General features: G+C 46.1%; 2 protein-coding genes across 2 annotated transcripts; both read right to left on the bottom strand.

Moving 5' to 3' along the window:
* LOC102174470 (HRAS-like suppressor 3) lies at positions 14756-32555 on the bottom strand. The gene is made up of 4 exons (XM_018043552.1): positions 32480-32555; positions 28525-28627; positions 23131-23399; positions 14756-15512 (listed from the first exon to the last, which is right to left on the bottom strand). The coding sequence occupies exons 1-4, from the start codon at positions 32486-32488 to the stop codon at positions 15414-15416; spliced, it is 480 nt and encodes a 159-aa protein (XP_017899041.1). The 5' UTR covers positions 32489-32555; the 3' UTR covers positions 14756-15413.
* Positions 46285-56156, bottom strand: LOC108633235 (galectin-12-like). Its single transcript, XM_018043551.1, has 9 exons — positions 55834-56156; positions 54103-54191; positions 53793-54006; positions 52670-52789; positions 51707-51745; positions 51092-51118; positions 50392-50480; positions 47997-48147; positions 46285-47509 (listed from the first exon to the last, which is right to left on the bottom strand). The coding sequence occupies exons 1-9, from the start codon at positions 55900-55902 to the stop codon at positions 47363-47365; spliced, it is 945 nt and encodes a 314-aa protein (XP_017899040.1). The 5' UTR covers positions 55903-56156; the 3' UTR covers positions 46285-47362.

Here is a 66100-nt window from a genome sequence, read left to right as displayed (position 1 = left end):
ATTGTCTCCTCTGTCTCTACCCCCGAGAATGCCCCAACCTCGAGTCTCTCCTGGGTTCATTTTCCTTCTGGGTTTCATTTTCTGCCTCCCAGACTCCGCATCTCCACGATGGGCTTCTTCCTTTCCCGAGTAGAGGGCGCCCTCTCCTATGTTGCTGAGGGGAACTTGAACAACAGCATTTGTTTCGTTTTTTTGAGGGGGTGGGTAGGCAGTTTCTTAAGATTAACCATTGACTTACCAGTATCTCCACAACCCTACTTGTGTTTACCCCAAAGAAATGAAAATATACATTCATGCATACAAACAAACCTGTTTGGTAACGTCCATCAGTTTACTTCAGTTCGGTTCAGTCACTCAGTCGTGTCTGGCTCTTTGCAACCTCATGGATTGCAGCACCGCAGGCTTCCCTGGAGCCTAGTACTCACGTCCATCGTGTCAGTGATGCCATCCAATCATCTCATCCTCTGTCGTCCCCTTCTCCTCTCACCTTCAGTCTTTCCCAGCATCAGGGTCTTTACCAGTGAGTCAGTTTCTTTTGCATCAGGTGGCCAAAGTATTGGAGTTTCAGCTTCAATATCAGTTCTTCCATTGAATATTCAGGACTGATTTCCTTTAGGATTGACTGGTTTGATCTCCTTGCAGTTTAACGGACTCTCAAGAGTCTTCTCCAACACCACAGGTCAAAAGCATCAATTCTTTGGTGTTCAGCTTTCTTCACAATCCAACATTCACATCCATACATGACCACTGGAAAAACCACAGGTTTGACTTTTGTTGGCAAAGTAATGTCTCTGCTTTTTAATATGCTCTTTAGGTTGGTCATTGCTTTGCTTCCAAGGAGCAAGTGTCTTTTAATTTCATGGCTGCAGTCACCATCTGCAGTGATTTTGGAGTCCCCCAAAATAAAGTCTGTCACTGTTTCCACTGTTTCCCCATCTATTTCCCATGAAGTGATGGGACCAGATGCCATGATTTTGGTTTTCTGAATGTCGAGTTTAAGCCAACTTTTTCACTCTCCTCTTTCACTTTCATCGAGAGGCTCTTCAGTTCTTCACTTTTTGTCATAAGGGTGGTGTCATCTGCATATCTGAGGTTATTGATATTTCTCCTGGCAATCAAATATCAAAAGTCACAAAGATGTCCTTCAGCTGGGATAAGCAAATGCTGGGACATGCATGAAACAATACGCCACTCAGCAGTAACAAGGAGCAAGTTCATTTTTGCTGAAACATAAGTGAACGTCAGACATTCATTAAGTCAGCATTCTGCTAAGTTAAAGAACCAGACACAAAAAGCGAGCTTCTGTATGATTCCATTTCTATGACATTCCAGAAAAGGCAAAGCTATAGGGAGAGAAAAGAGATCACAGGAGCTGAGGTGTGGAGCTGGGGGTGAGGGGCTGGCTGACAACAGTGGGGCACGGGGGAGCTTTAGGGGTGAGTGACTCTCCTATACTCTGGGTTCTGCTGATGGTCACATGGATATGTGAGTTTGTCAGCAGTCAAAGAACTATATACAAAAGGGGTCAATTTACTATTAGTAAATGTTCTTCACTAAGTCTACTTTATATATTTATTTTGAATATAAACATATATATATACAAATACATGCACACATATGTATATGCATATGTGCTGTAAAGCTGTTTTAGTGGTTGCATAACATGCTATTCATACAAGGGCTTCCCTTGTAGCTCAGCTGGTAAAGAATCCACCTGCAATGCAGGAGACCCCAGTTCTATTGTTGGGTAGGAAGAATATCCGCTGGAGAAGGGATAGGCTACCCACTCCAGTATTCTCAGGATCCCCTGTTGGCTCCGCTGGTGAAGAATCTGACTGCAATGTAGGAGACTTGGGTTCAATCTGTGAGTTGGGAAGACACCATGGAGAAGGGAACAACTCCAGTGTCCTTGCCTGGAGAATTCCATGGACTGTATATCTATGGGGTCGCAGAGAGTTGTACATGACTGAACGACTTTCACTTTCACTTAACATGCCATTACATGCAGGTATCTATTTTATTTGGCCAATTCCCTGCTGTTTCCAGGGTTTGGGCATTCTCTTTAACGCTGTGATGCTGTGGAAGGAAGCAGGGAGTTGGTCCAGGACCTATCCAAGCCTGCCCCAGTGCCTCCCCACACACGCCTTCACTCCATCCCTACATAGCCCGGAGGTAGGGATTATTATCTGCTCTACAGAGGGTGCAGCTGAACTTAGCAGGGGGGTGGGGGAATTCACGTGTGCAAGTTACACACTCAGGGAGCAGGAGACCGAGGATCCCCAACTGCTTCTGTCCAGTTGGGAGGCCCATGCCCCTCTCCTTACACTGTGCGGCCAGTTGTTAATGATTGGGAGGAAATAGCTATTTCTTCCTCTTGTTCGTCCTTCCAGAACAACTAATATATAGGAGATTAGACCCAGGAAGGGATGCTTCCCAAGAACTGGGCATTGGTTGGAACTGAACCCCACTCTCCAGTGGAATAAAGTCAACAATCTGCCCATGAACTCACTTCTAATGAAGACGAGCCCTTGGCACACTGTGGGGTGGGGAGCGTGATGAAGTCAGCAAATGGCCCTCGAGTGCCTGTTGTGCCAGGCACTGAAGGGAGAACCAGTGCCTGCTGGTGCAACTGCTCCTCCCTCCACCTCGACCCTGGGGCTTAAACAGAGAACCCGTCCTTGCTTGAGGGAGCCAGATGGCTCACACAGCCCCTGCTCACAGAGAAGGCCCAGTGTTCACAGCGCCAGAGGAAGGAATCTCAGTCAGGTCTCCAAGTCTCAGTCTTGGCTTGGCCTGAGACACGAAAACTAGAGACAGGCAGAGGGCAGCCCTGGCAGGGAACAGTCTAGAACCTGACCCTCAAGGAGCCCCAGTCCAGCCTGCAGGCTCCCTCTGTTCATCACCCGCAGTCAACAGTTGGGAGCCCTTCTTGCACTGGTGAGAAGTCCCTCCCTTTACTGGGATGACTGGGCTGGAAAGGCGCTCTTTAGAGGACAAAGGCGAGATGGAGAGGGGGTCCAGAAGGCCGTGTGGGTGCACATGCAGCAGGGCAGTGAGTCAGAGTGATGCACACAAGCTGGGTGTGAGTGCACTGTATGTGCAGAGTATGTGTGTCAGAGAGTGAGTCCTGACTCCCAGGAGGTCTGATATGCCTCCTAAAGGCTACCCTTGTTCCCTAGGCGAGTGATATGAGTGATGGAGCTCCAACCTGCAAAGCCCGACATGCCAGACATGGTGCTCAACATGGAGCTGCATTATCATCATTCTTGCGAGTAAGACCTGTCACTGCCTCACTAGACAGATGGGAAGACTGAGGCTCATGGAGATTAGATGGCCTTTCTCACCTGTAGGTAGAAAAGCAAGACCAAAACCTAGTTTTGAATGTTTCCAATGTTATGCCCTTCATGAACCCGGGACATCAAGGCCATCCTGGGACAGCTCAAGTCTGGGTTCCAGGCCTTGAGCTGGCTGGGGATCACAGAGTGTGGTTGGGATTGGCGGTGGGCAGTGCCTTTCTGGAATTTGCCGGAACAAGAGGTATGTTGCCCTGGTCACACTCAGAATCCAAGATACGCCCTTCCCACAGGAGTTTTATTTCAGAAAAGCTCTGAGGTCAGCCAGCACCGCAGCTCCCTGGGACCTGGCTGAGCCAGCCACACCCTGACCAGGGGGCTGAGCGACTGCTGTGGGCAGAGGATGCCAGCTGATAGTGGGGAGACATGGCTGAGAGCGAAGCCTTTGATTATAGGTATCAAGACTTAACTTGGCCAAAGATGTGACAGTTTACACATTAAAAAGAATAACTACACAGAGATTGAAAAGTATCCAATATATTGAAATCTATGTGCTCTTAATGATATTTTTAAATGTATTTGTTACCTTTGGAAGGTATGAAAGACTCACCATATCATTTCAAAGACTGATAAACAAAGGAAAAAGATCCATCGATCATTTGTTAAATGAGCTATACTCAGGGAACCAGATGAAAAACTGCAGCGAAATCTAAAGTCACAACACAATACTGAAAAGGTAGCCATACTTATGTATGCAAATGAGTAGAAAAGTGATCTGGAAGGGCACACACCTAGCTGTCTAAAGGAAAAAGTGTCTATATAGGAGACAATGGTGGAAAGAGATTTTAGCCTTAATGCTGACAGTTTTGATTGGGCTTTAGTTTGGTTTTGTTGTGGTGTTGTTATTGTTAACAAGGAAAATGTATTTACATGTTACCTGTGAAATTAAAGAAATTAATTGTTTTTCAAGTTCAGGCTTTGGAGTCAGAGTCTCCTAGGGTCAGATTCCCGCTCTGCCTCTTGGAGAAGTTCCTTTACCACAGCATTGGTGCCCTCGAGTGTGAACTTGGGAGTAAGTAGTCCTACTTCACAGCTTCCCTGGTGGCTCGGCGGTAAAGAATCTGCCTGCAATGCAGGAGACACAAGAGACGTAGGTTCGATCCCTGGGTTCGATCCCTTGGAGGAGGAAATATATACCCATTCCAGTATTCTTGCCTGGAGAATCCCATGTACAGAGGAGTCTGGTGGGCTGCAATCCCTCAGGTTGCAGAGTTGTCACGACTGAGCAACTGAGCATGCACTCACCCATTCCTGCATCACAGGGTTGTTTCAAAAGCTAAATAAAAGCCTTTCTCACACTGCTGGCTGTGGTGAGCACTCAGGGAGTGTGGATATTTTTGAGCCAGAAGGGAGAAGGAACATGTGGAGGAGGATAAAGGGATGGAGGGAAAGCAGAGGGGCTGCCGCGATGGAAGATGAGGGGGGACAAGGATGCTTTCTGACAGCCCACCCAGGCCCACTTCTGTGAACCATGCTCCTGGTCCCACTGATATGGACAGCGTGACTGAGGAGGTGTGACTGGGCTCCCGGAGCCCACCATTCCTGCCTTCTCAGAACTGCCCGCAGGAGTACTCCCCACCCAGCCTGGACCCTCAGGTCTCAGCTTGTACCTGCGCCCCTCTGAGCCAGAGCTGCAGACCAACAAGGAAATCACCACCAACAGAGTTTGTTTTTAATTCCTTTAATGGTAATAGAGCTGCTTAGATTTTTTTGATTCATCCTGGATTCAATTTTGATAAAATATTTTCTTCAGAATGTATTAATTACATCCAAATTTACTAATTTATTGTCTTCAAGGTATTTATTGATTTCTTGTTGTTTGATCTCCTTAGCATCTGTAGTTATATCTCCATTTTCCCCTAAAACATTAACTTGTGCATTCTCTTTTGTTGCTTATTTTGATTCATTTCTTTTGGTTCATATATTTTTACTTTCTTCCTATTTTTTCCTTCTGCTTCTACCTTCTTTTTTTTTTTTTTTTAACCTTTTAAAGGTATAATTAACATACAACATTGTCTTAGTTTATCTTAGTTTCAGGAGCACATCAGAATGATTTGATATTTGCATATATTGCAAATGATCGCTACAACAAATCTGGTTAACATCTGTCATCAGACATATTTACAAACGTTTCTTTTTCTTGTGATGAGCACTTTTAAGATCTACTCTCCTAGAAACTTTCAAATATGCAGTGCAGTATTTTAGCTATAGTCACCACTGTGGTGTTGGAGAAGACTCTTGAGAGCCCCTTGAACTGCAAGGAGATCCAACCAGTCCATTCTGAAGGAGATCAGCCCTGGGTGTTCTTTAGAAGGAATGATGCTAAAGCTGAAGCTCCAGTACTTTGGCCAACTCATGCGAAGAGTTGACTCATTGGAAAGACTCTGAGGCTGGGAGGGATTGGGGGCAGGGGGGCAGGAGGAGAAGGGGATGACAGAGGATGAGATGGCTGGAAGGCATCGCTGACTCGATGGACGTGAGTCTGTGTGAACTCCGGGAGTTGGTGATGGACAGGGAGGCCTGGCCTGCTGTGATTCATGGGGTCACCAAGAGTCAGACACGACTGAGTGACTGAACTGAACTGAACCGAACCATGTGGTACATTACATCCTCATAACTTATTTATCTTATAACTCTAATTTTGTACCTTTTGACCTCCTTCACCCATTTTGCCCACCCCCCCAAGCCCCACCTCTGGCAACCATCTGTTCTGTGCGTCAAAAAGCATGAGTCTTTTTAAAGATCCAATATATAAGTAAGATCATACAGTATTTGCATTTATCTGACTTATTTCACTTTAGCATAATGCCCTCAAGGTCAATTTATACTGTTACAAATGACAAGATTTCATTCTTTTTTATTCCTGAATACTGTGCTGTTCCATATGTATATACCACAATTTTTTTCATTTTTTAGTTTGCAGTGAATCAGCACCTTTTTAAAATTAAAAAAATTTTTTACCACCAAAAACATTTTGTATACCACGATTTCTTCATCCATTTATCGACTAATGGGCACTTAGGTTGTTTCCATCTCTTGGATGTTGTGAATAATGCTGGGCAAACATGGGAGTGCACATACCTTTGCAAATTAAATTTTTTCTTTTGTTTGGATAAATGCTTGGAAGGGGGAATGCTGGATCATATGGTAGTTCTATTTTTAATTGTTTGAAGAACCTTCTTACTGTTTTCCATAGTGTTTCCACCCATTTACATTCCCTCCAACAGGGGACAGGGCTTGTCTTTTCTCCACATTCTCACCAATATTTGTTATTTCTTGCCTTTATGATAATAGCCGTGAACTGATATCTCATTGTAGATTTGATTTGAATTTCCCTGATGATTATTGCTGTTAAGCATTTTTTCATTTACCTATTGGCCATCTGGGCTTCCCTTGTGGCTCAGCTGGTAAGGAATCCGCCTGCAATGCGGGAGACCTGGCTTCGATCCCTGGGTTGGGAAGATCCCATGGAGAAGGGAAAGGCTACCCACTCCAGTATTCTGGCCTGGAGAATTCCTTGGACTGTATAGTCCATAGGGTCGCAAAGAGTGGGACATGACTGAACGACTTTCACTTCCCTTCTCTTCATTAGCCATCTATATGATTCTTTCTGTTAATATCTTCTTAAATTAGATGATTGACTTATTTAGTTCAGTTCAGTTCAGTTCAGTCGCTCAATCGTGTCCGAGTCTTTGAGACCTCATGAACTGCAGCACTCCAGGCCTCCCTGTCCATCACCAACTCCTGGAGCCCACCCAAACCCATGTCCATCGAGTTGGTGATGCCATACAACCATCTCATCCTCTGTTGTCCCCTTTCCTCCTGCCCTCAATCTTTCCCAGCATCAGAGTCCTTTCCAGTGAGTCAGCTCTTCCCATCAGGTGGCCAAAATATTGGAGTTTCAGCTTCAACATCAGTCCTTCCAATGAACACCCAGGACTGATCTCCTTTAGGATGGATTGGTTGGATCTCCTTGCAGTCCAAGGGACTCTCAAGAGTCTTCTCCAACACCACAGTTCAAAAGCATCAATTCTTCAGTGCTCAGCTTTCTTTATAGTCCAACTGTCACATCCATACACGACCACTGGAAAAACCATAGCCTTGACTAGACGGACCTTTGTTGGCACAGTAATATCTCTGCTTTTGAATATGCTGTCTAGGTTGGTCATAACTTTCCTTCCAAGAAGTAAGTGGTTTTTAATTTCATGGCTGCAGTCACCATCTGCAGGGATTTTTGGAGCCCCCCCAAATAGAGTCTGTCACTGTTTCCACTGTTTCCCCATCTATTTCCCATGAAGTGATGGGACCAATGTCATGATCTTCATTTTCTGAATGTTGAGCTTTAAGCCAACTTTTTCACTCTCCTCTTTCACTTTCGTCAAGAGGCTCTTTAGCTCCTCTTCACTTTCTGCCATAAGCATGGTGTCATCTGCATATCTGAGGTTATTGATATTTCTCCTGGCAATCTTGATTCCAGCTTGTGCTTCCTCCAGCCCAGCGTGTCTCATGATGTACTCTGCATATAAGCTAAATAAGCAGGGTGACAATATACAGCCTAGACATCCTTTCCTGATTTGGAAACAGTCTGCTGTTTCTTGTCCAGTTCTAACTGTTGCTTCGTGACCTGCATACAGATTTCTCAAGAGGCAGGTCATGTGGTCTGGTATTCCCATCTCTTTCAGAATTTTTCAGTTTATTTTGATCCACACAGTCAAAGCCTTTGGCATAGTCAATAAAGCAAAAATAGATGGTTTTCTTTTATTCTCTTGCTTTTTCTATGATCCAACAGATGTTGGCAATTTGATTTCTGGTTTCTCTGCCTTCTCTAACTTTCAGCTTGAACATCTGGAAGTTCACGTTTCACATATTGCTGAAGCCTGGCTTGCAGTATTTTGAGCAATACTTTACTATCGTGTGAGATGAGTGCAATGTGTGGTAGTTGGAGCATTCTTTGGCATTGCCTTTTTTTGGGATTGCAATGAAAACTGACCTTTTCCAGTCCTGTGGCCGCTGCTGAGTTTTCCAAGTTTGCTGACATATTGAATGCAGCACTTTCACAGCAGCATCATCTTTCAGGACTTGGAATAGCTCATCTAGAATTCCATCACCTCCACTAGCTTTGTTCATAGTGATGCTTCCTAAAGCCCACTTGATTTCACATTCCAGGATGTCCGGCTCTAGGTGAGCGATCACACCATCGTGGTTATCTGGGTCATGAAGATCTTTTTTGTACAGCTCTTCTGTGTATTCTTGCCACCTCTTCTTAACATCTTCTGCTTCTGTTAGGTCCATATCACGTCTGTCCTTTATTGAGCTCATCTTTGCATGAAATATTTCCTTGGTATCTCTAATTTTCTTGAAGAGATCTCTAGCCTTTCCTGTTCTATTGCTTCCCTTTATTTCTTTGCATTGATTAACTGATTAATTTGCACCTTTTTCTCTCTTAATGTAAGAATTCATGGTACAAATTCCTCTCTAGGTATCTCTTTAGTGGAATGACCCAAATACTGATATCTTAATACTTTTGTAATTATCTAGTTCTAAATATTGTCTAGTTTCCATCGTGTTTCCTTCTCTGACTCATAATTTATCATCAGTGTGTTGTAAAATGTCTTAAAGTATAGGATTTTTCTAGCTATCTCTTTGTTATTGATTTCTAACTTAATTGCATTACAGTTTGAAAAAATGATCTTTGTCTTACCAGTCCCTTGAAATTTGCTCAGACTTGCTTCAAGGTCAAGGACATGGTCAGTTTCATAAGCATTCCTTTGTGTGTGGTGAAAAAGAATCTGTATTCCACAATTGTACTGTATGTGTTCATTAAACCAGCTTGTAAGTAACTTCTTCAAAGCTTCTGTATCTTTATTGGTTTTTGTGTACCCTTAATTTATCAGTTCCTGAGAGAGGTGTCTGTAGATCTCCCACTGTCATGGTCAATTTGTTAGTTTCCCCTTGCAACAAGCTAACATTTTCAATACCTATTAGAGGACTTTTATGAGATGCAAACAATTTTAGAATTATCGTACTTTCCTCCTTTAACAGTTGCTAAATTACTTCTATAAAGATTTGTCATTCTTTTGACTCATTGTTACCCATGTCAGAAAATTAAGATTTATAGAAAAGTCTGCCTTGACAAAAAGGTTTTACCTTAGCCAAAGGGGGTTTTTAACCCGAAGAAAGCAGGTTTCTTTCAACCTCTAGAGAACCAGGTTTCTCTTAAACCCTTTAACACTTCCCACTCCTACTCACCCTGTCTATCCTACAGGGGGGTCTGCAGCACACTGAGTGGGGTCCTATCCGTCCCGAACACTTCACACTGGGGGAGTAACTGAAAGTGCTCCGGGGCGAGTGATTAAATCACTCCGGGGGGAGCAACAGAGAGTGCTCTGGGGGGAGCTTCTTTTCCAAGGAACCTACCTTCAAATAGCCTGTTCCGGGCGCCACTTGCCGGGGTCCTGCCCCAATGGATCCAGGGAATTCGAAGGGTGGACAGAGTCGGCGAGGAAAACTTATTTGTTTATTAATATAAGATTAGATTAAGAAACAATAGTATAGTAGGAAAATTAAGTACAGAATGAGGGCTGAACAACTTGGATTATGTGGAAGACCAATAAAGTTCCAGACAAGGAACTTGGACCATCCACGTTAGGCCACCGGCGTCCGTTTGAATATCAGAGAGTGCCCCGCCTTGGGCTCTCTCTCTTACGGATCTTAGAAGCTGGGACAAATAAGTAGACATGTTGAGCCTCCCTGCTCCAGATGGGAATTCGGCCGGAAAAAGAAAAGAACAACATGGGGAAGCCCAGCATCGGTGCAAGACTCCAAAAACTATTTTTCAAAATCAGCTTATATACCCCAAGTTGTACATAAGGAAATAGAGTTATGCAGGGGCAGCGGTCCTGACCCTCATTGAGACAAGGCTTTCTTTTTGCATACCCTCTGGTATACAAAAGGTCTCAGGTGGTTTACATTATCTTCTGGCCAAGAGGCTTGTTAACATTTTTATGGCTCTCTTCCTGGATAATTGTCCAGAAAACTCCTTTTCCCTAGAAGTGTTTTTTCTTTACTCTGCATCACCCTCAAAGTACAAATAAGTTACATTCCTATAGAACAAATGTGCAGTGGGTTACAAAGAAAGTACTTAACTCAAAGATCTAGTGTCGCTAATACCAGGTCTACTACCTGTTTTTCTATATACCAACTATACCTAAAAATAAAAGATATGAAAATTTGGCAGCAAGTATTGGCTCAACAAATGAAACCTTTAATCAGTCCTATTCTAATGATTTTGACTCCTCGGAAGCCTTGACATTCCTAGGATGTTTTAAGCTTCCTCTGCCTCCCGCAGTCAGGAGGCCTCAAACAATCACATGCGCAGCTGTATGAGTCCTGCAGGCAGGCTAGAAAGCCATCAGTGGTTTTTGGATTGAAACACTCTTATTGTGCCCAGGAGATTTATTATCTAAAAGCTCTAATTTTTTCCAGGAAAAGGTGGTGGGGGGACAGTCCCCTGTTAATGACAGAAGAGTAGGTGGAAAGCATAACATAGTAAAGCAGGCAGATTCTGGTCTTGGCGGGTGGATGCTCAGGAATTTCCAGGGGGAATCCCTGAAGCCGAACACGTCCTTGTGTTTTGTCAGGCTTCCTTCTGCATGACCTTGTCACTGGTGGGATTCCTCACTCTGGCTCCCGACAAACTTTTATCAGAATTGTTGTGGAGTATTTTTTAACACCAGCCACTAATTCTCCGAGTTCCAGACACCAACTGGTTGGTCAACAAGTCAGTTTGATTTTGTCACTAACCACAGACCTCGCAGCATCAGCGCTCAGCACCCTGACTGCCCTCCTTCACTTTCAGATGCTGTTCACCACTTGCAAGTCCCAGGCCACGTGTATTTCTGTCAATGGATTAAAAATCACAGGTTCCCACAACCCGTCTGATGGTTCAATAATTTGCTAGAGAAGCTCACAGAACTCAGGAAAACACTTTAATTATGTTTAGTGATTTATTGTAATGGATACAACTCAGGAACCGCTAAGTGAAAGAGATGCATAGAGCAAGGTGTGGGGGCAGAGGAGGCAAGGAGCTTCCCTGTCCTCTTCAGGCAGCCACTCTCCGGATACCTTGGTATGTTCACCACCAGGAAGTTCAAGTCTCCTTGCTGAACAGTTTTTATAGAGTTTAATCTTCAGCACCCCCTCCCACATTTCCTTCTTAGAGATCTGTAGCCTGAAATTTCCAACCCTCTAATCACTTGGTCTTTCCGATGACCAGCCCCATCCTAAGGCTATCTTAGGGTCTAAGTCACCCCATTAGCCCAAACTGAGGTTGATCAAAGGGGTTACTTAGAAATAGCAAAAGACAAGACTATCAGTTGGAAAATTCTGAGGGTTTTAAACACTATGGCCCAGAACTGTTATGCACCGAGCCCGTATCTCCAAACCAACCGAGAGAGTGAACAAGTCCACCGTGGTAATGCAAAGGCAAGAAGGGAATTTTTATTTCTAGCGCGCTAGGGCTCAAGCCTCATCCGACGCAGCGGAATCAGACGAGAGCCCCGAACAAAGCAGTATGGCAGTTTATATACAGTCAGCTCTTTGTCTCAGTTACAGGGTACTTGACGATACCTGATTGGACAGGCAGAATGAGCTCATGCAACGCCTTCCTTATGCTATCGCATATAGAAATCTTTCCTTATTTGGTTAAGGAATGTTCTTCAAGAAAACAGGAAACATGACTCAGGTCCCCAGCGCTGTTATGCACCTCATTGAGCCGACCACCCTGCCTAACAGAACCAAGGACAAAGACCAAGTGTATTTCTTATTATGCCGTACTTTTTATCCTCTTTCTTTCTAGTAATCATTTTTGGTTTAAAGCTGATATATAAGATATGAAAGTGCTATACAAGCTTTTAGCTAATTAGTATTACTAATTAACCAATTTTTAGTTAGCACTTGCCTGGCATATCTTTTTTTAATTAAAAATAATTATATAATTTATTGAAACAATTTTGAAAGTTTTATATAAATTTTCAAGTTCAAATTTCAGAAAATTTTAAGATGTTTTATGTGAAAATTTTAATATACAAAAAGTACTAGAAAGACAATGACTATTTATATACCCAGTGCATAGATTAAAAATTCATTTTTTGTCATATTTGCTTTATCTGCATCTATTTTTAAACTGGCTCATGTGCTACATAAAATTTCATGCCTATCACATTTAATGAAATTCATAATTTCTTAATATGGTAAAACACTCATTCCATATTTAAATTTCCCCAGTTAGTCCAGATTGCTTTTATAATCATTTTTCACACTTTAATTGTTTTGCCTCCAACATGTTTTTCAGTCTAAGACAATCTATACACACCCTCAATTTTTCTTCTTGATAACATTAACATTTTAAAGACATCAGATGAGTTGCCCTGTAAAATGTCCATCATTTTAATTTGTGTTCTTATACTTCATTTTATCTGCTGTAAACAGTATTCCCTGGATTAGTTTTCTAATCCAGTGTTATGTTTGCTTTTACTTTGCAAGTTTGGCAACTTTAATCCATTTCTATTGATGGTCATGACTAATACATTTGGAATTACTTCTTCCATCTTATCTAGTTATTTATTTTTAAAAATATAAATTTATTTATTTTAATTGGAGGTTAATTCCTTTACAATATTGTATTGGTTTTGCCATACATCAACATGAATCCGCTGCAGGTATACACATGTTCCCCATCCTGAACCCCCCTCCCTCCTCCCTCCCCGTACCATCCCTCTGGTTATTTCTACACAGCACACTTTTTGTATTTTTCTGTATTTTTAAATTGAACTGGGTGTTTTGATTTGCTTTCTTGTGTTAATTTTTCCTCATTCTTTTTTTCCTACATAGTTAGTTTGGAGGTTTATATTCTATGTGTCCACATCACATTCTGCCCCATGTAAGAGAAGGGGCTCTAAGATACCCACCCTTTTATGTTTGGCCTGTGTCTCTTGGGTTTGGGGAGCTTGAGAGCTGGCATGACATGTTACATCAATAGGGCTGAACCAAAAAAGAAAAAAAAAAAACCCAAAAAACTACACTGGGAGAAAATTATTCTTTATCAACACGAGGGCATAAAAAGGCACAAGCTTATCCTAGGCCAGATATGGTCCAAGCAGGAGGGAGCTGGCAAGGGGCCATTTATAAGTTCTGTCCAGGATTCCACAGACAAATGGTCCCCATACAACCGGAGCTGATCAAGGAAACACTGGCAACTAGATGTAGGAGAAGACTTGTCCTATGGACTGAAGGACAAAGTAGCCCCATCAGGGTGCCTCTGAGGAACACACGAAAGCTCTTTTCAGGAAAATGGTCACTTTAAACATCTGCCAAGCCCAGTGAGTGATAGCAGCAAATCTCAAGGGTCCAACCAGGAAAGGTTGTACGTCCTTCCTTAACCCCTCCCCAGAGGCCTAGGCAGCAGGCAGGTCAGGTGTAGGACCATCCACACCCACACTCCATAAGGTCTGAGGCAGCCTTGTACCATATGACCTGGCTCCACTGGCCAGAGCTGATTGGTCTAGTGGGGCCACCTGACCCAATGGCAGTCAACCAACTGGTAGACAGCTCAGTGTGGTGAGTGAGCCAATCAGATTCTCTCTCAGGAGCTTGTGCTAGGAGCTCCTCTCAGGCCAGGGGTAGGTACAGAGCTAAACTGACATGGGAAGAGAAGCCACAGCAGTGGGTGTGGGATCAGAGACTTGGGGGCCATGACAAGCTCCAAGAGGAGAGGATGCAGGATCACTGCAGGGTGGAAGTGATAAGGCAGAGAAAAGCTGTGGAGAGCAGGGGAGGTTTTAAACAAGACTGGCCAGAGCACATAATTTTCATCATGGCTGTGGTTTGGTTTATTTGACCTCTACTGGACATCTACAGACTCTGGCTGCTGACTCCTGGAAGCCGGCCTGGGTCTAGTTCCAGGTCAGGCATCATGGTTTCCCTTGGTTCCTGTTCTTGCATATCAGTCAGGTTTGTCTGTCTCTCTTGCTGCCCACCTGTACCTACACACGTGGAAACACCCATTACTAGAGATAACCAAAGCTGGACTTTTTTTCCTACAGGTAAAGAATATAGCCCACAAATAGAAAGAGAGAGAAAATCACCAAATAACCAGAGCACAGCCTGCATCAGCAGGAACAGAGCCTTACTGCAACCTCAACAGACTCCAGCCAGGCAGTTCTTGATGCATGTCCCCCAATAAATTCTTCTCTTATTGGGTTTTGTTTTTATTATTGCAAGAAAAAATGAAATCCACAAACCAAACCAAACTGATAGCTTATGGTGTTTGGTGTCGAATTTGTGGTCTCCAAAGGAGAAGATTTAACTCCAGGACTAAAGATGCAGTCTCAGTCACTCAGAGCTTTGTGCAGCAAAGATTTTTATTTAACGTAAAAGGACAGAGAAAGGTTCTGACATAGATATCATAAGGGGGTAGGAAGAGTACCCACCTCACTAGTTTAAGCAGGGCATTATATAGTTTTCAACCGGCTGCTGAGAATAGATAAAAAGAAAGCCTCAAGACTGAGAAAGTTTTATCCAGACCCTCTCCCACAGCATACATCTTGAGATAACATTGGCCCAAGACTAGTCTGGTAGAATGGGTTTCAAGCACTCTGTCCCTGGGAGAGATGTGTTATGGTTGTATAAGCAGCGAGGAAACAGGTTCCCAGGCACCATTTGGTACAGTTATAATGACTGACATAGAGACATAGAGTCTGAGAAAAGCATACCCAGGAGTAAGATATGTTATGCTTAAAAGGCCAGTTTTCAAATGAAATAGATTGTTGCAAAATGAACACAGAACTTTTAAAAATAGCCCATCCTTGGAAAGATATATCATAGCTCACAGGGCCTATGAGACTAAGGCAAAAGAATAAGAAAAAGAAGGAAAGTTTACTTCCTCCTTAAAGGGGCCGTGGACTGCCTATCAACCTGCCTGTTAACTCTCTCAAAACTGTCTAGCAAAACAAGATGCCCCTCAATGTCTAAAGCCACTGCTGACAAGACACTCCCTTCAGGTCATTGATTTTGCTTCTTGTTTCTTGAGAACATGGCTCCAGCGAAAAGGGCTATCAGGCACACTCCTGAGATGGTAGCTGCTGTGACAGCATCTCTGACCTGCAAGAGAGAGGAGAGTGAGTCAGACTCTGTGTCAGTAAGCTGAGTACAGACTGTACATTCAACAAGGATGTCCAGCTCAGGGAGCTTCATGTGCCTCATAGCCTCCTTGACAAACTCAGGAGTCAACAAATATTGGCAGGGAAATGCAGAGAGGAGGGCAGCAGGAGGAAGGAATTTGTGAATGGGGCAGCTGGCCAATGACATACACAGGCCTGAAGAAGGAGATTCCCTTCAGCCTGCGGGTTTTTAAAGCAGACAGATCTCTAAAGGGTGACTGTGTAAAGGACAGGGAGATGAGGCCAGATGGTTGAAATCCTGGCTGATCAACAGGGAGCTCTTGAGATACATGTAAATTTGAAGAGGAATTTCTATTGAATCCTCAATGAACTCTGACCTGGGTCCTAGCAGAGCCCTCACTTGTCTTGATCTTTGCTGTATGTCCAGTGCCCAGACCTGCCAGGTGCCAAGTGCTCTCTGCACGTTCTTCAATAAATGACTCAGCTATGGAAAAGAGTGGTGATGTTACACTTTAAATTATTAAGATATCTTACTTATATTGCTTGTACTGGAAAAAAAAATCCTGCAAAAGAGAGTAAGTTTCAGGGTAAAAACAGAACATGTATCAAATTTCACTGCTTCCTGAACTCCAAATAAAAATAAAGTAAGACATTAGTTTTAGGCATAATTCCACTAGGACTCAGAGAACACTAAAGGCTAAGGCAGCTGTAGAAAAAGCTGAATATTAATCCTAAATACAGTAAGTCCCCTACATACTAACCTGGTCAGTTCTGAGAGCATGTTCTTAAGTCCAATTTCTTTGTAAGTTCAACAAAGTTAGCTTAAGTCCCCAAGTAACACAATCAACTATATAGTACTGTACTGTAAAAGATTTATAATACTTTTCATACAAAAAATACATAAAAAATAAAAGCAAAGTATAAAGAACACATTTTTTTAACTTCAACTTAATTCTTTATTATCACATTCAAAGATACTTATTGAAAGTGAAAGCTTTAGCTGCTCAGTTGTGTCTGTTTCTTTGCGACATCATGGACTGTAGCCTGCCAGGCTTCTCTGTCCATGGAATTCTCCGGCAAGAGTACTGGAGTAGGTTGCCACTCCATTCTCAATGGAGACTTCCTAACCCAAGGATCGAACCCCAGTGTCCTGCATTTGATATGGATTCTTTACCATCTGAGCCATCCTTTTAATAGGGCTCTCATACATTAAAAAAAAAAAAAGATTTCCTCATTGATTTTTGGCTGCACTGGGTCTTCATTGCTGTGTTTAGACTTTCTTGAGTTGCAGGAAGTGGGGGCTCCTCTCTGTCGTGGAGCATAGGCTCTAAGCTTGGGCTCAGTAGTTTTGGGCTCAGCAGTTGTGGCACATGGGATCCTCCTGGACCAGGGATCAAACCTGTGTCCCCTGCATTGGCAGGTGAATTCTTTACTGCTGGGACCACCAGGGATGTCCCTCTCATATATTTTTAATCTTACAGTATAGTACTTTGAAAAGTACAGTAGTGAAGAACAACAGCTGGCGTCCAGGGGCTGGTGCCACGTGAACAAGCAAGAAGAGTTACTGACTGGAGGAGGGAGAGGAGGTGGGAGATGGTGGACCTGAAGGATCGTCAGCAATAGGAGATGGAGGGCAAGCTTCAATGTCACTCCTTCCTGACTTTGCTGGAACACAAGTTCGCATCTTTGAAAGTTCAAAACTTGAATATTTATATGTTGGGGGCTAACTGTATACAACAGAACCCCTGAAAAAGATCACATATTGACATCACCAGGTACTTCTGGAAATGGGTGAAAGAGAGAGAGAGCCCAAGCCCCTCCTTAACCGCAATGGAAATCAGAAGATTTGGGGTCTGTAAACAGAAGCACATGTGAGGGTGTGGGTATCATACCTCCAAAAAGGGATTAAGAGGCAATACATATGTGAAATGGAGACTTTTGGCCTTCCCGTGCCCTCTGTTCCCAGTGCTTTACCCTCTACATAAGAGTTAGGAAAACTGTTCTGGGGAATAGGACTGGTCCAAGTGAAAACAATGAAGGGTACCAATATGAGGGTTCCCAGTCTACTCTGAGGTGAACCTCAAAGTCAACAAGCCACTGTGCCCTCTGAGCTCACTCTGAAAGCCCCCTACTCTTAATCATGAGCACACAATCCAGATGTACCAGACATCTAGCAGGACCACTGAAATAGAAGACAGAGAGCAAAACAAAAAGGAGAAGGCAATCTGGAGAAAGAAAAGACAACACCTTTTAAAAAGTGTCTTTAGAGAATAGAATGTATACAGTAAAGAAGAGGGACTTCCTGGTGGCTCAGTTGTAAAGAATCCACCTGGCAATTCAGGATCCCAAGGTTGGGAGTATGAACAGTATGAAAAGGCAAAATGACAGGATACTGAAAGGGGAACTCCCCAGGTCGATAGGTGCCCAATATGCTACTGGAGATCAGGGGAGAAATAACTCCAGAAAGAATGAAGGGATGGAGCCAAAGCAAAAACAATACCTAGTTGTGGCTATGACTGGTGATAGAAGCAAGGTCCAATGCTATAAAGAGCAATATTGCATAGGAACCTGGAATGTCAGGTCCATGAATCAAGGCAAATTGGAAGTGGTCAAACAGGAGATGGCAAGACTGAACACTGACATTCTAGGAATCAGCGAACTAAAATGGACGGGAATGGGTGACTTTAACTCAGATGACCATTATATCTACTACTGTGGGCAGGAATCCCTTAGAAGAAATGAAGTAGCCATCATAGTCAACAAAAGAGTCTGAAATGCAGTACTTGGATGCAATCTCAAAAACGACAGAATGATCTCTGTTCATTTCCAAGGCAAACCATTCAATATCATGGCAATCCAAGCCTATGACCCAACAAGTAACGCTGAAGAAGCTGAACGGTTCTATGAAAACCTACAAGACCTTTAAGAACTAACACCCAAAAAAGATATCCTTTTCATTATAGGGGACTGGAATGCAAAAGTAGGAAGTCAAGAAACACCTGGAGTAACAGACAAATTTGGCCTTGGAGTATGGAATGAAGCAGGGCAAAGGTTAATAGAGTTTTGCCAAGAAAATGCACTGGTCATAGCAAACACCCTCTTCCAACAACAGAAGAGAAGACTCTACACATGGACATCACCAGATGGTCAACACCGAAATCAGATTGATCATATTCTTTGTAGCTAAAGATGGAGAAGCTCTATACAGTCAGCAAAAATAAGACTGGGAGCAGACTGTGGCTCAGATCATGAACTCCTTATTGCCAAATTCAGGCTCAAATTGAAGAAAGTGGGGAAAACCACTGGACCATTCAGGTATGACCTAAATCAAATCCCTTATGATTATACAGTGGAAGTGAGAAATAGATTTAAGGGACTAGATCTGACAGACAGAGTGCCTGATGAACTATGGATGGAGGTTTGTGACATTGTACAGAAGACAGGGATCAAGACCATCACCATGGAAAAGAAATGCAAGAAAGCAAAATGTCTGCCTGAGGAGGCCTTACAAATAGCTGTGAAAAGAAGGGGAGCGAAAAGCAAAGGAGAAAAGGAAAGATATAGCATCTGAAAGCAAAGTTCCAAAGAATAGCAAGGAGAGATAAGAAAGCCTTCCTCAGCGATCAATGCAAAGAAATAGAGGAAAACAACAGAATGGAAAAGACTAGAGTTCTCTTCAAGAAAATTAGAGATACCAAGGGAACATTTCATGTAAAGATGGACTCAGAAAGGACAGAAATGATATGGACCTAACAGAAGCAGAAGATATTAGGAAGAGGTGGCAAGAATACTCAGAAGAACTGTACGAAAAAGATCTTCACGACCCAGATAATCACGATGGTGTGATCACTCACCTAGAGCCAGACATCCTGGAATGTGAAGTCAAGTGGGCCTTAGAAAGCATCACTACAAACAAAGCTAGTGGAGGTGATGGAATTCCAGTTGAGCTGTTTCAAATCCTGAAAGATGATGCTGTGAATGTGCTGCACTCAATATGCCAGCACATTTGGAAAACTCAGCAGTGGCCACAGGACTGGAAAAGGTCAGTTTTCATTGCAATTCCAAAGAAAGGCAATGTCAAAGAATGCTCAAACTACCACACAATTGCACTCATCTCACACGCTAGTAAAGTAATGCTCAAAATCCTCCAAGCCAAGCTTCAGCAATATGTGAACCGTGAAATTCCAGATGTTCAAGCTGGCTTTAGAAAAGGCAGAGGAACCAGAGATCAAATTGTAAAAATCCGCAAGATCATGGAAAAAGCAAGAGAGTTCCAGAAAAACATCTATTTCTGCTTTATTGACTCTGCCAAAGCCTTTGACTGTGTGGATCACAATAAACTGTGGAAAATTCTGAAAGAGATGGGAATACCAGACCACCTGGCCTGCCTCGTGAGAAATTTGTATGCAGGTCAGGAAGCAACAGTTAGAAATGGACATGGAATAACAGACTGGTTCCAAAGAGGAAAAGGAGTCTGTCAAGGCTGTATATTGTCACCCTGCTTATTTAACTTATATGCAGAGTACATCATGAGAAACTCTGGGCTGGAAGAAACACAAGCTGGAGTCAAGATTGCCGGGAGAAATATCAATAACCTCCGATATGCAGGTGACACCACCCTTATGGCAGAAAGTGAAGAGGAAAGCCTCTTGATGAAAGTGAAAGAGGAGAGTGAAAAAGTTGGCTTAAAGCTCAACATTCAGAAAACGAAGACAATGGCATCTGGTCCCATCACTTCATGGCAAATAGATGGGGAAAGAGTGGAAACAGTGGCTGATTTTATCGTTTTGGACTCCAAAATTACTGCAGATGGTGATTGAAGCCATGAAATTAAAAGACACTTATTCCTGGAAGGAAAGTTATGACCAACCTAGATAGCATACTGAAAAGCAGAGACATTACTTTGCCAACAAAGGTCCATCTAGTCAAGGCTATGGTTTTTCCAGTGGTCATGTATGGATGTGAGAGTTGGACTGTGAAGAAAGCTGAGCGTGGAAGAATTGATGCTTTTGAACTGTGGTGTTGGAGAACACTTGCAAGTCCCTTGGACTACAAGGAGATCCAACCAGTCCATCCTGGTTGGATCAGTCCCAGGTGTTCATAGGAAGGACTGGAACTAAAGCTGAAACTCCAATACTTTGGCCACTTGATGCGAAGAGCTGACTCGTTGGAAAAGACCCTGATGCTGGGAGGGATTGGAGGCAGGAGAAGAAGGGGATGGCAGAGGATGAGATGGCTGTATGGCATCAGGTACTCAATGGACATGAGTGTGAGTGAACTCTGGGAGTTGGTGATGGACAGGGAGGCCTGGCGTGCTGTGATTCATGGGGTTGCAGATTCGGACATGACTAAGCGACTAAACTGAACCGAAGGTTGGGAAGATCGCCTGGAGAAGGCACTGTAGGATTCTTGACTAGGAAATCCCACGGACAGAGGCACCTGGTGGGCTATGGCTCATGGGGCTGCAAAAGAATCAAATATGACTTAGTGACTAAACAACATCAACAATAAAGAAGAACACAGTGCTATTAAAAATAATGGAATGTTTAGAGAATAAAAGCAATTCTTAGAAAATAAAAATATGTTGAAAATTACAAACTCAATACACATTTTAGAGATAAACTAGGGGAAATCTCTCAGAGGGAACCGTAGAAAAGATGAAGCTATAGAAAACAGCTTCCAAAGGTAAAAATGAAGGAATAATCCAGTCAGTATAACATTTGAATAATAAACTTTCCAGAAAGAGAGACTAGAGGAAACTCAGGGGAGGGGAAGCAAGAGCAAAATAACTCATGAAAATTTACTAGGACCAAAGGGTATATGTTTTCAGATTGAAATGTTGCTTTGAGGATAAAAGCAGACCTATGCCAAGGCACATTAGTGTGAGATTTTAGAACACTGGGTAAAGACAAGACATTACATCCTCTAGAGCAGGAGAGAAAAACAGGAAACCGAGAAAAGATCAGGAATCAGAATCACTCTACATTTCATCATAGCAATGCTGGAAGCAAGAAGACAATGGAAGAATGCCTTCAAAATCTCAAAGTAAAACAATTTCTAACCTAGAATTACAAACCTATGTGCTTAGTTGCTCAGTCATGTCCGACTCTTTGCGACCCTATGGACTATAGCCCAACAGGCTCCTCTGTCCATGGAGAATCTCCAAGCAAGAATACTAGAGTGGGTTGCCATGCCCTTCTCCTCCAGGGGATCTTCCCAACCTAGGGATTGAACCCAGGCTTCCCACATGGCAGGCAGATTCTTTCCTGTCTGAGCCACCAGGGAAGCCCAAGAATACTACAGTAGGTAGTCTATCCCTTTTCCAGGGGATCTTCTTGACCCAGGAATCAAACCAGGGTCTCCTGCATTTCAGGAGGATTCTTTACTAGTTGAGCTATCAGGGAAGCCCTGGAATTCTATACCTATACAGACTATTATTTCAAGTGGGAGGGTGAATTGAAAAATAATTCAGACATACAGATTCTCAAAAAATTCTCCTTCCATGCATCCTTTTTCAGGAAGCTGCTGAAGGAGTTTCCACCACAAGAAATGCGTAAACCAAGACAGGGCTTCCCAGGTGACTCATTGGTAAAGAATCCATCTGCCAAAGCAGGAGACATGGGTTTGGTCCCTGGATTGAGAAGATCCTCTGGAGAAGGAAATGGAACCCCCTCCAGTATTCTTGCCTGGGAAATCTCATGGACAGAGGAGTCTGGAGGGCTAAAGTCCATGGCATTGGAAAAGAGTCAGACACAACTGAGCTATTCAACAATAACAACAAACCAAGAAAGAGGACATGAGATACGGAAGATGGTGCTCTGGTGCAGGAGACAATAGAGGGAAATCTTTCTAGAATAACAGCAAGAGGAGCTCCCAAGACATTAACTGTACCCAGTGTAAAGAGTAACTGGTAGGGAGAAAAATAGCCCCCAAAGATGCCTAGGTCTTAATCCCATAATATGTCCTCATTCCTAATACTTGTAAACACATTATGCTACGTGGAGAGAGAGAGAATTAAGATTGTAGACAGAATTAAGGTTGCTAATCAATTTACCTTAGAATAGGAAGATTATTCTGGATTTCCAGATAAGCCCAATATAATCACAAAGTTTCTGATGGAAGCAGGAAGGAGTAGAGTCAGTATCACAGTGATGCAATGGGAGAGAGATTCAACCAGCCATTTCTAACTTTGAAGATGAAAGGGAGCCACAAGTCAAGGACTGCAGGCAGCCTCTTGAAGCTGGAAAAGACTAGAAAACAGGTTCTCTGTGAGAGCCTCTAGAAAAGAACACAGCCTTGCTGACACCTTGATTTTAGCCCAGTGAGACCTGTTTCAGACTTCTGACCTCCAGAACTATAAGACAATACATTTGTGTTGTGTTAAGCCACTGAATTTATGGCCATGTGTTACAGCAGCCACAGGTACTCATAAAGCAATCAATTCAAGTTCGAGCCTGGCATGTAGAGTGAACTGTTGTCCCCATTATCCTATATATCTTAAGGCAACTTCTGGGGGATGTGGCCTAACTGAGTAACAGAAACAGCAGAGCAATAAGAAACTAAGAGACCATGGAGCTAGGGACACACCAAGGACCAACCTGGTCGCTGCGGGAGACCCCATAGCGTAGCTCATTGACGAAATGCTCGCAGTTCTGGCTGGTCAGGCTGTAGCAGAACTCCTGGCCCACCAGCTCCTCCGCCCGCTGGATGATTTTGTTGGGAGGGAATGGGTTGTACTTATCATCATGCTTGTTGTTGATCCTGTATGGATCCCTCCCAACCACGTCACGCAGCCGCTCTTTCTTTACTATGGCCCTGTCGGCCACTGCAGACATGATACTGGCCCCACCAGCTCCCGGGATTTCACCTGTGGATTCAGAATGGAGAACACGATTGGTCCTGGGCCGGCCGCCAGCCTAGCATCCACCACATCCACAAGGGGATGAGCAGATGAGTCACGGTCAGAGCTGTGTGGCCTTGGATAAGACCCTTGTGGTCTCTGGTCCCTGGTTTTCTTATCTGAAATAAGGAGGAGTAAAATCCTATGATTTGTTGTGAGTTTTTTTTAACATAGAGAAGCTGGCCTTGCACACCTGTGACACTTCAGTGGCCCTCTTGATTGTGCAGTATGGGCCCTGAGCACACCCACCTCCCTGGGGGAAGAGAGTGTGAATTGTTTGTGATCCTGCCAAGGCTCCACTTCCCTGACACACACAAACCTGATTATTGCAGAAAAGTTGAATGGATTTGCAGAAGGGGATTCCATCCTTCTGGGAACAAAGGGACCAAAACCTCACAGCCGCTCCCAGGGGAGTGACACCAAGGAGGTCAAGGAGGGGTACACTGGCACAGCCTGGTTAATGCTGAGGGCCTGGAATGTGCAAGAGATTTCCAGAAATAAAACTGCCTTAAGAAAGGGATCTGGGGTCAATACAGGGGCCAGGATGGTGTGGAGCGAAAGCTGGTGCCCACACAGAGATCCCTCTTGAGGTCACAAGCTTATATCATGTAGGGAGGGTATGATGACTGAAAGCTGGGCTGGCATTAAAGAGGTGGACCCCAGGGAACATCACAGAGGAGACTCATGTCCCTCAGAGAGCCTCTGTGGCCTTGCCATGATCGGGAACCCTCAGGTCTCTCCCAGAAGGGGAAGCGTCCCATTACACAGGGCAGGACCCATCTTGCACTGTGACACTACGTGACAGCAACAAGCGATGGCCAGAGGGTCTGATCAGAGTCCAGGTCCTGTTCTGCTTGGCTTTCCAAAGAGGACTGAACCCCTCTGCCCAGAGAACAACTATGAGATTTGGAAAATCAGAGGAATTCAGATTTCCTCCTAGTAGGGCAGGAGGTGCTTAAAGGATTCAGTGAAATAAATAAGAAGATGCTGTGTTTGAGCCGTGAGTCTGTGGAGAGGGTCAGCGTGGGGACTGGATCAGGGGAGCTCCAGAGGCCCATCTACCTTCAGCCCCTCGGCGGGCAGATAGGGGGCTGGGACTGGGGAGAGGCAAGCAAGGTGCTTGGGGCACAGAATTTCAGGAGATTCCAGCTCCAGAGGTGCAAGTTCAGAGTCATCACCCAACAGTGAGGGCTTCCTTACACTCCACATGCTGGGTGCCACCCTGGTGAGAGTGAGCACAGGCTCAGAGGCAGAAGCAATGGGTGCTGATTCGGGTTCCATCACCGCATAGTCTTGACATGTCACTTAACTTAGCGGAGCCAATGCTGGGAATCCACAAATACAAGCTAAGATGGATTCATGAACACACATCAATTTAGGAATTTAAGGCTCCTTTTCAAAGAATTATTTTTCTTTTTAAAGTTAGTCATGAGAGACTATTTTCCTGGGCTCCAAAATCACTTTGGACGGTGACAGCAGCCATGAAATTAAAAGACGGTTGCTCTTTGGAAGAAAAGCTAGGACAAACCTAGACAGCATATTAAAAAGCAGAGACATTACTTTACTGACAAAGGTCCATGTAGTCATGTATGGATGTGAGAGCTGGACAATAAAAAAGGCTGAGCGCCAAAGAATTGATGCTTTGGCACTCGGTGTTGGAGAAGATTCTTGAGAATTCCCTGGACTGCAAGGAGATGAAAGCAGTCAATCCTAAAGGAAATCAATCCTGAATATTCACTGGAAGGACTGATGTTAAAGCTGAAGCTCCAACATTTTGGCCACCTGGCTCAAAGATCTGACTCATTGGAAAAGACCCTGATGCTGGGGAAGACTGAAGGTAGGAGAAGGGGATGACAGAGCATGAGATAGACGGATGGTAGCAGTGACTCAATGGACATGAGTTTGAACAAACTCTGGGAGATGGTGAAGGACAGGGAAGCCTGGTATGCTTCAGTCCATGGGGTCACAATGAGTTGGACATGACTGAGCAACTGAACAACAACATTAAAGAAAATACCAATTAAACTATTGGAGAAAGGGCAGATGAATATGGCTAATAATCAATGACTGAAATTTGGGGAACTTCAGACTTCACAGCAGAGCACCAGGTTTAAAGGCAGGAAACAGAGTCAGAGCCAGGGTTTGAGTCCCACTCTGTGACTTTCTGCTATATGACTGTGGACAGGTTGCTTAACTTCTCTGAGTCTTCAGTTCCTTGTAGAACAGGTCCAATAAGTTCCACCTGTGATTACATCTGTGGATGAAGAGCTGCAAGGATTTAAGAAACGGATTAGTAAGGTGCCTCCCCCAGTGCCTGGAACAGGGTTAGTGCCCAGCAAGTGTTCACTCTCATTAGTACTGGGTTGTTCTCTAAGTTTCCTTCCAGCTTTAACCTCCACCACTTTTTCAGTAGTATGAGGTCAGTCCCCCTTGCTTCACCTATTTCACAAGATTCCTGTGAAGCTCCAATGAGAAGATGCAGATAGAAGGATCTTTTCCCTTTAAGGAGCATTGCTGACCCAGTGATAGGTGTCACACTCTCCACCAAGACCTCTGTCATGCCTTTCTTGTCTCTTGTCCAGCATTTACACCCACTCAACACAATCAGTCAATACTGAGGCCCTACTATGTGCCAGGCCTTGTCTAAGGTGCTGAAGCCCTCCATGAACTTGACAGCGTACCTGCCCTCTACTAGTATATACTCTAGTGAAAGGACAAGACAGTGAACAAATAGGAAAAAAAAATACTTTTAGGTTTTAAAAGGCTGTGGGGAAGATTAAATGAAGTCACATAGGAGAGGATGACCAGGGAAGGCTGCCCTCGCTCAGGCTGGGGAGGGCCATGCCCAGGAATGGCCATTTGAGTTGAGACTTGAATGCTGAAAGGGAGGCAGCTGTGCTGAGAGCCAGGAAAGAGCATCACAAGCAGAAGGGAGAGCAAAAGCAAGGGCCTCAGGAAGGAAGGCTGCAAGGAGGCCAGTGAGGTCTGGAGACCCAAGAGGAGAGAAGAAGAAGAGGAAGATCAGATAGGCAGCCTGGGCCAGACCATGCCAGGCTCAGAGGCCACAGCACAGATTTGAAACTTTTTCTATATGTGATGGAATGCCAGTTGAAATGTTAAGGAGAGGAGTGACATAATCAGATTTATGTTTTAGAACGATCATGCTGGCTGCCCAGTGAAGGAAGGACTGACAATCATGGACAAGAGGCAGAGAGACCAAGCAGAACTGCAGCAGCATCAGGTGAGAGAGCACGGTATCTTACCCCAGGCACATCAGTGGAGATGCTGAGAAATGATCAGATTGCGGTCTGCTTTGGAGATAAAGCCAATAGGATTTCCTGATGGATTAGATAGAGGGTGAAAAGGATCAAGGATGATGTGTAGACTTTTGATCCAAGCAACTGAATGGTGTTGTCGTCTGGAGCGCTCCATCTGAGGAGTGTCAAGTTCAACATGCCAGTTAGACACCTAAGTGAAGATGCCAAGTAGTCAAGAGGGTATACAAGTCTGAAGCTGAGCAGGATCAAGCCTAAGTTAAGGTTGCGGTTAGGGAGACTTCGACAAGTAGAAGGTATTAGAATCTAGGGCACAGGTGAGGGAGGAGTAAAAATGAGAGATATGGGAGAGGAGGAGGAAGCCACCCAGTCCCCTCCCACAGGAGGCCACAAGGAAGGGCCCAGTGGGAAAGGAAGAAAGGCAGTGCCAGGGGATGCACAGAGAGAGGTCACTCGTACGAAATGCTGCAGAGAGGCAAGGAGGCCGGAACCAGGATATTGATGAAGCCTTGATAAAAGCTGCTCCAGGAGGGGCGTAAATACCCCCTGGTGGAACAGAAGAGAGGATGGGAAGTGAGGAGCCAGGAATGGTCATGGCAGACAAGAGATCTACCGCATGGGAAGTTAGTTAGAGAGAATGTGTGGTCAAGGAGGTCTTTGTTTAACAGTGAGAGATATTCCAGTGGTTTCAAAGCCAAGAGGAACAACACAGAAGGCAGGGGGGAATTTGAGGTCAAAATGCTTATGAAAGTAAGAGGAGGAGTCTAGGGCCCTAGTCCAACCCAGGGGCTGGCTTTATAAATAAGGGCAAAGGCAGATTCTGTGGATGTCGAGATTGGTGGTTTGGTTGATCAGGGAGGGGATGGTGACTTCTACCCTGGTTACTTTGATTTCTCTGTAAATGCAGCCTGAGGTCTCTGATTTTGCTACCATCCTAGGTCAGCAGAAGACACACCCAAGAATGTCCACAGCAGCTGCACGCAGAGCAGTCTACACCTGGAAACATCCAGTGTCAATCAGCAGAAGAGGGGTTAACAAATTGAGGGATTCCCATTGTCCGAGGATACACAGCAATGGAGAAGTAAGGACAGCATGGGGGACTTCACGGGGCCAGTGAAAGAGCTGGAGACAAGAGTTGCCCTGAAGTTCCAGAGCAGGCAAAGAAAGCAGGAGGACCTAGAGGAGTGGCTTCCTCTCAGGAGGGAGAGAGGGTCCTGAAGAGGCATGAGGGGCTTTTAAGGGCAGTGGAAATGTTCCAGGCCTCGATCTGTTCATCGTCACATGGATGGATACATTTTAAAAAAATTCATTGACTATACACTTGAATATATTGTGCATTTTACTGCATTTAAGTTTGTCCACAGTTAAATAATTTAGAAAAAGGAAGTGGGGGAATCCTCACAACAATACCCCAAGTTAAGAATTCTCAGTCAGTTTACAGATGAGGAAACTGAGGGTGGAGAATGAAGCTGGATCCACAGTCACTTCTGCTGCCCAAACACCTGTGCTTTTTCCAGGTGATTTACTTAAGATTCAACTTAAAAGTTGAATGTGTTTTATACTAGGTCATAATGTGTAAAATGTATTACAGTAGAGCTGCCCCGTTGGAATCCCACCTCAATGTCTCTGCATACCCCTTGGGTTCCAAGGAGCAGAGTTTGAAAACCATGGCCCTACACCAAGATGTCTTCTTGTAGCACTTAGGAACCAACTGCCAGTTGGGGAGCAAGAAGAATGTTGGGGTCCCCGGTTACACACAGCTCCCCCATCCCCTCTGCTTCCTGCCTCAGCACCATGGAGGCCCTGGGTGCACTTACTTGAGGGTGCCAGGTGGACCACATATCCGCCACCAACGTAGACAGCCCAGTGTCTGTAGAAAGGGCGGAAAATCTCGATGAGGTCTCCAAGCCTGGGCTCGGGCTGCAAAACCAAGAAGAAGGCTGTTAGAGGTGATGGGAGAGCTGGGGACCAAGGGTGTGGCTCAGCCCAGAGGGAGCAGCCCAGCGGCCTTCATCTCACAGCTCTCCAGGATGTCCTCCCGAGCCCGCCTGGCCATGCCAGTGCCCAGCCCACTTCACGCGTCTGCCAGGGACTATGGGCCTGCCCACCTGTTGTTACTACTTGCAAAGTGCACACCTTGCTGGGACGTCTACCTTATTGTTACTCTTTCTAGTATATTATTTACTGAATGCTTACTCTGAGCCAAGGACTCTGCGACCAGTTTTATAGGAATAGTTCAATAAATTCACACAACCCGCCTATGAGGTGGGCACTGTTGTGAACCCCGTGTGATGAAAGAGGAAATCAAGGCTCAGAGATGGAGAGGAGATTTTGCAAAACCACCCGGCCCCTGAGTGATGTGACCAGTTCTCAGCACTAGGCCACTTGATTTCCAGGACATCGTCCTGACCACCACAGTGACTGTCAGGCAAGCACACGGGTTATCTGACTACTGCCCACCTGGGAGCCCTGCAGAGGCTGTCAAATCTGGGGGCACGGTATTCCACAGACACTCCCCTTCCTGACCCAGAGCCTGGCAGACAGGTGGAGTCAGCCTCTGGCAGTCATGTCCCCCTGGGTGCTCCTCCTGAGGGTGAGAGTGTGTGCATGTGTGTGACAAGCAAAGAAAACTCTCTGCACTGTGCTCACTCCTCTACTTCTTTTTTTTTTTTGCCTCTCCTCTACTTTTTATTATGAGATATAACATATACAGAAAAGGTTAATGTAACATATGCACCATTGAATAGTTATAAGTGAACATACACAATGGAGTATTACTCAGCCATTAAAAAGAATACATTAGAATCAGTTCTAATGAGGTGCATGAAACTGGAGCCGATTATACAGAGTGAAGTAAGCCAGAAAGAAAAACACCAATACAGTATACTAACACATATATATGGAATTTAGAAAGATGGTAATGATAACCCTGTATGCGAGACAGCAAAAGAGACACAGATGTATAGAACAGTCTTTTGGACTCTGTGGGAGAGGGAGAGGGTGGGATGATTTGAGAGAATAACACTGAAACTCGTCTACTTCTGACACCGGATGTGTGGGTTTCCCACACTAAGCAGTTCAATCCTCGGTGCACACTGACTGGGTGTCCCACAGTTTAACTCAGTTCTGACACTGACGGCCCAGAGTCAGCGCAGACCCCACAGGCTTAGTCCCAGGAGACTGAGCTTCAGATGCCAGGTGCAAGTTGAAGTTGTTACCTGTGCTCTGAATAACTGGCTGTAAATTGATGGTTCCCACAGCCCCCTTCCTTGGTTTCAGTGGTTTGCTGGAACAGCTCATAGAACTCAGGAAAACAGTTTACTTACTAGAAGACCTGTTTACTAGAAAATATGCAACTCAGGAATGCAGAGGGCAAGCTGTGAGGCAGGGGGGTATTCAGAGCATCCTTGCCCACTCCAAGGAACTCTGCTCTCCAGCACCTCCATGCTCTCACCAACACCCCAGCTTAGCAGTTTTATGGAGGCTTTATTATGTGGGCTCGGTTGATGATTAATGCTACTTCCAGCTCTTTGATCATCTCGTCAGTTGAAAGGGGCTTCTTCTGAATGATGAAACACATTCCTCCCTCCCCCACTGCTCAGGAAATTACTCGGGTTTTAGAAGCTCTGTGGCAGGAACCTGGGACCAAGACTAAATATACATTTCTCATTACATCACAGTGGGCATGTGTGAGAGTGAGGGTTTGCGTGTGTTTGCAGGGGAAGGTGGGAAGGATGCTGAAACACTCCTCAGAGCCCCACCCTGTGAAGAGAGCAGTGGCCCAGAGCCTGAGAACAGTCAGGAGATCTTTAAGATCACCGTTATTCAATGTACTGAGGTCCCAGTACCAGACACTGTGCTAAGAGCTGCAGGTGGGGGCACTCCGATGTGGACTTCCCTAGTCTAAATCAACCATAAATCTCTTTGGGACACCTGGAGACAGAGCTCCTCAGAGGTTGTTCCAGCCCTCTGTCCTTTCCCACTCACCCATTGTTCTTTGGGGACAGACCCATAGGAGCCTGCCCACATCCCACCTCCAAACTCTGGCCTGACTGAGAGACTCCATCAAAGATGAGTAGGGAGTGTGGATTCCCCTAGGATAGCAATGATGGGCAGTGGGAATAGCCCATCACCAGTCTATAGTGGCTGTGAAGCAGGATCAAGGGCAGTTCATTTCTATTTATAGAAGCACTAAAACTGCCAAGAAGCATCCCATGTGGCAGGACAAATATCTTTTTTGCTGGAATTTTACAGACAAATCATGCTGTCTTATTGCAGTAACTATAATTTATCTTCCTGGAAGAAGTCATCCAGACCTTACTGAGAACCGATTTCAGAACACTGGACAATGGTCAAAATTTATGAACTTCATTTGTTTTCCAAAACAGAAGGAAAAAAAAGTACATAAATTGTTGGGTGAGAGTTAGGAGGTCATCAGGGATCCCCAGTGGAGAAGGAAGTGGCAACTCACTCCAGTATTTTTGCCTGGAGAATCCTATGGACAGAGGATTCTGGCACGCTACAGCTCATGAGGTTGCAAAGAGTCAGACATGACTGAATGACTGAGAACAAGGATCCCCAAAGGGGAATTTAACTGGGCTTTTCTATGAATAATCCAGGACGTAAAGGCAAGGCAGAGACCCAGCCCTCAAGGAGCTTATGGATTAGAAAAAGAGACATTTTGGACATGAGTACTATGGGGTCAAGTAATAAGCAGCCAGTAGGTACACAGACTCGAGGAGTTCACTGTGTCCCAGGCAAATACCAATGAAAGGAGAACTATACAGAGAAACAAGGTTGCAAATATATATATATACCTAGCAGCAAAATTATCTACAGAGAAACTTGGACTCATCTCACCTCCCCTTTCTTTCTCAAGTTCATGTCCAACTGAAAAGGCTGACCCTAAAAGTTGCCCCTGAATTCGCTGCCTCCTCATCTCCTGTCCACTGACTTTGTCTGGGGCAGCCCCATCCCTGCCTCTGTGACTCCCTCTGACCACTGAACCCCCACCCCCACCCCACTTCCTGTCTCCATCTGGAGAACATATAGATGGACTGTTCACTCCATCCCTAAGTAATCCCAGATGTCTAAGACCACGGCCGGGGTAGTGGTGACAGCAGACAGGGAAAAGGCAGAACATCAGCTGTGTCTCTACTTGGAAAGGAAATGGTGCAGGAGCCAGGCACGGAGTAGCTCAGAGCAAGGCTTGATGCCGCATTTCTTGAGAAATACTACACCTCTTCCCAGAATTGGTTGATTTTCAGTAATGGCAGGAATCTGGCTTGTTCCTTTCCAGCTGCGCACTAGGAAAGGAGCCTGCCCCACCACTGAAACTTCTCTCATTCAGAAACTCTGGCTGCTTGGGAGAGAGCGTTTCAGGAACAGATCGCTGAAATGCAAGTGCATTCTCTGCAGCAGGACTGATGCCTTGGGTGATGGAGGATGCAGAGGAGGTGGGATGCACTCATCTCCCTTGTCCCAGGGTTGCCCCCTCCGCTGCCACCCCAGCTTCCTCCCCACGGCCCCCAGAACACCCACCACTCCTCCCCACGGAAGTCCCTACCCCCCACTGCGCTGGGTGCAGACAGGAAGCTCACTCTGCCCCAAGACCTCAGGGTTCCAGCAGGAAAAGGGAGTTTTAAACAGTCAATATATTTTCCTATGAAAGCCTTCTCCAGACAGGCTCTGGGAAGAGCAAGACCCGGCCTTTACAGGAGGGGAGCTGCCCACTTATCTAGAGTCAGTGGTGGGGAGTTTCAGGGGACTTACCGAAGCCATCGCAAGCCAGAGCTGCACTGCAATCTTTCCGCTCTCACACCAGCTTCTATGTCAAAGCTAAGAATTTTGCTTTCGCTTTTCTTCTCTTCTAAAAAAATACGAAGGTGTAAGCTTTTTCTTTTTAAAGGGAGACTATGATTTCCTTCAAGTGGAAAGGTCAATGATTACCTACCTCAAAACATAAAGTCGCGGGGACTTTAAAGCCCCCTGGCAGTAGAGTAGGAGGCCGGTGCTATCATCTGGCCTTGCTTGAGAAACCCAAGGTCTCTTCCAACAGAATCCTGGACGACCATTCCTACTCCAGGAAGAGGGGCATGTAGAGGCTCAGAGGTGCCAACCCCCTAGTACACCTTCTAGGCCATTGCAATGACTCTAGGAAATACTGGGTCAGGAGCCATGGGGTGGGCCAGATGGGGTGTTGCACTGCATGGGACAAGCCTTCAGGAGGTGGGTGCCTCGTGGCATGTGGGACCCAGGACCTCGATGCCCCTGTAGGATGTGTTTGGCTTCAAGAGGCAGAACTTAACTAAAACAGGTTATCACAGCCTGGGCAGCCACTGACTCTGTAACAGGAAGACAGAGGCCGGCGACTCAGATCCATTTCAGTAGCTCATCGAGGCCACTAAGGACCTAGGCTTTTCCATCGTGCTGGTGCTGTGCCCCCAGTGACAGCCTGCCTGGTCACCATGGCTGCAGCAGCCTCAAGGGGCACATTTTTCCTGGCGATGTCCAAATGCATTAAAGGAAGATGTTCCTCATCACTTGTCCTTTTTTTCCCCCCTCTAGAGAATATAGTATTTCTTATAGCCCCCTGGCTGGCCTGCTCTCCCTCTTCACTGGTCAGAACTGAGTCACGCTTCCTCTTCCAAACCAATCGTGGGCAAAGAGAAAGGGGCTTCCAGAGCAGCTTCAGACTGCTCACGGTGCATCTGCTGGAGCTGGAGGGTCGCCTGCTGCCTGATGAACAGCAGGATTCTGAGCCTGGGAGAAGGTGAGTGACTGGTGTGTGTGTGCATCACGGGGAGGGATGGCTACTGACTATATGATCAACATATGGGATGCACTCACCTGCTTCTCATCTGGGTGAAAACCAGCTTATTTCAAGGCTACAAAGAGACAGGAACCAGTTCGCCAACAATCAGACAGCATCTGACAGGAAAATCAGGAGCGATTGACTCACTGGGGATGGGAGGAGGATGCAGAGCAGGCTTGTGGATATGTAGAGAGCCTCCGAGTTACTGAAACTCAGTCAATTCCTGAAAAAGGTATATTTCTCAGAAAGCATGGCCTGTGTGGCTTTGTTCTGTGCTGCTCTGCGCCTACATCCTGTCCCATTTCCTTTCCAAGTAGAGACACAGCTGACTGCCTTTCCACTGTCTGCTGTTGTCAGTGTCCCAGCTGTGGTCTTAGATAACTGGGGACATTTGGGGATTGAGTGATGGAGATAGGAGGTGGGGGGGCAGTCAGAGGGTAGAGGGGGTCACAGAGGGAGGAACGGGACTGGCCTGGACCAAGTCAGTGGATGAGAGACGGACAAGGCAATGAATTCAGGATAAACTTCCAGGGTGGGCACTGACTGGACTTTGTGGTTGGATGCAGGTGGCAGGGATGGGGATGAGGGTAGGGCAGAAGGAAAGGATGTGTTAGGGAGCTGGAGGACTTAGGATGGCCCTCTCTGGGGACTAGGAAAGCTGGAAGAGGGGTTGGAACAGGGGACATCATTCCCCAGATCAGGAATGTAGCAGGAACAGAAAAATGATTCATTTTTGCAGCTGGGGTGCCCTGGGGTGGAACACAGACCATGAGGAATGGGGTGCAGAAAGGGAGTCAGGCAGGACTGTGGGGTGCCTAGTGGGAGATGTGGGCAAAGGCCCGGCTTGGGCAGGGCATCGCCCTCTGGGAACCCTGGTTCCTGCGTCTCCACGATGGGATGATGCTCCCTTGTCAGGTTGTTGTGTGGGCGGAAGGGCCACGTGGCAGGTGTCCACCCCATTGCTGACAGCTGTGGGATCCCACAAGGTTCTGGTCCCTGGCCGAACTACCTGTTGGGTCACATTAAGATCTCTCCAACTTGCATCTCTCAAGACATCAGCTATGAGAGAAGGGCATCCTGAGGGCAGGAGGGGACCCAAAGATGGGGCTCAGTGAGGCCACGGACAGCATGAGCACAGGGTGGTGGGCTTGAGGGTCTGTCCACAGACTGACTGCCAGCATTGCTCTGGGTGGGCCTGGTGCTGGGACATGTTGGGGAGATGCTGTGCATGCTGTGTCATGAGTACACACGTGCAGAAACACATCTGCACAGCCCCAGGCATTTGAAGGTACACCTGAGTGAACACGGACTCAGCCAACACAGTCCCAGGACCCTCCCTCCTTTCCCATGTCTCAGCAGGGGTGGGGGCTGGTGCCCAAGACAAGTGCTTGCACCGTCCTGGTTGCCCATCACGTGATGAAGACTAAGCATCGCCCCTTCTCCCCAAAGAAGCCACTCTATGTGAGACAGATGGCTTTGGTTCATGTTCATCTGGTTTTTCTAGAGCAGGCAGGCCAAATGCTATACCTGGAGATCTGGCTGAGATTTTTTCAAAGTTGCTGTTAGACAAGAATGCGGTCCATCTGGTCCCTGAAAGCAAGGAAGGATTTTCTGTCTAAATGTCAGTTGTGTCCGACTCTTTCCGATCCCATGGTCTATAGCCTACCAGGCTTCTCTGTCCATAGGGATTCTCCAGGCAAAAATACAGGAGTGGGTTTGTCATGACCTCCTTCAGGAGATCTTCCCGACTCAGGGATCAAACTCAGGCCTCCCACATTGCAAACGGATTCTTGACCGTCTGAGCCACCAGGCAAGACCAAGAATACTGGAGGGAGTTGCCTATCCCTTCTCCAGGAGATCTTCCCAACCCAGGAATCAACCCGGGGTCTCCTACTCTGCAGGCATTCTTTACCAGCTGAGCTACCCGGGAAGCCCTATTTTCCATTAAGTAGTCTTTTTATTTTTTAAGTTGGGTTTGCTGTTGTTCAGTCACTAAGTTGTATCTGACTCTTTGTGGCTGGACTGCTGCACGCCAGGCTTCCTTGTCCTTCACTATATCCCGGAGTTTGCTCAAACTCAAGTTCATTGAGTCAGTGATGCCATCCAACCATCTCACCCTCTGTCGGTTTTTTGAGGTATCATTTACATACGGTAAAATTTGTCATTTTTAAGTCCAGATCTGTGAGCTTTGACAATTATTATGTAACTACTGCCACAACCAGGGTAGAGAATATTTCATCAGCCCTCAAATGTCACTTGTAGTCAGCTCCTCCCCCCACCTAGTTTTGGGCAGCCACTACTCTGAATTTTGTCCTTTGCAGTTTGCCTTTTCCAGAATATCATGTTGATGGAATTTACCATATGGAGCTTTCTGGGTCCAGATTCTTTCATTTAACATAATGTTTTTTAAAATTTTTATTATTCATCAATGTTGTTTCATGAAACAGTAGTTTGTTATTTATTTTCACTGGGTAGTATTCCATTATGTGGCTGTCCTATAATTTTTAAATTTTAATTTTAGCTTTAATTTTAAATTAATTTTTATTGGAGTATAGGTGATTTACAATGCTGTGTTAGTTTCTGCAGTAGAGCAAAGTGAATCAGTTTTACAAATACATACACATATACCTACTCTTTTTAAGGTTCTGTTTCCATATAACTCATTACAGAGTACTGAATAGTGCTCCTTGTGCTATTCAGCAGAGCTTTTCAGGTAGCTCAGTGATAAAGAAATGCCTGGCAATGCAGGAGATGTGGGTTTGATCCCTGGGTTGGGAAGACCCGCTGCAGAAGGAAATGGCAGCCCACTCTAGTATTTCTTGCCTGGGAAATCCTGCGGACATAGGAGCCTGGTGGGCTAGTTTTTCCATGGGTTGCAAAAGAGTTGGGCATGACTTAGTGACTGAACAACAACTGCTATGCAGTTGATTCTTAATAGTTATCTAGTCTATCTCAGTCTCCCAAATTAAGCTTTGTTCCTCTTCTCTTCTGCTAACCACTAGTTTGTTTTCTATGCCTCTATTTCTGTTTTATAAATAAATTCATTTGTAGCTCAGTTGGTAAAGAATCTGCCTGCAATGCAGGAGACACTGGTTTGACTCCTGGGTCAGGGAGATCCTCTGGAGAAGGGATAGGCTACCCACTACAGTATTCTTAGGCTTTCCTGTGGCTCAGCTGATAAAGAATCTGCCTGCAATGCGAGAGACCTGGGTTTGATCCCTGGGTTGGGAAAATCCTCTGGAGAAGGAAAAGGCTACCTATGCCAATATTCTGGCCTGGAGAATTCCATGGACTGTATAGTTCATGGGGTTGCAAAGAGTTGGACATGGCTGAGTGACTTTCACTTTCACTTTTCATTTGTACCCTGCTTTTAGATTCCACATATAAGCAATATCATATTTGTCTGTATGTGACTTACTTCACTTAGTATGACAATCTCTAGGTCCATCCATGTCACTACAGGTGGCATTATTTTGTTCTTTTTTATGGCTGAGTAATATTCCTCTGTATATATGTACCACATCTCCTTTATCCATTCCTCCCTTGATGGACATTTATGTTGATTCCATGTCCTGGCTATTGTAAATAGTGCTGTAATCAACACTGGGGTGTATGTATCCTTTCAAATGATGGTTTTCTCCAGGTATATGCCCAAGAGTCAGATTGCTGGATCATGTGGTAGCTCTATTTTTAGATTTTTAAGGAATCTCCATACTATTCTACGATTTCCCTCATAGCTCAGTTGGTGGAGAATCTGCCTGCAATGCAGGAGACCTGGGTTTAATTCCTGGGTAGGGACAATCTCCTACAGAATGAAATGCCAACCCACTCCAGTATTCTTGCCTGGAGAATCCCATGGACAGAGGAATCTGGCAGGCTATAGTCCATGAGGTCAAAAGAGTTGAACATGACTTAGCCACTAAACCACCACCATACTGTTCTCCATAGTGGCTGGGATGTACTACAGTTTGTTTATTCACTAAACTAATAGACATTTGGATTATTTCCAGGTTTTTTAATTAAAAGGATTTATGGGAGAAATATCAATAACCTCAGATATGCAGATGACACCACTCTTATGGCAGAAAGTGAAGAGGAATTAAAAAGCCTCTTGATGAAAGTGAAAGAGGAGAGTGAAAAAATTGGCTTAAAGCTCAACATTCAGAAAATGAAGATCATGGGATCTGGTCCCATCACTTCATGGGAAATAGATGGGGAAACAGTGGAAACAGTGTTAGACTTTATTTTGGGGGGCTCCAAAATCACTGCAGATGGTGATTGCAGCCATGAAATTAAAAGACGCTTACTCCTTGGAAGGAAAGTTATGACTGACCTAGACAGCATATTAAAAAGCAGAGACATTATTTTGCCAACAAAGGTCCGTCTAGTCCAGGCTATGGTTTTTCCAGTAGTCATGTATGGATGCGAGAGTTGGACTGTGAAGAAAGCTGAGTGCCGAAGAATTGATGCTTTTGAACTGTGGTGTTGGAGAAGACTCTGGAGAGTCCCTTGACTGAAAGGAGATCCAACCAGTCCATTCTAAAGGAGGTTAGTCCTGGATGTTCTTTGGAAGGAATGATGCTAGCGCTGAAACTCCAGTACTTTGGTCATCTCATGTGAAGAGTTGACTCATTGGAAAAGACTCTGATGCTGGGAGGGATTGGGGGCAGGAGGAAAAGGGGACGACAGAGTATGAGATGGCTGGATGGCATCACCGACTCGATAGACGTGGGTTTGAGTGAATTCTGGGAGTTGGTGATGGACAGGGAGGCCTGGCGTGCTGCAATTCATGGGGTCGCAAAGAATCGGACATGACTGAGCAACTGAATTGAACTGAACTGAACTGATGGAAGTATAACAACATAGATACAAAAAAGTGCACAAATGCTGAGTGTACAGCTTGATACATATTTAAAAAAAAAACAACTGAAGTATGCTTTTGATATACTAGTTTTTAATAAATTCACTATGATCACGCAAATGTGGGTTTTTTGCATTGACATGTATTTTCATTTCACTTGGGTAAATTAGGAGTGGGATTGCTGGTCATATGGTAAGAGTATATTTAAGCTAATAATAAACTGCCAAGCCACCAACCAGTCTCTGAAATAAGTCTGTATTTTGTGGACTTGTTCTTAAGGTTCTCACTACTCACCCTCTTGCTCCTGCTTCCATTGCTGTTCCTTCTTTCTCCTCCGTCTCACCATCACACATGCACACTCTGCCCACCCACTCCTCCCACCCCACCCCAGGCCCCCTTATACACTTAACATAACATACACCAACCCTACAATCCAGCAATTTCACCTGTAGATGTTCACCTATTCACCTAAGTAAACAAACAATGTCTTTAGGTGAAGGAAAACCAAGAAAATTCATTACCAGCATCTGCTCTATAACAATTGCTAAAGGAAATTCTTCAGAAAAAAAGAAATGATACTAAAAGGAAATCTGGAACATCAGGAAGGAAGGAAGAACAACAGAAATTAAATATAATAGACCAGCAGTTTTCAGCTGGGGAAATTTAAAACCCCACCCCCTACCACCCTGGACATTTGGCGGTATAACTGTATTGTGTCCAACTTTTTGTGACCCCATGGACTGAAGCATGCCAGGCTCCTCTGTCCTCAGTATCTCCCAGAGTTTGCTCAAATTCATGTACATTAAGTTGGTAATGCTATCTAACCATGAGAAACAGTATCATATCTAAAGCACTTTAATATGCACCAAAAAACAGAACTTCAAAATAAAGAAAGCAAAACCAGATAGAACTGAAAGTAAAAACAGACAAACATGTAATTATAGCTGAAGACTTTAACATTCCTCTCTGAAAACCTGACAGGACCTGTAGATGGAAAACCAGCAAGAATACAGAAAAGCTGAACAATACCATCAACAAATTGGATCTAACTGACATTTATTGAACAGTTAACATCAGAGTACACATTCAAGTGCCCACAGGCACTTGAAATTTATATTCTGGATCATGAGAAAATCTTGAAAATTTTAAAATAATTGAAATTATACAAAGTGTGTTCCTGACCATAATGGAGTTAAACTATAACTCAATAACAGAAAGATATCAGAATGATTGACAACACTGGGAATTAAATAACACACTTTTAAATAATCCACCCATGAAAGAGGAAGTCTCAATGGACATTAGCAAATATTTTACTTTTTTTCTGAGTTTTATTTTTTAATATAAATTTATTTATTTTAATTGGAGGCTAATTACTTCACAATATTGTATTGGTTTTGCCATACATCAACATTAATCCACCAAGTGTGTACATGTGTTCCCCGTACTGGACCCCCCTCCCACCTCCCTCCCCATACCATCCCTCTAGGTCATCCCAGTGCACCAGCCCAAAGCATCCTGTATCCTGCATTGAACCTGGACCGGCAATTCGTTTCACATATGATATTATACATGTTTCAATTCCATTCTCTCAAAATATCCCACCCTCCCTCTCTCCCACAGAGTCAATAAGACTGTTCTATACATCTGTGTCTCTTTTGCTGTCTCACATACAGGGTTATTATTACCATCTTTCTAAATTCCATATATATGCCTTAGTACACTGTATTGGTGTTTTTCTTTCTGGCTTACGTCACTCGGTATAATCGGCTCCAGTTTCATCCACCTCATTACAACTGATTCAAATGTATTCTTTTTAATGGCTGCGTAATACTCCATTGTGTATATGTACCACAGCTTTCTTATCCGTTCGTCTGCTAATGGACATCTAGGTTGCTTCCATGTCCTGGCTATTATAAACAGTGCTGCGATGAACACTGGGGTACACGTGTCTCTGTCAATTCTGGTTTCCTCGGTGTGTATGCCCAGCAGTGCGATTGCTGGGTCATAAGGCAGTTCTATTTCCAGTTTTTAAAGGAATCTCCACACTGTTCTCCATAGTGGCTGTACTAGTTTGCATTCCCACCAACAAGGTAAGAGGGTTCCCTTTTCTCCACACCCTCTCCAGCATTTATTTCTTGTAGGCTTTTGGATTGCAGCCATTCTGACTGGCATGAAATGGTACCTCATTGTGGTTTTGATTTGCTTTTCTCTGATAATGAGTGATGTTGAGCATCTTTTCATGTGTTTGTTAGCCATCTGTATGTCTTCTTTGGAGAAATGTCTATTCAGTTCTTTGGCCCGTTTTTTGATTGGGTTGTTTATTTTCCTGGAATTGAGCTGCAGGAGTTGCCTGTATATTTTTGAGATTAGTTGTTTGCCAGTTGCTTCATTTGCTATTATGTTCTCCCATTCAGAAGGCTGTCTTTTCACCTTGTTTATAGTTTCCTTTGTGTGCAGAAGCTTTTAATTTTAATTAGGTCCCATTTGGTTTTTTTTGCTTTTATTTCCGGTATTATGGAAGGTGGGTCATAGAAGATCCTGCTGTGATTTATGTCGGAGAGTGTTTTGCCTATGTTCTCCTCTAGGAGTTTTATAGTTTCTGGTATTATGTTTAGATCTTTAATCCATTTTGAGTTTATTTTTGTGTATGGTGTTAGAAAGTGTTCTAGTTGCATTCTTTTACAAGTGGTTGACCAGTTTTCCCAGCACCACTTGTTAAAGAGAAAATCTTTTCTCCATTGTATATTCTTGCCTCCTTTGTCAAAGATAAGGTGTCCATAGGTGTGTGGATTTATCTCTGGGCTTTCTATTTTGTTCCATTGATCTATATTTCTGTCTTGTGCCAGTACCATACTGTCTTGATGACTGTGGCTTTGTAGTAGAGCCTGAAGTCAGGCAGGTTGATTCCTCCAGTTCCATTCTTCTTTCTCAAGATTGCTCTGGCTATTCGAGGTTTTTTTGTATTTGCATACAAATTGTGAAATTATTTGTTCTAGCTCTGTGAAAAATACTGCTGGTAGCTTGATAGGGATTGCACTGAATCTGTAGATTGCTTTGGGTAGTATGCTGATTTTCAGTATATTGATTCTTCCGATCCACGAACATGGTATATTTCTCCATTAGTGTCCTCTTTGATTTCTTTCATCAGTGTTTTATAGTTTTCTATATATAGGTCTTTAGTTTCTTTAGGTAGATATATTCCTAAGTATTTTATCCTTTTCGTTGCAATGGTGAATGGATTTTTTTCCTTAATTTCTCTTTCTATTTTCTCATTATTCGTGCATAGGAATGCAAGGGATTTCTGTGTGTTGATTTTATATCCTGCAACTTTTCTATATTCATTGATTAGCTCTAGTAATTTTCTGATTGTATCTTTAGGGTTTTCTATGTAAAGGATCATGTCATCTGCAAACAGTGAGAGTTTTACTTCTTCTTTTCCCAATTTGTATTCCTTTTATTTCTTTTTCTGCTCCGATTGCTGTGGCCAAAACTTCCAAAACTTTGTTGAATAGTAGAGGTGAAAGTGGGCACGCTTGTCTTATTCCTGATTTTAGGGGAAATACTTTCAATTTTTCACCATTGAGGATAATATTTGCTGTGGGTTTGTCATATATAGCTTTTATCATGTTGAGGTATTTTCCTTCTATTTTTGCTTTCTGAAGAGTTTTTTTTATCCTAAATGGATGTTGAATTTTGTCAAAGGCTTTCTCTACGTCTATTGAGATAATCATATGGCTTTTATTTTTCAATTTGTTAATGTGGTGTATTACATTGATTGATTTGTGGATATTGAAGAATCCTGCATCCCTGGGATAGAGCCCACTGGGTCATGAGGTGTGATCTTTTTAATGTGTTGTTGGATTCTGATTGCTAGAATTTTGTTAAGGATTTTTGCGTCTATGTTCATCAGTGATATTGGCCTGTAGTTTTCTTTTTCTGTGGCATCTTTGTCAGGTTTTGGTATTAGGGTCATGGTGGCCTCATGAGATGAGTTTGGAAGTTTACCTTCCTCTGCAATTTTCTGGAGGAGTTTGATTAGGATAGGTGTTAGCTCCTCTCTAAATTTTTGGTAGAATTCATCTGTGAAGCTGTCTGGACCTGGGCTTTTGTTTGCTGGGAGATTTCTGATTACAGTTTCAATTTCCATGCTTGTGATTGGTCTGTTAAGATATTCTTTTTCTTCCTGGTTCAGTTTTGGAAAGTTGTACTTTTCTAAGAATTTGTCCATTTCTTCCACATTGTCCATTTTATTGGCATATAGTTGCTGATAGTAGTGTCTTATGATCCTTTGTATTTCTGTGTTGTCTGTTGTGATCTCTCCATTTTCATTTCTAATTTTATTGATTTGATTTTTCTCCCTTTGTTTCTTGATGAGTCTGTTTTCTGGTCTCTTCAGTGTCTAATTTCTGCCTTGGCACAAGGGGGTGGTGGTGGACACTCTTTTAGGCTCACTTGTTCAGTTGTGCTGTGGGGAGGGAGGGAGGCTACAAACAAATAACTCTGGCATGTGCTCACAGTGTCTCACCCACACTGGGTTTGCCCTGGCTCATGGCGTGTGTGCTTTCCCTGTCTACACTGCTTAGGCTCTAGGTTGCTCTGCCGGGAACTGTCTGAGGCCGGCCCTGGGTTGTATCCACTTCCCCGGTTTAAGCCGCTCAGGCTCAGGTACTTGGGTAGTCCTCAGACATGCAAACTTGGTTGGGCCTGTGTTTTGTGCCCTTCCCAGGTCCGAGCAGCTCAGGTGACCAGGTGTTTGGTGAGCACGGTTGCTGCAACTTATTGCCTCCCACGTCTCTGTCGCTCGCTTTTCTGGGTGTACAGCCGGTGCACCTTCTCAGGCGGATGTTGACCGTCCAGAATCCCAAGAGGTCTTGGTTCGCAACGAAGCCTGCTTGCAGTTTGGTAGATAATGCCTCTCTGGGGCCGCGATTGCCCCCTTCCGGCTCTGGCTGCCCTCGCCTGCCTGTCACCAGAGGGGGATGGGCCGGTCTGCAGCCAGGTTGCTCTGCTCAGTCCTTTGTTCTGTGAGTGGGCCTGACCGTGTCTTATGTTAGGGCTTTTTGCATAGCTCTAGTCAATCCTTTGTTCTGTGAGTGGGCCTGGCAATGTCTTAGGTTAGGGCTTTTCACGTGGTAGTTAGCCCACAGTCTGGTTTGCTATCCCAAGTTAGTTCCCTCAGGTTGCCCTCGGGGCATTCAGGCCCGGTCCTTACTCTAAGCAATGCAGCCCGTGCCTCCCTGCCCAGCTCCTGCTTGCTAGTGGTGAATGCAGGTGTCTGTGCTGCTTCTCCGCTGGGGGAGTTACTGTTGGGCATGTAATCTGTGGGTTTTAATTATTTATTTTTCCTCCCGGTTATGTTGCCCTCTGTGGTTCCAAGGCTCACCAGAGACTCGGCAGTGAGGGTGTTTCCTGGTGTTTGGAAACTTCTCTCTTTCTAAGACTCCCTTCCTGGGATGGAGCTCCTTCCCTACCTCTTTTGTCTCTCTTTTTATCTTTTATATTTTTCCCTACCTCCTTTCAAAGACAATGGGCTGCTTTTCTGGGTGCCTGATGTCCTCTGCTGGCATCCAGAAGTTGTTTTGTGGAATTAACTCAGCATTCAAATGTTCTTTTGATGAATTTGTGGGGGAGAAAGTGGTCTCCCCATCACATTCCTCTGCCATCTTAGGACCACCCCAGCAAATATTTTAAAGTGAACAAAAATGCAAACGCAAAATATCAAAATTTGTGTGGTATGGGTAAAGTGCTGAGAAAAAATGTATTATCTTAAATGCTTATACTAGAAAAGAAGAAAAGTTTAAGTACTCTGAGCTTTCAACTGAAGAAATAGAAAAAAAGAGCAAAATAAACCAAAGCAAGTAAAAAGAAGGAAATAAAGAAGATAAAGGCAGAAATCTATAAAGGTGGAAACAGAAAATAGTAGAGAAAATTAATAGGGTCAAAGCTATTTTTCTGAAAATACCAATTAAATTGGTAAAGCTCTAGTGAGATGGACAAAGGAAAAAAGGGGAAAAGATTTAAATGACCAATATCAGAAATGAAAGAAGGGTTTTCACTAAAGACCCCACAGACATTGAAGAGATAAGAAAATCATATTATGCACTCTGTGTATGTATTACATTTGATGACTAAGATTAAATGTATATTGGTACAGCCACTATGGAGAACAGTATGAAGATTCCTTACCAAATTAGGAATAAAATTACCATATGACCCAACAACCCCACTACTGGGCATATGCTGTGAGAAAACCACAATTCAAAAAGACACATGTACCCCAGTATTCACTGCAGCACCATTTATAATAGCCAGGACATGGAAGCAACCTAGATATACCTTGGTAGATGAATGGATAAAGAAGATAGGGTACATAGGTACAATGGAATATTACTCAGCCATGAGAAGGAACGAATTTGAGCCAGTTGTGGTGAGGTGGGTGAATCTAGAACCTGTTATACAGAGTAAAGTAGTCAGAAAGAGCAAATCAAATACTGCATAGTCATGCATCTATATGGAATCTAGATTACATGGACCAATTTCTTGAAAAGCAAACTAACAAAACCAACCCAATATAAAATACACAGTCTATTCCTATGTCCTATTAAAGGAATTGAATTTTTAATTAGAAAATCTTCCAAATGGAAATATCCAGGTCTAGATAGCTTCCCCAGCAAATTTCATGAACAGTTTAAAGAAACAGTCCCAATTTTTACAAAATTCCAGAAAATAAAGAAGGGGACAGCACTTCTGAGAGGATACACAGATGGAAAATTAGCACATGAAAAGATGCTCAATATCTTTAGCTGCTGCTGCTGCTGCTGCTGCTGCTAAGTCATGTCAGTCGTGTCCGACTCTGTGCGAACCCATAGACGGCAGCCCACCAGGCCCCCTCCGTCCCTGGGATTCTCCAGGCAAAAACACTGGAGTGGGCTGCCATTTCCTTCTCCAATGCATGAAAGTGAAAAGTGAAAGTGAAGTCGCTCAGTCATGTCCAACCCTCAGTGACCCCATGGACTATAGACTTCCAGGCTCCTCTGTCCTTGGAGTTGTCCAGGCAAGAGTACTGGAGTGGGGTGCCATTGCCTTCTTTGCTTTAGCTGCTAGGGAAATACAAATTAAAGCCGCAATGAGATACCTCTACATATCAAGCATGGCTAACATATAAAATCCCGAAAATAACAAGTATTGATGAGCATGCAGAACAACTGGAAATTTCATAGACTGCTGGTGGAAATGTGAAATTCCCAAAGCTACTCTGAAATAACTCTGGAAAATAGTTTGATAGTTTCTTATCAGATTAAACATGCATTTACCACATAATTCATCAAGCCCACTGGTAAGTATTAAACCAAGAGAAATGAAAAGTTACATTCATACAAAGACTTGTATGCAAATGTTTTTAGCAGCTTTATTCATAATTGTCAAAAACTGAAAACCACTCAAATGTTCTTCAGTGGGTCAACAGATATATGGCGGTACAATAGAATCATACTGAGTGTTAATAATAAATAGAAATGGCTCAGTGTTACCACACAGCAACTTAGATCAGTACCCAAGGTACTGCTGATTGAAACAAACCCGTTTCAAAGGGTCACATCCTACCCGATTCCATTTATAGGTCATTCTCAAAATGCAAAATACAGTAATGGAGAGCAGATCAGTGAGTTGCTGGGGGTTAAGGGAGGGGATCAGAGAAGGAAATGGCACACCACTCCAGTACTCTTGCCTGGAAAATCCCATGGACGGAGGAGCCTGGTAGGCTGTAGTCCATGGGGTCGCTAAGAGTCGGACACGACTGAACAACTTCACTTTCACTTTTCATTTTCATGCATTGGAGAAGGAAATGGCAACCCACTCCAGTGTTCTTGCCTGGAGAATCCCAGGGATGGGGGAGCCTGGTGGGCTGCCGTCTATGGGGTCGCACAGAGTCGGACACAACTGAAGCGACTTAGCAGCAGCAGCACCAGCAAGGAGAGGGTGGAGAAGGTATGATTACACAGAAGCAACACCAAGGAATTTTTTGGAATGATGGGAGTTATATATCCTGATTGTATTGGTGGTCATCAGGAAAGTCAATGTTACACATTAATTAAAAAATAAAATAAAAAGTATGGATAAACACTAGAAGTATATAAAATGGAATTCATAACTTCCAAATTAGCTTAAGAAAAAAATGGGAGGGTGATAAAAGAGACTTTATCAATCCAACAGTAAGTATGAAAGCTGAAAATATAAGGACAAAATAGCAATAGTAAGTAGAACACACAAAATAAGATCATACAAATAATATAAAATATACCAGGAATCACAGTTGTGGACCTGTGACCAGGCACATGGTTATCTCACAGAAAACACTTCTGGCCTCCCTTGTAGACAGTGTGGCCGTGTAACTGAGTATTTGCCAATGAGACGTGAGAGCAAATAGCGTGTGCCAATCCCAGGCCTGGGCTTACGACATCAGGGGGCCCTTGTCCATGCTCTCTATTTGCCTTCTCAGTGGTTGAAATCTAGATTCAGTGGTGACCATGCTTCAGCCACGCAGGTGATGCTGATGCTCTGGGGTTGGTGGGATGACCCAGAAGGTCCACAGGGAGCAGACTTACCCACTGACCTGAACCATTTTCTGTTTATGTGAGAAGGAAATAAATATCTCAATTTTTAAAGCTGCTGTACTTTGGGGCACCTTTGTTAGGCTTCATTTGGAGTATCTACCTCCTTTTAGAGGCCCCTGAATGATGGCAGAGCCAAATCCCAGGCTCTCAGAAGAGGGAGCTGCAGAGTTTCCGGAGCCTTCACATTCTTGTGCCCACCTTCTGCTGTGGGGCCCAAAACATCTGCAGACTCAGGCTCCTGGTTCCGGAGGTGAGCCAGGCCTGACATCGTGGGGACACTTTTAACAAGGGGAGGAGAGTGGGGTCAGCTGGTGGGGCCCTCGGTATAGGCAGGTCCTCGTTGGCTGGACCCTCTGGCTCCCTCCTCAGTAGTGGACACAGTAGAGCTGGACGCTGCCACTGATTCGCAGCTCCCGTAGCTGCTCCAGGACCTGCTGGCCCAGGCTGGTGGCCCCCACGCCCTGCCCGTTGAGCGCCAGCTTCAGGCCTCCCTCCTGGCACAGGAGCAGCACCTGGTGCAGAAGGGCACGGGGTGCTGCAGGCTTCCAGACCCTCCCCTGCCTGCCTGATGCCCCACCCAGTGGCTTCTCCTTCCATCAAAGGACACAAGGAATGGACCCACGGGGCACCCAGTAGAGAAAAAGACGGGATGACGGAGGGGCCCAGGTTGTCATCAGCCCTTCCACAAGGATCTGCCCAGGACTTGGCCTCCGTTTCACCATCTGTAACAGGGGTTGCTGCCCCTGGAGAAGTGGTCTCAACCTCAGCTGCATTGGAGCCATTAGCAGGGCTTTTAAATAATGCTGAGGCCAGGGCCCACTTTGATTAATTACATTGGTATTTCAGGGTGTGAGATCAGCCTCACTGATTTCCTCTCTTCTAGTGGCTCTGGCTCCACAAACTGCACCCCCACTTCCTGGACGTACCCCCGCTCTCCCGGATGGGAGTGCAGCTCTGCGCTCCACCCCAGAGGGACCGGGAATCTGGGCTCTGACCCACCTCGAAGAATCGCTGGGGGTAAAAGAGGAAAGGGGCCAAGATCAGCTTCTTCCGGCCCCAGCGGGAGACCCAGGCCAGAGTTCTGTCTGCAAAGGACGCCCTGAGCATCACTGGAACATGGGCGGCCTCGTCTCGCAGACTGAGCGTGAAACTGTGGGAAGGGGTTGGAGAAGGTGCTTGTGGGCTTGCTAAGTAAACACCAGGTGCTGCGCTAAGCAGAGAGGGCGATGGTACTCCACTCCAGTACTCTTGCCTGGACAACCCCATGGACGGAGGAGCCTGGTAGGCTGCAGTCCATGGGGTTGCTAAGAGTCGGACACGACTGAGCGACTTCACTTTCACTTTTCACTTTCATGCATTTGGAGAAGGAAATGGCAACCCACTCCAGTGTTCTTGCCTGGAGAATCCCAGGGACGGGGGAACCTGGTGGGCTGCTGTCTATGGGGTCGCACAGAGTCGGACATGACTGACGCGACTTAGCAGCAGCAGCAGCTGTGCTAAGCCTTGAGGTCGGTGGCCCAGGGCTGACCTAACCTAAAGAAATGTTCTGGCTGGTCCCCAGTATTGTTCAACTTTAAAGTGTTACCATTTTCGAAAACTGAGAAAGTGTTCGAAACTTTTGGCTTCTTTTTTAAAAAAAATTCAGAAGATCTGGCATCAGAAGATCTATAGAAATATTCTTTCCACTTCACCACATTCCCAACCTGGTGCCTCACTGTTTACATGACCTGCCTGGCCTCTGAGGACATGTGAATTCATGGCCCTTGAGAGAGAACAGTAAAACGATCTGTGTGTCAACTACTAATAACCATGTGACTCTGAGCTAAGATCTGGCTTCCTGTCTCCAAGTTTGGGACGGAGCGGGGGTTCTTTTGTTCACTGGAAACTTTTTCATCTTCCCTGTTCAGGTGGGATTATCTTTCTCCTTTTTTTCCTATGGGGGAACTCAGGGCTCAGAGGGGTGGAGTGGCTTGCCTAAGACCGCAGTTTATAAAAGGCAAAACCAGGAATCCAACCCAGTCGGGCCTGGTTTTTGAGGCCCATGCTGCCGAGGGCTGTGCTGCAAGCCTGCCTAGAATTCACAGACCTGATCATGAGCGTGCAGGGCAAGGGTTTAATCAGGTCAGTGACTTAAAAAAGAAGAACAAAACAGAAGGGGATAGGCCAGGGAAAATACATGGCATTTTCCTTACGTCCCTGCTCCTCCACCACATTTGTGGACCACTTGCTATATGCCTGGCATAATCCCTAAAGCTGGACTGTTTTTACCCCCTTTTACACACAAGGAAACTAAGGCACAGAAAGGAAAGGTCACTGCCGTGAAGCTGCTCAGATTTGAAGTGTCCTCAACAGAAGTCAAGGGCTTCCCAGGTGGCGCTAGTGGTAAAGAACCCACCTACCAATGCAGGAGACAGAAGAGATTTGAGTTTGACTCCTGGGTCGGGAAGATCCCCTGGAGAAAGAAATGATGACCCACTCCAGTGTTATTGCCTGGAGAATTCCATGGACAGGGAAGTCTGGCAGGCTACAGTCCGTAGGGTTGCACAGAATCGGACACGACTGAAGCGACTTAGCACGCACGCATGCGACAGAAGTGAAACCCAGGAAATCGGGTCCGGAAACGTCATGAGATCCAGTGCAGTTCCAGAAAGAAGGAAAGAAGGAGAGAAGGAGAGAAGGAAGGATGATGAGGAAGAAGGAAAGAAGAGAAAGATACTTGTCTTACTGGAGCCTGCATATTTGAGGAATGAAGTAGTAGCGCCCCCTGTGGGAGAAGTCAGGCAGCATCCATTGACTAGAGTTCCTCTAAGTCCCCACCTCCCAGCGCGGGGCCTCCTTTCTGGGCTCCCCTGGCGGTGTTTCCTAAACCAGGGCACTGTGGGAGATCAGGTCCTCTCATCTGTTTGCGACTTCTCGAGTTGTACACTTTTATTCTCTAGTTTTTATTTTTTTGGCTGAGAGGCATGAGGGAATCTTAGTTTCCTGACCAGAGAGCAAACCTATGCCCCTTCACTGCAAGCGCAGAGTCCTAACCACTGGGCTGCCGTGGAAGTCCCAGCCTGCGTCTTTAAAGGGACTTTCCCGAGGCTGCATGTGGGACCTGTGGTGAGAGGCTGGCTGGCCTGACCACACATCCAGGCAGGGAAGACACTCCCAGAATTGGAGCTGCTGGTGCCACAAAGCCGCCTGAGCCCTGGAACCAATCCCAGGTCAGACTTGCACAGGCTCTGTGACCTTGGGCAACTTACTTCTGCTCTCCGCTCCTCTGTCTCCTCACCGGGAAGGCAGGGACTAAGCAATAGTGCTGGAGATTGAAGAGGTGATGCTTCTGAAGCTCGTGCCTGGCACAGATGCGTCCTGTCCCCCACTCCCACCCCCAATTCTGCGTACTTACTCCTTTGGCTCCGGTAAGACCAGTCCCCGCACTATGATGACCTGTCCAGGCCAGAGACCCTGGGGAAGGGCATGCGAGCAGGGCACCTCCTGAAGGAACACAGATGACTGAGAGGCGAGGGGCGGGGGCGGGGGGGATCTCACAGAGGGGGTTGGGGAGGGCTACTGCCCCGAGGAGCTGCTTCCTGGGCTGTCCTTAGGGGCCAGGGAGCCCCGAGGCAGGTAAATCTCTGCCTCTGCGCCTGCAGCCAGGAGGAAACAGCTCTGCTCAGTTACTATACACCTACTGCAGGCCGGCCTCCTGTACTCTGCTCTCCCTGGCCTCCCCATCTCTTCGCCTGCCCCCTGTGCTGTGAGCCCCTAATGCTATGCTCCAAATAGGAATGGCTCAGTCCTTGGTCTGCCTCCCCACCAGCCTGTAAACGGCTGGAGAGGTGGAGCTGATATGTACCTCCACCCTACAGCCCGGTGCTGGGCCTAGCAGGGACAACTATCAGAAAATCGTGTGCTGAATAAGTGGAGAATAGGTAAAATGAACCTGGAGCTTCAGCCCGAAGTTGCCCATTCACCCACAACTTGCAATTCAAGGGGAAATCTTGGTGCTGGGGGCCATTCCCCGCCAGGTGGGGGCGCCCTCCCAGCCCTGATAGAGCAGGTGAGGGACTGTCCCTCCACCAGACGCAGGAGCAGAGGTCACTCACCAGCTCCGGGCTCCTCAGCAGGAAGGGCTGTCAAGGAAAGAAAGAGGGGACATGGAGGCCACGTGGTGCTCGCTCAAGGAAAGGGATCCTTAAAAGTTGGGGATACCGGGGGTTTGCTTCTCTCAGAGATAATACAGGAAAATGGCCCTGCAGTGGGGCCCTCTTGAATTCAGGTGGACACTGGCTCTGGAATAACGGGGAAGAACTAGATGGAGAGTCTGTCATTCACTCACTGTGTGACCCTGGCTGAGTCCCTGGGTCTCATCACCCTTCTGCCCCGCAGGCCAACCTGCTACCTTGCAGGGCTGCTGAAGCTCCATCTGAGATGGATCTGGTAGAAGGGCTGGGCCCTGCCCCCTCCAGGAAGTCAGCCCACCCCATCCGTCCTCCCTAGCTGGCCCTGGCACCAGGGAGAGGCAAATCCAGGCTCCCACGGGCTGAGACAGGGCCAGCTGTAACCATGGTGACTGTGCAGTGAGGGAGGGGGCAGCTGGGCCTTGTGCAATGTGAGCACCAGTCCAGCGAGCGGCAGGTCCCGCTGGGGTCAGAGGGCGGGGTGCTGGCTCAGCTGGGATGGCTGGGACAGCAAAGGCTAACCCAGCTCCCCAGACTCACGTGTCCAACCGGGTACTCGCTGCCACCCTCCGCAAATGGCTGTCGGGAGAGAGAAAAAGCAACAGGCAGGATTCAGGACCGCTGCAAGTCTAGAGCTTTATTGATTTGCCTCCTGCCTGCCTTGCTGTGCCTGGGAAGGAGGGCAGAGGCCGGCTGTGGCTTTGGTAGCTCCTCCTCTCCCCAGAGGCCTTGTCAGGGCTTCTTAAACCTGTCATGTTGATCCAGCTGATTCCTGGGCCCTACCTCTGACTTACTAAATCAGGATCTCTGGTGGTGGGTCCCAGAAATCTGCACTTTTAAATCAGCTCCTCAGCTGGGAATGATACAGCCAGTGCTATGTTTGGGTCCCACAGCTCCAAGACTCTAAGTCATTTGCCTTCTGGCCACTGCTCCACATTGACCAGACTCCATGCCCAGGAGAGCTCAGCTGGCAGCTCAGTTGGTAAAGAATCTGCCTGCAATGTAAGGGACCCTGGTTTGATTCCTGGGTCGGGAAGATCCCCTGGAGAAGGGATAGGCTATCCATTCCAGTATTCATGGGCTTCCCTGGTGGCTCAGATGGTAAAGAATCTGCCTGCAATGTGGAAGACCTGGGCTTGAATCCTGAGCTGGGATGATCCCTTGGATAAAGGAACAGTTTCCCATTCCAGTATTCTTGCCTGGAGAACTCCATGGACCGAACAGCCTGGCAGGCTACAGTCCATGGGCTCGCAAACAGTCAGACATAACTGAGCGAAGTTCACTTTCACATCCAGGACAGAGTGCCCCAGGCTCTTGGGCCCCTCTTCTGCGGTCACCTCGTCCCTCACCCCCGCCATGTCCAACACCTGGATGGATGCCCTCCACCTTGGCTCTGATTGGTGTCAGGACTTGTCTGGGATGGAAGGGGGTCCCAGGCTTGTCCAGGCATCAGGGGAAGTCAGAGGCTGCTGCCACCCAGGCCTTGGCCCCAGAGGAACTTACGTTGATGTTCAGGAATCCAACAGCCGTCACTGAGATGTCGCCAAATATGCCCAGGGTGTCTACCCGAGACAGCGGGAGCCGGTAGCGGTAGTGGAGGAAGTGCTGTCCATTTACACTCACCTGGAGAGACAGACGAGGCTGAGACCATACTGACGTGCCAGACGTCCACTGAGTCTCTTACTGGAATTTTCCTCTTTTAACTTCACACCAACTCTAGGAGGCAAGTACGTTTTACAGACAGGTGCCCAAGGCTTGGGGGAACTTAAGTAGCCTCCCCAAGGTTGTGGAACTTGCAGGCAGAGCACGTTCAATGCCCCGCCTGGCCCCTGGCACACCACACTGGCCCCCTTTAGCCTCTCAGCTGACCTGCCAGCAGCCGCAGCAGCCCTCCGCCTGCCCCATCCACAGGCGAGGAGCCTCAGGGGCTCTGGGACCACTGTTCCTCCTGCAGTGCTGGCTGGCACCAGCTCCCTCCGCCCTGGAGAAGTCTGAAGATCCTTCTGGCAGGAGTTCGCATCAGCAGTGAAAGCCCTGAGGCCAGGTTTCTCTCTCCCTTCCCTCCCCACTCTTCTGTGTGAGGGGGAGAATGACACTTCCTTCCTCATGGGTGGTTGTGAGGAGTCAGTGAGCTGAGAACAGTGCCCGGCATCTGCAGCGCTCTCTAGATGCCCCCGGTGACAGCGGCAGCACCATGGCGTCTGCTGAATACCACCATGTGTGCCGGGGCAGGTGAGCCTAGAGCAGCTTGGAACCGGGCTTGGCAGCTCCTTGGTCCTCTGAGTACTGGACTCTGTGCTCCATCCCTCCAAATACCCCTTAACACAGTGACAAGGGGAATGGCTGAAGGAAAGGGAAGCAGAAGGACACGAGTTCTGGACTCCGTGATGTCCCCTCCCGTGCGTGCTAAGTCGCTTCAGTCGTGTCCGACTCTTTGCAACCCTATGGACTGCAGCCCTCCAGGCTCCTGTCTATGGAATTCTCCGGGCAAGAATACTGGAGTGGGTTGCCATGTCCTCCAGGGGATTTTCCCGACCCAGGGGTCGTCTCTTGCATCTCCTGCGTTGGCAGGCAGGTTCTTTACCACGAACGCCACCTGGGAGCCCTGGTGTCCCCTCCTGCTCACCTTCATTTCCTCATTTCCAAAAAGAAACAGGAGGAGGAAGCTGGCCCCTCTCTGCAGGGCCACGTGGGGCCACCGGGCCTCAACTTGCCAGCACCCACGGTACAGGGTGTTGCAGATGACGTGAGGTTTGGTGGTGTGGAAGCGAGGGTTGAAGTGGATGGCGATATCTGGCCGGGGGTGCAGGCTGCAGCCGCACTGGAAGTCCACCTGGAACCTGGGGGGGCGGTGAGGCTCTCAAAGGGCACCTCTGGTCAGAGTCTCCCAGAGACCCTGAAGGCAGGGAGGAAGCCCCGTGGAGCACTGCCCTTACCTGCGTGCATTTAGAGGGACCGCTCCCTGGAGCATGACCATCTTGCCTGCTCGCAGGCCACCAAAAATTGTTGTGACATAAGGAATTACCTGAACAAAGAAGAAACTCATCCATACCAGGTTGGAGATAGGGCCTAGGGACCCCTGTGTTGGGGGTGGGATAGGGAGGGAAGAAGAACAAGATAACTGTCCCACCCCAAACAGAAAAAGTCTTAATGGGAAAAAATGTTTTCTCTGAAATGTGCTCTTTCATTTCCTCTCCTTTCTTGGACCTTCACAACACCCAGGCCACACTGCACAGGGGAAGCCAGATTCAGCTCCACTGCCCCCTTGGAGCACCAGCCCAGCCCTCCTCTCACCTCCCAGGGCACAGGAGTGACCCCACTGAGGTTTACAGTCCCCTGGCTGCCACCCTGGCCTCCAGCAGCTTGGTGTCCAGACTCCCCAAGGACTGCTTATAGGCCAGAGCCTGGGAATTGGGAGGCAGAGGGATGGACAAGCTGGGATCTGAGCACAGATCCTGGCATAGATGCCTGATAGTGATGCAGTCTACCTTCTCAGCTCACCTTTCCCCCTGGTATTCCTAAAAGACGACGCACACTTTTACCGCTTCTGGCCCTTTCTGGGACTGTTTCCTCAGCCCTCCCTCCCACCTTGTGAAATCTGACTTGACTTCCCAGGCTCTGATTGCTTCTCCAAGGGTCATCCACTTTGGTGCCTGAATTATCCCTTCCCTCACTGTGCTCTCTGCCGCCATGGCTAGTTAGGCCCTTGGCCGACTGGCTTAGACGGAGCCCTATGGCTGGGAGGCACAAGCCCCTCAAAGCCAAAGTCCTGTCTTTAGCTTCTACAGGCTCAGTGCCTGGCCTGGCACAGAGTGGGCTCTAAAGGGGTGTCTGCAGAATAAACGTGAACTTGCCCAGGTACACACTGGGCAGCGTCACAAGATGGGCTCTCACCCAGTGTTCTCCAACTCCCGGCAGCTTTCAGAAGCCCAAACTGCCGAGACGAGCTGAGACCCAATAGCTCTGCCTTCCAGGTGGGAGCCTGCAGCTTGCAAAGCAAGGGGCCCCTCGAACCTGGGGAGGATCGGGAGGCCCCGGCTATCAGAGCACCCACAGCTTAGCTGGGCTCAGCATGCCAGTCCCTCCCACTTCCCAAGCTCTGGGCTTGGCCTGTAATTAACTGAGCTGAAGCTGTTCTCCTGAGAGGAGAGGACCAAGTAAAGAGAAAGTGATAATTAGTGCTCATTAGTGGGAAGGTGGGTCTCCTGGGAGTTTGATCTTCTATAATGCACTGTCAGGCTTCAGGAAATCTGCAGGGCACTGGGCCAAAGCAGGAGTCCAGGAAACCTGACTGACTGGGAGGTTCTGACCCGACTCCCAGGCTGGAGATGAGACTGCCCTTCCTAAGTGATCAGGGTCCCCCAGCGAAACTACGCACTCCCCCCAGGCCCTCTTAGCCACCCACTGTGGAATAGGAGACAGCACTGTCTTCAGGCTCTACTGCTTTTAAAATGCAGTCACCTCACCAGCTCTTTGATAAGCAGGTGGGAATGAGCTGTCAGTCACTTTAAGTTCAGGAGGGCCTTCCAAGTGCCATGGGCAGGGGCTGGGGAATCAGGGTCCATGACTCAGGGCCTCTCCAGCCCCCTGCCAACCTGGGAGACCGGGCCCAGCTGGAAGGGGGAGCCCTGAGACCCAGGAGGTTCCAGACCTGAGCGGCTGCTCACCGGGTGGAAGACTGGCGGCTGCAGGATGAAAGTGTCAGGAAGCGGGTCCAGTTTCTCTCCAGGTGACATGAGGGTGGGGTGGGGCGCCTGGGGCAGCTCTCCCCGCTGTCAGTCTCACCTACACCGGGCAGGGTCCGCTGTCTACCCCCAGTGCCCCACCCCAGCTCCAGCCCCACCGACTGGATTGGGTGTCAGCAGAAGTCCAGGTCGAGGGGTGCGAAGCCTGCAGTAACTAACCTCAGGGTCTGAAGCACGCAGCCTGTTGCAGAGGGAAGCCAGAAGCTGGTTCCTTAGAAGCCAGCAGGGGGTTGTGGTTTCCGGGGCGGCAGCCGGAACCCTCCAGGGGTCAGAGGCAGAGTTGGTGGTACATGTGGGCAGGTCCCAGGAGAAGCTCCGCCCCCAACTTCCTGGCCACCAATGGGGGGCTTCCCCTTCCCTCCCCACAAAAGGTTTCTACCTCTCTCCCTCCTTTTCTGCCGCTTTCCCCGCTCTTCTCCTTTTGGCAAGTTTTATAGTCCTTTGGGGCTCCATTTCAGCAATGGCTGGAAATGCCAGGGCCCAGCTGGGTCACAAGGAAGTGGGATGGAGAGAGGTAAGAACAGGCAGGGTGAGAGGAGACCCTCTTTGGCCCAGAAAAGGCAGGTGAGCAGAGGGGAGCACACAGCTACACCAAAGGAGACCTGGGTTCTTGCTCAGCCTCTGCTATAACGTGCTGTTCCCCAGGACAAGTCACTTACCCTCGCTGGCGCTCCTTTTGATCGATTACATATAGAAAAGGTGATCACAGTAGCCTGTCTTTTGTCTTGCAGGGAGGTCTGTATCCGGGAGTCGGTCTAGATTTCTGTGTGTGTTTTTTTTTAAGCTACCCTATTCTCCTTTGGTGGAGAAGGAAATAGCAACCCACTCCCAGCATTTTTGCCTGGAGAATCCCATGGACAGAGGAGCCCAGTGGGCTACAGTCCATGGGGTCGCAAAGTCAAACACGACTTAGCAACTGAACAACAACAACTGATCCTTGGGACTGGAACCATTCCAGTTCTGGTTCAGAGTCCAATAAGCCTTTTCCTTTAAAAAGCAGCACAACCTCTCAACTTTATCCTGAGTTGGGAAGCCCTAGGATCTGACCACCGTGTCGACTTGGCAGCAGAGAATTCCTGGCAGGATGAAGCTGGGCAAAGGCTCAAGGGCGCGGGGTGGGGAGAGGAAAGGAAGCAGCTGCTCTGAGGGGTGAGTCCTTGGGGGGTCCCGGGGAAAGAGGCTGCATCAGTACCTCCTGGGAACTTATTGGGCTTCCCTGGTCGGTCAGATGGCAAAGAATCTGCTTGCAATGCAGGAGACTCAGGCTCAATCCCTGGGTCTGGAAGATCTAAACATATAAACTTTTGAGCCCTACCCCAGAGATATTGGGGTGAAAGAGCCCAGGAATCAACATTTTAATGTTTGAGAAACACTGACTTAGATCCTAACCCTCAGGGCTCCAGGTACAGAACCAGGCTGTTTGCTCAGTCCCTGCTGGGTAGGGGGAGCTGGGCGGCTGAAGGTGTTCTGTGTGGGGAAATTGGACCTGAGGTGCGTTCAGGAAGAGTAATCTATATACACAGCAGGGGGTCGGAAACCAAAGGTAGAGAAACCAGCTGGGCAGGGATGGGGAGCACTGCACCCCAGGGCGGTGCCCAAGTGGTGCCTCTCCCCCACACCCTGTCCAGCCTCAGTGCCTCCTCCCTGAGTGGAGAGCTAGGGCCCACAAAAGAAAACACCGTGGGCTGGGCGGCTGCAACAACAGGTGTTTATTTTCTCACGGTTCTGGAGGCCAGAAGCCCAGATCAAGCTGTCAGCAGGGTTGTTTTTCTCCTTGGTTTGCATCCTCATCTTTTCTGGTAGGGAGACCGGTCATGTTGGATTAGGGTCCACCCACTTGACCTCATTTTACCTTCCTTTTCCTTTCAAAGGCCTTATCTCCAAACAGAACGCGCCTCACATTCTACATACTGTGGTTTTGTTGTTTAGAAGCTAAGTTGTGCTCGGCTCTTGGTGACCCCATGGACTGTAGCCCACGGGGCTCCTCTGTTCATGGGATTTCCCAGGCAGGAATGCTGGAGTGAGATGCCATTTCCTTCTCCAGGGGATCTTCCCAACCCAGGGCTGAAGCTTCATCTCCTCCATTGGCAGGCGGATTCTTTCCCACTGAGCCAGCAGGGAAGCCATACATGGGGTCAGGACTCAACAGATGATTTGGGGGTGGCGGACACAATTCAGCCCGTAACAGGAGAGCGGTTCTGAAACCCCAGGTGGCTATAACTGTTTCTCTTTGCAACAGTCAGGAGTGGAGGCTGCTGAGGGCCTGCAGGGAGGAGACAGCCGAAGAAAGGGGGCTGGTGCATGTCATTTCTCTTTTCCGATGACTCCAACTTTTGACAGCTGGTGGCAGATGGGGACCTGGTTGGTTTAAAGCACGCATCCAGACTTGCTGGATCTGATCTGAGAGGCTCCAGAGTAAGACAAGGTCTTAGTCTGTCCAGGGGTGGCATGGGGCGGTGGAGTAAATTTCTCTTCCTGAGCCAGAGTGAGGGGGCACTTGTGGGAGAGGTTCAGGAAAGGGCTGAGGGTGACCTGACGCTGGCAGGTGGGGTTCCCCTGCCACAGACTGGCATTCTCCCACCCCACCCCCATGCCCTCCATCCTGTACGTTTTCCTCAGAGCATTTATCATAGCTTGTCATTATGTATTGAAGAATTGTTTAATGTCTGTCTCTTAGTCCCCCCACTCCTCGCCTGTAAGTTCCACGAGGGCAGATTTATTCTTACAACCTGAGTACCAAGCAAATGCCTGACACAGGGAAAGTGCTCAAGATATAGACTGGGTGACTGTGACAGGTGGCGGCTTATAACTCCTGTCCTGTCTCTGCCTTCTTCTCTATCTCTCCCTTAGCAGGTGTGGAATCATGGCCCAACTGCAAAATAGCCCACATACTCTTCTAACTAGCTACAGATTGTAACTGAGGCATTTAAAAAAGAAAATCAATATTTGTCGATTACCAATTAATAGTTTGGGAAACATAACCCATGCTCGGGGATCTCAAGGTGCCGCACTTTCCCCCATTCGTTGACCTAGCAGCCTCTTTCACTGCTCCCGATTAGGTATAACTCTCTGGGCCCAGGGAGGGGCTACTGCATAGATTAACCTACCTGGGTCTATGTCTCCATCCCTTCCTTCTATCTGATTCCCTTCTAGGTCGCTGAAAATGTTCATGGATCCGTTTTCTCTCGGAACCAGTTTTGCATCATCCTAAAACATAGTGGCAGGATAGAAGAATTGACAAGGCAAGAAAAATTGACAGAACCTGACAGCTGGCTGGATAAGGGAGACAAGGAAAAAAGACTCCAAAAGGGACTCCAACATCTTGAATCAAATGATTGGGAAAATTCTGGGAAAACAGGGAAGACTGAGGTATAGTCTGGAGGGGGTGGGAAGCTGGTTAATTCCAGCCAAGATCATTTTGGAGGCGGTGGGGCTATAAGAATCAGTTTAGGGGGAGCCTGGACACAGGGGATGTTCAATTAGTGTGTTTGAAGGAATGAAGGTGCTATCGTCTGAAAGCAGGTTTGTATACTCTTGAGTAAACAGTTTCAATTTTTTTTGGTGGCTATGCTGCCCTGTAAGTGAGTTTTAGTGACTGCAGCAAATTTTTTTTTTAATAACTGGATGCTGCATTCATTAAAGGGATCAGCAATCAATCTTGCTGTCAGGGTGCCTCCAGTCTAATTGGAGAGAGAAGACATATACTTGGAGGGGAGAACCAATGGGACAAAGCCAGCTGTTTTTATTTCTCTTCCCCCCACCCCCAGAGAGATGGATAGAAATATCACAAAATTGGGGAAAGAACAAGCAACACTCATATGCTCAGTAGGCTAACATGACATTTCTTGTTATTAATATTTTGATGTGTATCTTACTGAACCAACCAAACAAAGAATCCAAAAATCCCCAACCACAACTCAATCAGTGCACAGCCTTTGCTCTCCTATCCTATTTTCTGGGGGAGAGATGCAAGGCTTAATGGCCTGGAAGAGCAGAAGCACAGTCTGCTCCTGTGGGCACCTTCCCACTGCAGTGCCCTGAATGGGAGGGGAGGTGGAAACTCCTCTGGCTAGGGAATGTGGGGGTGGGGGAGGAGAGCCATGGGGGCCCACAGGCACTCCTTCTAGCTCTGGGCAGTTCTGGTGCTGGGGGCCTCAGTAGAAGTAGTGTAGAAATAGAACAGACAAAGTTCTTTTACTCCAGCACTGTCTGTCATGGAGGAGCCCCTCAGAGAGGCACCTGGGTCTCCCTTTGGGCCCTTTCAGAGGCAGGGGCCTGTCCTCCCGCAGCCCTCCCAACCCGCCTGGCTGCCTGAACAGCCCTGTGGCTCTTGCTTCTCCATATGATGCCCCAGGAACCTCTGAGGTCCTCATCTGGGCACCATCAGTTGCTTGGTCATGTCCTACTCTCTGGACTGCAGCATGCCAGGACTCCCTGTCCATCACCAACTCCCGGAGCTTGCTCAAACTCATGTCCATTGAGTCGATGATGCCATCCAACCATCTCATCTTCTGCCATCCCCTTCTCCTCCTGCCTTCAATCTTTCCCAGCATCAGGGTCTTTTCCAATGAGTCAGTTCTTCGCATCAGGTGGCCAAAGTATTGGAGTTTCAGCTTCAGCATCAGTCCTTCCAATGAATATTCAGGACTGATTTCCTATAGGATTGATTGGTTTGATCTGCTTGCAGTCCAAGGGACTCTCAAGAGTCTTCTCCAACACCACAGTTCAAAAGCATCAATTCTATGGTGCTCAGCTTTCTTTATGGTCCACATCCATATATGACTACTGGAAAAACCACAGCTTTGACTAGATGGACCTCTTTTGGCAAAGTAATGTCTCTGCTTTTTAATATGCTGACTAGGTTGGTCATAGCTTTTGTTCCAAGGAGCAAGCGTCTGGAGCAAGCCAGGAGTTAACACCTGCAGATGTTTCCTATAGGAGCTATATATAAATATAAATATATAGGCTATATTTTAGGAAGAAGAAAGATGACTTCAGAGGGAAGGTTTGCGATGCGAGAAGGAATGAAAAACAAATGGAGTGGCAAATGTATAGGCAAATCTAAGCATATATATATAATGTAATAACAGTAACATTACTAATGTGAATTTGGGTTTTAAAAAAGGGAAGAACTAAAATACATACAGAACTCTATACAGTCAACAAAAACAGGACCAGGAGGTGACTGTGGCTCAGATCATGAACTCCTTATTGCCAAATTCAGACTGAAATTGAAGAAAGTGGGGAAAACCACTAGACCATTCAGGTATGACCTAAACCAAATCCATTATGATTATACAGTGGAAGTGAGAAATAGATTTAAGGGGCTAGATCTGATAGATAGAGTGCCTGATGAATTATGGATGGAGGTACATGATATTGTACAGGAGACAGGGAGCAAGACCATCCCCATGGAAAAGAAATGCAAAAAAACCCAAAATGGCTGTCTGAGGAGGCCTTACAAATAGCTGTGAAAAGAAGAGAAGCGAACAGCAAAGGAGAAAAGGAAAGATATAAACATCTGATTGCAGAATTCCAAAGAATAGCAAGAAGAGATAAGAAAGCGATCAATGCAAAGAAATCGAGGAAAACAACAGAATGGGAAAGACTAGAGCTCTCTTCAAGAAAATTAGAGATACCAAGGGAACATTTCATGCAAAGATGGACTTAATAAAGGACAGAAATAGTGTGGACCTAACAGAAGCAGAAGATATTAAGAAGAGGTGGCAAAAATACACAGAAGAACTGTGCAAAAAAGATCTTCACGACCCAGATAATCATGATGGTGTGATCACTCATCTAGAGCCAGACATTCTGGAATATGAAGTCAAGTGGGCCTTAGAAAGCATCACTATGAACAAAGCTAGTGGAGATGATGGAATTCCAGTGGAGCTATTTCAAATCCTGAAAGATGATGCAGTGAAAGTGCTGCACTCAATATGCCAGCAAATTTGGAAAACTCAGCAGCGGCCACAGGACTGGAAAAGGTCAGTTTTCATTCCAATCCCAAAGAATGTTCCAACTACCGCACAATTGCATTCATCTCACACGCTAGTAAAGTAATGCTCAAAATTCTCCAAGCCAGGCTTCAGCAATATGTGAACCGTGAACTTCCAGATGTTCAAGCTGGTTTTAGAAAAGGCAGAGGAACCAGAGATCAAATTGCCAACATCCGCTGGATCATGGAAAAAGCAAGAGAGTTTCAGAAAAACATCTATTTCTGCTTTATTGGCTATGCCAAAGCCTTTGACTATGTGGATCACAATAAACTGTGGGAAATTCTGAAAGAGATGGAAATACCAGAGCACCTCTCCTGCCTCTTGAGAAACCTATATGCAGGTCAGGAAGCAACAGTAGGAACTGAACATGGAACAACAGACTGGTTCCAAATAGGAAAAGGAGTATGTCAAGGCTGTATATTGTCACCCTGCTTATGTAACTTACATGCAGAGTACATCATGAGAAATGCTGGGCTGGAAGAAGCACAAGCTAGAATCAAGATTGCCAGGAGAAATATCAATCACCTCAGATATGCAGATGACACCACCCTTATGGCAAAAAGTGAAGAAGAACTAAAGGGCCTCTTGATGAAAGTCAAAGTGGAGAGTGAAAATGTTGGCTTGAAGCTTGACATTCAGAAAACAAAGATCATGGCATCCGGTCCCATCACTTCATGGGAAATAGATGGGGAAACAGTGGAAACAATGTCAGGCTTTATTTTGGAGAGCTCCAAAATCACTGCAGATGGTGATTGCAGCCATGAAATTAAAAGACTCTTAGTCCTTGGAAGGAAAGTTATGATCAACCTAGATAGCATATTGAAACGCAGAGACATTACTTTGCCCACTAAGGTCCATCTAGTCAAGGCTATGGTTTTTCCAGTAGTCATGTATGGATGTGAGAGTTGGACTGTGAAGACAGCTGAGCATGGAAGAGTTGATGGTTTTGAACTGTGGTGTTGGAGAAGACTCTTGAGAGTCCCTTGGACTGCAAGGAGATCCAACCAGTCCATTCTGAAGGAGATCAGCCCTGGGATTTCTTTGGAAGGAATGATGCTGAATCTGAAACTCCAGTACTTTGGCCACCTCATGCAAACAGTTGACTTGTTGGAAAAGACTCTGATGGTGGGAGGGATTGTGGGCAGGAGGAGAAGGGGACGGCAGAGGATGAGATGGCTGGATGGCATCACTGACTCAATGGTCATGAGTCTGAGTGAACTCTGGGAGTTGGTGATGGACAAGGAGGCCTGACATGCTGCGATTCATGGTGTCAAAAAGAGTCAGACACGACTGAGAAACTGAACTGAACTGAACTGAAACTATCCATATGTTAAGATTTATCATAAAGGTACAGTAATTAAGATCATATGATAAGATTGTTGGATCCCTTCCAGGGTCTAAGTGTGAGTAAGTGGGCTCTTGTTTAACACTCAGAAATGAATTTATTGTCCAAGGAGACACACATACTGACAAAGCAAGAGGCTTTATTGGGAAGGGGCTCCCAGGCATAGGTAGGGTAAGGGAACCCAGGAGAACTGCTCTGCCATGTGGCTTGCAGTTTCCAATTTTATGGCGATGGGATTAGTTTCCGGGTTTTCTCTGGCCAGTCACTCTGACTCAGAGTCCTTCCTGGTGGCAGATACATTGCTTAGCCAAGATGGATGCCATGAGAGGTGGTAGGACACATGGTGTCTTCTTTTGACCTTTTCCGGATTCCTCCCATTGGTGATGGCTTGTTAGTTCTGTGTTCCTTGCCAGGACCTCCTGTCATAAAATAACTCACACAAATGGTTACTATGGAGAAGGCAATGGCAACCCACTGCAGTGCTCTTGCCTAGAGAATCCCAGGGATGGAGGAGCCCGGTGGGCTTCCATCTATGGGGTCGCACAGAGTCAGACACGACTGAAGCGACTTAGCAGCAGCAGCAGCAGCTGGCCAGGGTGGGAGGTTTCAATCAGTGTGTTTCCCTTAACAGTAGTAGCACAAAGACAAACACATTTGCCTGTGGAGTAGAATAAGAGCCAACAATATTCCTGCTCATTCACGAAAACCTGACATGTGACAGAGGTAGCCTTGCCCATCATGAGGGTGGGGCGTGGGGGTGGGGTTGGGAGGAAGGGAGAAACTACCAGTAAGTGATGCTGAGATAAATGATATGAGGGAAACACACATTGGATCTCTGCCTCACATGCACACAAAAATCAATTCCAGATGGACAGAATGAAAATGAACATGTTAATACTTTTACAAAAAAATGTAGACAAATATTTTTCTGAATTCAGGTCAAAGTAAGACTTCATGAAAAGACACAGGGAGCTGGCCTCAAAAGAAAAAATTGTAAATTCTGCTTCCTTAAAGTCCATAATTTCTCTTCAAATGATTTCATAAAGACAATGAAAAGACAAGCCAGGAACTGGAAGAAAATGTGTGCAAACAAATATGACTAGCTAAAGATGAATATCGAGAATATATAAACAATATCTACAAATTAGTAAGAGAGCAACTCCAAAGACAAATGGGCAGAAGACACGAACAGGCACATTTAAAAGAGAAAGTCTCAATGGCTAATAAATATATGTAAAGATCTCGATGTTATTAGTGATTGTGCTTAGTTGCTCAGATATATATAGCTCTTTGAGACCCCATGGACTATAGTCTCAGCTTCCTTGGTGGCTTAAATGGTAAAGAATATGCCAGCAGTGCAGGAGACCTGGATTTGATCCCTAGGTTGGGAATATCCTCTGGAGGAGGGCCGGCAAGCCACTCCAGTATTCTTGCCTAGAGAATGTCCATGGACAGAGGAGTCTGGCAGTCTACAGTCCATGGTTTCGTAAAGAGTCAGACGTGACTGGGCGACTACACACAGCACAGGATTATAGGCTGCTAGGCTCCTCTGTCCATGGGATTCCCCAGGCAAAAATACAGGAATGGGTTGCCATTCCCTTCTCCAGGAGATCTTCCCAACCCAGGGATCAAACCCAGGTCTCCTGCATTGCAGGTGGAGGCTTTATCATCTGAGCCACCAGGGAAGCCCTATTAGTGATCAGTTATGTGCAAATGAGAACTTCAGTGAAATACTATTTTATATCCGCTCACCTGGAAAAATTAAGATAGTACTATGTGTTGGCAAAGGTGTAAATCAACAAGAATTCTTACCCACTGCTGGTGGAAGTGAAAATGTTTTAGTGTTCTACTGTAAAGTTGAATATTTTTATATCTTGCTAGCTATTAAATCCTATAGATTCTCTTGCATGCATACACCAGGACACAGTTTGGGTTGTTTTCAATATTTTTCTAAATCCAAATAGAAATAAAAAACCCCAAGCTGTTTCATCAGCAGATCAATAAATTGGGGTCTAGTCACAGAATGGAATATTTTCCAGCAAGGAAAGCAAATTACAGATTTGTATAGCATGTGAATGCATTACAGAGACAACTTTAAAAGAAGCAGAGTGCAGATGATACAGCGTGATTAAATTGTGCTATGAGCTTCAAATAAGCAAAATGAAAAAGTTGTACTTTCCTAAAGAATTTGTCCATTTCTTCCACGTTGTCCATTTTATTGGCATATAATTGCTGATAGTAGTGTCTTATGATCGTTTGTATTTCTGTGTTGTCTGTTGTGATCTCTCCATTTTCATTTCTGGTTTTATTGATTGATTTTCTCCCTTTGTTTCTTGATGAGCCTGGCTAATTGTCAATTTTATTTATCCTTTCAAAGAACCAGCTTTTGGCTTTGTTGATTTTTGCTATGGTCTCTTTTGTTTCTGTTGCCTTTATTTCTGCCCGAATTTTAAAGATTTCTTTCCTTCTACTAAGCTGGGGTTCTTCATTTCTTCCTTCTCTAGTTGCTTTAGGTGTAGAGTTAGGTTATTTATCTGACTTTTTTCTTGTTTCTTGAGGTATGCCTGTATTGCTAGGAACCTTTCCCTTATCACTGCTTTTACAGTGTCCCACAGGTTTTGGGTTGTTGTGTTTTCATTTTCATTCGTTTCTATGCATATTTTGATTTATTCTTTTATTTCTTCTGTGATTTGTTGGTTATTCAGCAGCATGTTGTTCAGCCTCTATATGTTGGAATTTTTAATAGTTTTTCTCCTGTAATTGAGATCTAGTCTTACTGCATGGAGAAGGCAATGACACCCCACTCCAGTACTCTTGCCTGAAAAATCCCGTGGATGGAGGAGCA

Source organism: Capra hircus, chromosome 29 (genome assembly GCF_001704415.2).
Source record: "Capra hircus breed San Clemente chromosome 29, ASM170441v1, whole genome shotgun sequence".
Classification (NCBI taxonomy): Eukaryota; Metazoa; Chordata; class Mammalia; order Artiodactyla; family Bovidae; genus Capra; species Capra hircus.
This window is presented reverse-complemented; position numbering and strand designations above follow the sequence as displayed.

Coding starts and splice junctions, on each gene's coding strand:
- LOC102174470 (XM_018043552.1), bottom strand. Junction 23,400..28,524: donor GGTCCACCTGGCACCCTCAA/GTAAGTGCACCC, acceptor CTGAATCCACAG/GTGAAATCCCGGGAGCTGGT. Junction 15,513..23,130: donor GGGTCTCCCGCAGCGACCAG/GTTGGTCCTTGG, acceptor TCTCTCTTGCAG/GTCAGAGATGCTGTCACAGC.
- LOC108633235 (XM_018043551.1), bottom strand. CDS start 55,902: ATGTCACCTGGAGAGAAACTGGACCCGCTTCCTGACACTTTCATCCTG. Junction 54,192..55,833: donor AGCCGCCAGTCTTCCACCCG/GTGAGCAGCCGC, acceptor TTCTTTGTTCAG/GTAATTCCTTATGTCACAAC. Junction 50,481..51,091: donor TGCTGAGGAGCCCGGAGCTG/GTGAGTGACCTC, acceptor GTGTTCCTTCAG/GAGGTGCCCTGCTCGCATGC.